This window comes from Lepisma saccharinum, chromosome 1 (assembly GCF_977018435.1).
Source record: "Lepisma saccharinum chromosome 1, izLepSacc3.1, whole genome shotgun sequence".
In the NCBI taxonomy this organism is placed as follows: domain Eukaryota; kingdom Metazoa; phylum Arthropoda; class Insecta; order Zygentoma; family Lepismatidae; genus Lepisma; species Lepisma saccharinum.
The window spans coordinates 207,108,474-207,180,562 of NC_139229.1; the positions used below are offsets into that span (position 1 = coordinate 207,108,474).

The 72,089-nt window shown below is 38.6% G+C and overlaps 1 protein-coding gene and 1 long non-coding RNA gene across 2 annotated transcripts; one reads left to right on the forward strand and one right to left on the reverse strand.

Annotated features, from left to right (window-relative positions):
• Positions 1-9,413: 9,413 nt before the first annotated feature.
• Positions 9,414-18,159, forward strand: LOC145991428 (uncharacterized). The gene is made up of 7 exons (XM_083127432.1): positions 9,414-9,567; positions 11,245-11,322; positions 13,235-13,270; positions 15,055-15,181; positions 16,349-16,410; positions 17,430-17,483; positions 18,038-18,159. Exons 1-6 carry the CDS (start codon positions 9,508-9,510, stop codon positions 17,451-17,453), a joined length of 387 nt encoding a protein of 128 aa, XP_082983558.1. The 5' UTR covers positions 9,414-9,507; the 3' UTR covers positions 17,454-17,483; positions 18,038-18,159.
• Positions 18,160-23,491: 5,332 nt separating this feature from the next.
• LOC145988539 (uncharacterized) lies at positions 23,492-42,869 on the reverse strand. The gene is made up of 5 exons (XR_014441761.1): positions 42,789-42,869; positions 41,306-41,450; positions 40,453-40,522; positions 37,335-37,379; positions 23,492-23,609 (listed from the first exon to the last, which is right to left on the reverse strand). It is a non-coding gene; the product is annotated as an uncharacterized LOC145988539 (long non-coding RNA).
• Between the last annotated feature and the right edge of the window lie 29,220 nt (positions 42,870-72,089).

Consider the following 72,089-nt stretch of genomic DNA (forward strand, 5'->3'; position numbering starts at 1 on the left):
ATATTTCCTCATTGGTCGCCACGCCATTTGCGGCTCGCCACCCTCCATCCTCATACAGTTTTCCTCTTCTTCCCTTTGCCTCACGAGATCGAAACACAGAAAGGCTGTATTCTGTGGCTCAAACCTGTGGCCAGCCTGTGGCGAGCAAGGTTCAAGTTCGCTCAGCGATCAAGTGAGCAGCGCTCGCGGAGCAATGCCTATTTGGCCGTCAAGTAGCAGAGCGATCACGTTGCTCGCTGAGCGCTCAGATACTTGACGATCCCCTGATCTCGGTCTCGTAGAAGCTTTTCTCAACGCTGTCAAAATTGTCACTCAAAGCACTGATGACGTCATCATCACACTTAAACCGTTCACACGGCACAGCACTTTTTAAGGTTGGGAAAGATTTAGCAATCCGACGGTTCAAGGTAGAGCGAATACGGCGGGAGTTTCAGAAATTCGAACCCCCCATTCATGGATGGCAGAAACGGCAAAAACAGACGTGCGTATTGAGGCATTGTCCTGATGGAAAATCACGCTCCTAGATATCTTCTGCGGTGCTGGATCTTCAAAGCCTCTCGTAACTACCTCAAAAGTTTGCAAACACATCGATGAAATCGGTGTCGACTCTGACACCGATATCGTCAGCACCAGATATCAACGGCTGCACACGTGGCCCTGTACGCTAAATTTTCTGGAGCAACCACTGACAGGCCGGTTTGCAGTTGGAGTTCATTTCGACAAATTGGCAGTCGGACAAACACCCACTGCGCCTCAGGTAATGAAAAAGAAGACACAGACACTCAGTCATAAATTTCAGCTGTGTCAAGGAGGAAGTGGAGCCGATGTCAACCATAGCATAATGACGCTAAACCTAGCACAATTTTAGCTTCGTTGGCACCTAGCACCCTGTGTTTACTTGCATAATGGGAAAATCCAGCAAAATTTGCAAACTTGCTTCTCTGAAGGGAGACATTCACTTCAAAGGACGATACTTTGAGAAATTAAAAATAAAATTATATCCAGATTTTACTTCCGATCCAGGGACATGCTTTTACAACCACATCCTCTTCTCTTCATCTTTTCTATATTCTCCCAAGTTTACCTCGCGAGGAACATTTCATGGCAAGAAATCGATAGAAAGTTGTGGGTCAGAAGTAAAACAACTGTTCCGCTTTGAAGTCGACGAATCATCTCAAACTTTCTCTAGTCCAATGTCGAACTCATCTCGGAAAAATAATTATAATAATAAATTACTATTACTAATTATCAATAATAGTAATAATTCATTATTATTATTAAAATTGTAGTCTAGTCCCTACCACACTTTATCAGCATTTAGCATAATTTCACAGATTAAACAGAACTTTTTGTGATCGGAAGATTAGCAACGATGGGTAGGAGCCATCTGCTATTTCAAGCTTTGTCCATTAAGGTATCGGCGAGAACTCCGATTTTATCGGTGCGTGTGAAAAATTCGTGTCGGTGCCGGTGTCGTCAACTATAACGACTCCGACAAAGGATCGGCACGTGTGCAAGCGCTCTTACTGTCCGGCGATAGTTTGACCCTTTGGAAGATGGTCCACCTGCGCTACCTCCTCTGCATCCCAGAAAACACTGTTGACATCACATGCCTTCTTGAGGGGTGGAAGAGTAGACACGCTTTCACTTCTTTGACTGTTTTGTCTCAGGAGTGTAATGATGGGCACAGGTTTCGTCAACTGTCAGAAATTGCTTCACAAATCTGCCTGGATCGGCCTCAAACAGCACCAGATTTCGATCCGATATTATGCGCCGCATCAACAATTGCTCGTTTATCATCAACTTTGAAACTCAACGTGCAGATACGTTCTTCATCTGCAAATGGTCATGGACAGTGCTCTTCACCGTCGATTTCGACATCTGCAGTTCCTCGTTGACGTGTCTGATGACCACACGCCTGTCTGCCAAAACCATATTATGCACTTGGTCCACATTATTTTGTTACCACCAGTGGCGTAGCATGGGCATTTCGGGTGGGAACGCCAAATCCGAAGGAAGGGTCGGCCCTTTTTTGCTTAATAATTTACTTATGGTATTATCGCCATAGGTATTGTTAATTTGCCTGAAGTCAGCTGGGTTTTCAATAAAACATCATCCATGCATGTTTTAGCTAGAAAATTAGATGCCTCACTATGCCACAAATGTTTTGAACTCTGGTGTTGTATACCTTTTTTTATACTTTTCTGCGTGACGCAAGTCATTAAAAACCTACCTGAATCACAAGCTCCTCTGCTCAACAGTAGACGTCATTGTTGTGGAAATACAACTACTGATTGATTTGGTTTGTTTTACTTCGCTTTTCTACCACTTTTGGTTAATCGCGAATACGAATATGAGTGATGATATTGAAGAAGGGACACTCACAAAGAACACCCGTTCTGACGCCGGGATTCGAATCAGGGGCCTCTGTCGTCTTGAGTCGCTGTGCAAAACACTCTGACACGGAGGTGGGTCAATGATCCAACTATCGTACACTCAACTGACGTAACAGTGCCGATTAGTAATTCAGACCACTGTTTATTACATCTTGAGAATGTTGATAAACATTTTAAAATAATTTTGTCCAGAGATCATTCGATATAAAGAGTTTTCAAATGAATGCTAAACACTTCCATTGACACAATATTAATCAGTTAGATACTAACGATATAATAATAATAATAATTAAAAAAAGAATAGTTTTGCGGGTTAAGTGGTAGAGCAGCCACAGGCTGGACTTCCTCCACGATGACTTCACCAACTTATTTGACAAAAACTGTGTTGATCTTTTAGTTTTTAATGCACATCGCTCTTCGTGCGATAAATTATACAATGGAGTGGCCATTAAGAAGTGGTATATTTGAGTTTGGTAAAGTTACGTCAGTCAATATTGCATATTGTAACATCACATAGCACGAGTGGCATGAGCGCGAAGAACGGGGTAGGAATTCTACCGCTGTCGTCTGCAGAAGCCAGGAAGGGTTACATGAACCAATCACGTAGCGTAGCCCTCTGCTCCGTACGCTGGCGTATGAGAGAGCATTTACGCCCGTACTGTAGAGATCCAAGCTTTCCCTCAAGAAAGGCAGCAAGGAATATAGAGTTCTTTACGATGAACCTGCTCGGCGTACGGCCAGTAAAGGCATTGAAAAAAAAATGCTAGAACGAGTGTTGTTAGTGGAGCGTTGCAAGCGGATCGCGAAAAAGAGCTATTATAATGCCATGAAGGTCAAACATATATGAAATTAGTCACGTTTTACTTTATATTTACAGCATTTACTCATTTTTGAAATGTTAAATCTGGGAACGCCGGGCGTACGGGCCTACTATAACGCTACGCCACTGGTTACCACCTACATCGGCCTGCCAGGGCGAGGGTCATCTTTCATGTTCGTTCTTCCGCATTTTAATTCTGCTACCCATCTCTTCACTGTGGCAGAGGAAAGGACATCCTCTGTTGTCACCATGTCCTCATGGATGTCCTTGGGTTATAACTCCTTTTTGTGCAGACATTTGATCAATGCTCGGAGCTCTTGCTTCTCCATTTTCCCCTGCAGCCCGCACTTAGCACCACTCCAGGCTCTGCATAACAGACACAGACTAATATGTAGTGACGAAAATTGGCATTCACATACTCTAAGAAATACAGTATAGATCGGTCTAGGTCAGGCTCATCACTTCTGGGAACACTCTCATACTACTATTAGCCCCCCCCCCTCCACTACTACTACAACAACAACTACTAGGTCTACTACTACTTCTGCTGCTGCTAAAACTACTTCTAAACCCCTTCCATCCCCCTAAGAGTTAAATTGTAGGTGAAATGTTCTCGAACTATGCCGTAAGTGATGTTATCAACAGCACACTTCCCTTAATCGTAACCCATCTACTTAATATGAATCGAACCCTGATATATTTTCGTAAATGAAACATCATGCTACCTGCTCATGCCCCTTGAACTTTCCATAAACGTTCAATTTCGCCCTACGAGGTGCAACGGTAGCAATCCTCCTGACGTGAGGGTGCTACCTGGAGAGAGAGAGAGAGATAGAGAGAGAGAGAGAGAGAGAGAGAGAGAGAGAGAGAGAGAGAGAGAGAGAGAGAAATCCTAATAGAAAACGAACTGTTCTAACATATCTAAAATATCGGATTAAACTGGACAGTTAAATTAAACTGTTTTATTTATTTTACGTCGCTTATCTACCTGGATTAATCGCGACGATAAGAATTAATGCTGAACAGATGAAATTTATGATAGGACAAACAGAATGATATATCCATACCTTCACCAGGGTTGGAACCTCGGACCTCTGACTTCGCAGTGCATGAAGATGACCACTCCTTCACAGAGGCTGGCATAATATTATGAAATCGTAGTACTGTACGCAATACTGCACCAATGTTAATAAACATAGTTTATGGAATTATATCACAATTTTCAAATGTCTTCATGGATGGATGGATGAATTAACATTGTATTTTCTGTAAAAATGGCTGGTAAGTAAATATGTGAGAATTATGGTAATTTGCACCCGTCTGAGAGATTTATTGGTGGAAATTGTTAAGAATTGCCACTTTTATAGATAAAATAAAAAACTTCACACTAAAGCTGGTCTTGTAATTAAATATGAGGAGTTTTACACAGTGAAAATGTAAAGAACAGAAAGATAATTTCAAAATTTCCGTAACCTGATCCGCTCATAGTTCTTGGTATTGAGAGTTTCCTGGTAACGTTAATACCGGCAATAATACTTGAGATGTAAATAGAATGTTTATTAATTTTTATACATTATAATTGTACCTATTTTGTTGATTGATTGACTTGCTTTATTTTTACTTCGCTTTTTGTGCCACATTTGGATGATTTGCGAAGATTGGGATGAGTGATGATGTGATGAAACTGATAAATGGAGACTCACAAATATCCATACCCAGGCCAGGATTCGAACCGGGGACCCCTGGTATCTATTTTGGACAACTGTGCTTCAGAAATAGAAACAACTATCTCTTATTTCTCAAACTCAATTGAGAAATTTTAGTTACAGGTTCCGCGCAAATTATATGTCCCAGGCCACGTACCTATCTAAGTAGAGTAGATTCTGTATAGCCTACGTTATGTTTCCAGTTCAGTAAACATAGATTAGGCATCTTGAACTTTATTGACCATTCAACGTGCTCAATGAACGGGAGGGGGCGATTGCTGGGTGGTCTATCACCCATTTTCGCTTAGGTTTTCTAAGAAAAAGGTCAGACGGAGGAAAATAGGGCAGAATATAGAACAGACTCATAAAAAAGTAGTAAAATCTAATCTCCATCTTACGAAAATAAAACGTCACTAAACCTTCAAGCCTGCATTCTTATTAGTAGAGTTTCCAAAATAACATGTATCCATGTTACTGTATTACATCTTTACGCGGGAAATGGAGACGATTTTTGTGTGTTAAGAATGCGTGACGGGATTTTTTCTCACGCTGATTCCTTTACTTAGGTACAGTAACCTGTCACGCCACATAATCGTTGCTTTAGGAGAATTACTCTGAAAGTTACCTTGACAGAATTAACCCTAGATGGGAGAACAGGAAGAATGAGGTAATTTCAGCTCCTGACCTTGCAATCTAACCTGTTTGCACACACGGCTCATGCATCATATGGTGCACTATGAAATGTTGATATCACAGCTTCATGGTTTCGTTCACCTCACATGTCAGTGTTTGGCAGTCCCTAGTTACAAGAAACAGTTTTATTTTTTAGGAATTCTAGCTGTAACCAGCTACTATAAAAAGTAAACAGTTGTAACTGTAACAGAGTTACTTTTTGCAGTATAAGTAACGTTATCAACAGTTACTTTTCGACATTTAAATTGTTAACTTGAAAATTTGTTACGTTGGGAAGAGCTAAATTTAGTAACTCTGTTTCCAACTATGTGTCTTCTCTGGATGCTAAGGTGTAAGTTTTTGTTATTGCCCAGAGCAAGGAAGCTGGGTGTCATTGCATACCAATTTTTGAAGGTCCATACTTATTGCAATTCATCATTTCTAATTGCGCGCGAAACTTCAGTGTTTTGGGTCGATTGCTGCATCCATTTGGAAAGTGGTAGTCGGGCTATAAAGAAGTTATTGTCGACGTAGTGGATTCTGTTGAGCTTGTAATGGAAGAGAAAGAAGCAGGTGCAAGAGGATTTGATGCCACCGCATGAAAAGTACCGTGGCTGTCATAATAACAATTTTTCCAATTAAAATCATTAAAGTAAAGCTGGCTCCTTGTTCCAATCATTTATTTGTTGTAATAATATAAATATGTATATGGAGACTTATGCATCAGAAACATGAATAAAACACATGCACGTCTTTATATATTTAATGATCATTCATTGAGTGTAATGTGTTTGCAAATTTTGAACACACAGACTTACAGTTTCTTTACAAGTACCAGTAACTACAACTGTGTTAGTTTCTAAAATTAATAACTGTAATTATAGTTCAGTAATTTTTAAAGTAACTTTCCGAACACTGTTATGTGTGACTAATATCATCATAGGAAAGTAAATTAATTATTAAGAAAAGCAGGGTACTTGTTAAATATACATGTATATAATGATTGTATGAAATATTAGGGGATTTATTCATAAATGAGCACAGCGCCTAATGTGTACATAATCTGGTTGGTGCAGCTTTAATAATGAACCATTGTGCTATTGTCTGGTAACTGTGAAATATGCTTAATCGGCTCTTTCCGTCCTTTTTGTTCTAGAAACAATGTTAACCTTCAAGGTAGTTTAATTATTTCAGGGTTATTCAATTTTCGGTGAATTATTCTACTTTAATGGAAACTAGAAAGCTTAACTACGCAAAGTTCTAACTGAAAAATGTGACCAGGTTATCAAAAATTATTTTCCACATTCTGATGTAAGTATGAAATTTTTTGCTGTTCACATTGAGCGTTTCTATAGTTTGCAGTTAAACGGTTTCCTACAGATCCACCTCAAGGTGGAATTTTGGAATTGGGTCATCGCAAAAGTTATAAATGCTTCTTATTTTTTATATTTAAAAAAATGCTTCCTCGGAGTAATTCAACGTAAGTTAATGCATGCACAAGATTACTTAAATAATAAAAATTGTTAAGAAAATAAAGTCAACTCCAACTAAGGCAATCTGATCTTATTTTTTGAATATCTTGACGCATTAACGACGTCAGTTGACCAGTCCGCCACCAGTCACAGCCCTCCAAAGCAAAAAATAAAAACTAAATAAGCAAATGGTCTTTTAATACAAATAAGCATATCTTGCATGATATTTAGTGGGTTATCTGTGAACGTTGCACTTATTTCAACAGGAAAATTTCCCTCAAACGTCCTTCGTTTAGGAAAGAGTATGCTCGAATTCAATATTCGGAAAAATGACATGTTTAGAACTCCTAAGCCAAACATGGAGAGTAGAATAGAACGGGTCTTTATTTAAGCAGATGCATCATATGGACGCTGGGATCTTGAGTAACGACTTACAGAGAGGAAGTCACTAATGTTCTACAGTAATTAGGATGAGTGGTTCTTGCAATTACGTAACAATAAGCTATGAGTCAGAGTTCTTCCCATTGAATAAATAAGTGACAATGAAATATTAGTTAATTACTCTACTGCTCGATTTACTAAATATACGTCTTGTGTAAATTGTTTCAAGGCCACGTGTACAGTACCATTCTTCCAAATACTAATCTTTCTGCGCAGAAGCATTTATTATTGAGATTTACCCTGTTCTAGTAAGGGTGTGAGTTAGATATTAACAACTTTTTTGTTGAGTCCATTCTATTTAAGTTTCATATTTAATATATAAATAACTTAAATGAATATTTTATTGATGTTCCCTGTGAAATCCTTTATGGCATAAAAGTACGTAGGGAGAGTGGCTGGAAATAGGGCTCCACACATTTTCGATCTACGCAATAGTGGAGGTGAGTACGCTTAAGCCATCTTTACCCTCATGAATATCTAATTCGAATGTCCCTTCGCCGTCTATCTTGAGTTTGGAACTATGACACTTTATGCGCCGCCTTTGTCTAGACTTGGTTTATATACGTACTCTATATTTATCAATCACAAATCCATGTTCTCTCTTTAAGCCTTTTTTACTATTATTTTTAAGGGTCTGACCAGCTGCTACGTACAATTCTGAAGTAGATTGTAGAGCCAAGGCTTTAGTAGAAGTTAAAAACGAAAAGAAACATCCATAGTTATTTTTTAAGAAAAGGAAATGATAAGAAATACACTCCTCACAAAAAGTTTAGAATATTATTATATTAGGCAATAGGTGATAGGCACGGTGCCATATTTCGGCAAGAAGACGAGAACGTGCACCAGACAGATACCATGTGTTGCTGCATTCCAAGGCCGTGTCTGTCACCTATTCTCTAACGTAACAATATTTCTAACTTTTTGTGCGGAGTGTATAAAATTATTATTTACAACGTGTTTTGTTCTCAAACAATAACTCATACTTCTCGTAATTGTATGATCTGCAAGATGGAATTATTACACCCCCTTCTTATTGAATTACACATATCAGAAAATATTTAAACAAAAAAATCTCCAGCCGGACCCTGTGGCCGAGAGGTTAGCACATCGCGCTGCGACGCCAAGGGTCCCGGGTTCGAATCCCGCTCGGGCTTGGTTGTTTGTGAATGTCCATTCAGCAATTTCATCAATCATTCCCATCTTCGCAAATTAGTCAAGAGGCACAAAACGCGAAGTAAAATAAACTAAATCAAATCAAAATAAAAAAAAGTTAAAAAATCTCCAGTAGTAAGTTATGAAGCCTAATTTTATAGAAAATACACGTATTTAAGGCTCTCTCTAGACATTTTCCCTACTATTTAAGTTATTGTAGCGAACAGAAAGCAAGTATGTTAATCAAGGTAAAAAGGCAAGAAAATGTTACATAACAGCGAGGGACTTTCCACTTGTTGGACTTTCCTCTTGTTAAGAGAAAATGCTAGATGAGAACAGAATGACTTTTCTGTAACATCTCATTTGTGCACGCGGATTTAATGCAAATCAAAACAAGTTGCAAATGTAAAAAAATAATAATAAGATTGGTCACCGTGAGAACATCCTTCTCTTGTTGTGAACACTATAATTGAATATCTTTATCATATACTTGAGATTCGGAGTACTATTACATCCCCGGGGATGATTCGCTGTTTCTTCTTGATCACAGACTACTATTGCGGATCAGAGGTTTTGTCTTTCTTTTTATGATCTGCACTGTTACGTCACTTCTTAAAGAAAGAGGGTTGTCAAGCGATTCTGAAGAAAAGCAATTAGTTCGTTATCCTTGACCCTCAGTTGGTGAAGCTAAACATGTCCTTGCAAAAAAGAGATCCCTCGATTATGTAGAATCATTTTCCTCTTTCACACTGCTCGCTGATCCTTGCAGTATATATAACTCCTGTGATCGAGCAAGGATCACAGTCTACCTCTGACAATCGTAGGAAACTGTTCAGCATCAGAGCACAATGAAAGTCGTCATTGCTTTTGTCTTTGTTCTGGCAACTGGCTTTGCTGGTGCATTAGTGGTGAGTATATTTAGTATGCATATACAGGGTGATTCTTTATGTAGTTTACAACTTCAATAATTTATAATTATTTATTGGAACCACATACAGACTTGGTTTATATGTCATTATGCAGCAAAACACTTCAAGTTTTTTATTAGAAATCTGTTATGGTTCAATGTGTGCACCGTTGGTCATCCTGGACACATCCCAACGAAAGTCAATTTCCTGCCAAACATTAACCAGCATTTCAGGGGTAACATTAGCGATGGCTGTTGTGATGCGATCTTGAAGTTCATGAAGATTATGAGGTAGGGGAGGGGTGTACACCCTATCTTTCACAAACCCCCACAAAAAAAGTCGAGTGGAGTGTAATCTGGAGACCAGGCAATTGGTCCACCACGACCTATCCACTTGTCTGGGAAACGATGATCAAGGAATTCCCTTACCTCTGTCAGGTAGTGTGGTGGGGATCTATCTTGTTGCCACCATATGCACCCATCATGGTCATCTTCATCCAACTGTGGAAGAAGGAAGTTCTGGAGCATATCTTCGAACCAGAACACGCACTTAGCTCTTTACACACCAGTGAAAGTCGCCATTTTCAGAGATAGACCGGTGGCGCCGCATGTGATCAACTCCGCAACTACACACTACGCGAGTCAAAACTTGAAGTGTTTTGCTGCATAATGACATATAAACCAAGTCTGTATGTGGTTCCAATAAATAATTATAATTTATTGAAGTTGTAAACTACATAAAGAATCACCCTGTATAATTATTATAGCATGGTTGGACTTTGCCTCAATACAGAATAAGAATTTAAATTCGAAAATATACAAATAGAAATCGTCCCCTAATAATGTTTAAATTTTTTGAAAATAATTCAGAAGAGTTAATATATTAACTCTCGAATCCCAACATGATGGATCAAATCGAAATATATTTTTGTGTTTTTGAGACTGAAAAGTTTTGGATACAATGTTAAAGTTCCCGCCAAATTTGAAATTACGGAAGCCTGGAAGTCTTGTGACATACGTATGTTGATACAAATCATGTTCGTTGCTGTAATCCTTGGAAAGAATCCTTATCTGAAAGTTCCTTGAGTTTTTGTACGTTTCTGCATGCTTGCAGAAGCCTCTTGAAAACACATGCGACATAAAACGCATAATTTTAAAATAGGAAAACAACAAATTTTTGACAAAGTTTGTTTTTAGGTCAATTTTATGCACATGTAGACTGTTCGGGACAGGGCTTAGAATGGATCCCGAATCACTGCATGCACCATAATTAAGTTTCGAGACAATAAGAAACAAGACTTGGTGTGACTGTACCATACTGTACAATTGTATGTGGGATGTTAAAATTGAACTACAATACATGGAGTACTCTTGAATTCTTTAGTGAAACACATTGTTGCAATTGCCATGACAATGACATCCTTCTAACATGCCGACTTGTGCTTTTCTTTTCTAGCAAATCAAATAATAAGCAATTAGAACAAAGTGCATGGATATACAAAGGCCAGGTTTACAATCCACTTTTTACACATAGACTAATTGGGCAAGGTAAGTAATAAATATTATGTAATGGCATCTAAAATAAATAGTAGTTATGGCTTGTCCATTGAGACTACATAATTTTCTTACTAGAAGGATTTTAGTAAATATAATGCATTTGTATTTTGTTTCGTTTCAGAGTGAAACCGGATGCGAATATAATCTATCTCGTGAAGCAAAGGAGATCATAGTCAATTGCCAAAAAGAATCGCCTGAGGTAAGTCATTAACGGGGTGATATTCCCTCCCCACCAGGACCAAGTAACCCAGCAACAAGCAAATTTTCATCCCTATCTCATTTTAAGAGTATGTATACATTATGAAGAAATGCTTGACAATATTTTGAGTATTTGTTCAATTGATTGATTGATTGATTTGTTGTTTTAAGTCCACTTTATGCACAGAAAGGCTAATCGGGACTGGACCTACAGTTTAAAGTGGAATCCTGACCACTATGTGCCTCCACCTGTTATCGAACCCGGGACCCCTTGATTACAAGGCGACGACGCTACCACTGCACCATCGGGGCAGCCCTAAGAGTATTTGTGAAAAAAAGGGAGTAATATATAATGTAGTTACTGGAAAAAGTTCATAGGGCAAGAAAATTTACACCATTGTAAGTCTTCTCGTTCGTAAATTAATTTTAAATACTGGGTTGTATTACAAATAAACAGTTAAATTTGCGAGATAAGAAAATTCAGTACAGCAAGTATACTTGTGCAGTGAATACAGGAAATATATTTGTGTCAGGAAATGAATGTTTAGTTTTTATATTATCCAGCGATGGATAACATTCTCTGACATCCTCCAAACAATAGCGTGCCGAAAGGGGTTGGAAGGTGTCAGCATTCTCCACTCCCCCCCCCCAAAAAAAAAAACAAGTCAAAGGCAGGAAAAGATGGCAATTTGAGGGCTGAGTACTGAAAAAAAAGTATACGTACTCTCCTTTTCGAAAATCCTGGGTACGCTATTGCCCGAAAGCACAAGTTTAATTTGCCCTTTTTTTTGCAGAAGTTGTAAGGAGCTATGTGTAACAATGTAAGAATCTTGCTGAAGGAATAGAAAGGCTATAGAGACGAGAAAGTTAACAAAATATTGGGGAATTGTTGTTCATTATCATCTGTGCAACTGTCTAAATATTCTAATAAATAATTCAAACTTTCCTTTCAGTGTAGGATAAGGTGGAGTAAAGGTAAATTAATTATTAAGGGATCATAAATCAGGACATTGTGGAAAGGGGGGTGTACGTAATATGTCAGGGATATTCGCAGCATCGGAAGTTAAATCACAGATGCAGGGACTAAGTTTTGCATATATTAAGGCGTAAGAGTTAAATTACTGTCTTGAATATTTTTAACCCATGTTTTGTTTAGAAGGATAAAAGTTTGTGTGTGAGCACAGAAAGAAATGTATATTGCCAGAATGTATATACATATATGTATGTGTGAGTGCGGGTGTATGTGTGTATGGGTGTGTGTATGGCTAATATATGTATGTATAATGAACCTCAAAGTAGCCAACATGACACTCTGACTTCAAAGAATTTCATCGAATCCTTGCTCGCAGGGAGATCATGACAATATTTCTGTTGCTCGATGTTCAAGTGTATTAATGTGAAATAAAATCCTATTTTGCGTAACTGGCTGCGAAAAAAAGCCATGTCCAACGTATTGCCATGAAAGCACATATAGGGAGTGTGCAGTTAGGGCGTCATGTATTCTTGATCTTGGCTGTCCTGCAGGCTATGTAATAAGCATGTAATCATCACCACACTCCAGGTACCTGTACCTCACCAGATTGCCCCAGGCACCCATTGATTGGAGGCTGGGCTACTACAACGAGTATGTCTACCTACTTTGAAATAAATTTCTCTTTTTGAAACACTATCTACAACTACTACTCACAGTAAGTCTGACTACCTCCTTGTATTTTTTTTTATCGGATACTCGTATTTGGTATACAGAGTACCCACCAGGTAATGTTAAACTTTTTACATCTTATTTGTCATTCAGTAATCACTGAATATCTCTCCCCCTCCCGCTGCTGTGTTTAGAAATGTGAAACTAACTACAACTAATTTGATACAATTTACCTCGTAGTTTAATATAATTTTTCTATTTCATTTTCCAGTGTTTCCTCCAATGTGCCCTGGCACAGAAGAATGCTGTAAGTATAGGTATATTTTATCCAGTTGATCTTTTTTTTATGCAGACACCTTATTAGCAAACTGACAAAGATGATGTGATAGTTGCCGGCCTCCGTGGCAGAGTGTTAGCACATGGGGTCCCGGGGTTCGAATCCCGGCCTGGGCATGGATGTTTGTGAGTGTCCATTCATCAATTTCATCATATCATCACTCATCCCCATCTTTGCAATTCGCCAAAAGTGGCAGAAAAGCGAAGCAAAATAAACCAAATAAAAAATTAAAAAATAAAATAATATAAAAATGAATTGATAGTTGAAAACTCTCTCATTCTGTTGAGATGGAGGTAATGCATATTTCGAATCAATAGTAGCGAAGTATTGGTGAGAAATTGCACCATCGTATTTCGTTGCTTTATGTCGACTGCAACCTCGATGTCAGACTGTGTTAAGTGGTGAAGCAATAAATCATAATCATGCCACTAAAGGCTCCGGTTTCGAGTCCCGAACTGGGTATGGATATTCCTCTTGTGAGTGCCACTTCAATAATTTAATCTAATCATCATTCATCTCCATCATAAATAAGAGAATTACGGACTCGTAGATCAATGACAGATTCTTCTGCGAAATGGATAGCGTAGTGCACAATGACGCCACGGAGTCCTCAGTTCGAATTCTGTGTAAAGAATGGGCAATGCCGTTTACTTCAATTTACTAGATGATAAAAGAAAAACAAGTTTTCCAGGATACTATTTGCAAATCTGCTGTATGCGTGTCTTAATTTTGTCATGTTTCTTAGTTTTTCTGAACTACCAAAATCTATTTATTGAGCACAATTTTATTATTATTATTACCATTTTTGTATTACTTCAATTATCGATAGAAGTACAATACACCGTGTTTTAAAAAGAATCATCCGATTTCGAAGTCATTTAACTCAGTAACCGTTCGCTAAAACACATCAAACAATGTACTGTTAGGAAGAGGATATACGTGAGTTTCACATGATTGCCGGCAGGTAGCATTCGCGCCCCCCCCCCTCCCTTCCCACACGCTCGCATCAGATTGAAGCCAGATGGCGACGTAACAACAAAAAGCTTTCTGTGTACTGCGCTTTGAAGTGTGTGAATCTGTTACAACAGTGCAACGTGAATTTCGGCGACAGGAAGGTGTTGACCTCCTACCCCACAGAGTATTCGACGTTGGCACAAACAGTTTGAACAGTTCAAAGACACAGGTTGTCTGAGTAAAGGGAAATCAACAGGCCGTGACTCCAGACATGCTCGCATCTGTATGGGATGAATTCCCCTACCGTATGGACATACGTCCAGCGTCCAAAGGGGCTCACATTGAGCACTTATGAACATTTTTATGTAAAAATGTATGCATAGCTGTGTATTTTAAAAGCAATTCCAAGTTCCTGGTTTGATAAATAAAAAATATATAGCCTTTTGAAATCGGGTGATTCTTTTTGAAACACCCTGTACAATATTCAACTTGAATCTGATTTTTTTTAAAAAACTTTTCACACCTTCTGATTGAAGGATAACTTTTATGATATTGTTTAATAAAAGAGAGTAGGTTATATCTTATGTCAAGAATTCAATTTGTTCTGCAGTTTTCATCCTATAACTTACCTTTTACATTAAACTGAAATCCAGTGGTTTTGTGCTAACGTACGCTCTTTCTTTCTTAAACCTTTAATATAGTAATTATATTTAAAATGCATAATTTACATGGGGTTGCATTGCGCTATTTATAAATTTCTTAACATTTTACTAATTCTAAATGCTTCTCTGGTAACATAGTTGGACAAAGATGGTTGCCCTGTGAAGGAGAAATACAAGAAGGTGCAGGAGGATGAAGTTGGAAACAAGGACCTTCTTCCAACAATGCTGAAGATTACTGATGACTGCTTTGATAAGATTCAGAAAGGTAAAGTTGTTCCTATTTTACTTAATAAAATTAGATAGGTTTGTTGGTGTAAAATTCTTCTCAAATTCCTTATGGATGTTTCCTAACAAAAATATTTCACTCAACCAGTTTGACTTATTTTTGCTACTTATTTACTTAACTATTATTAAAGTAAGAATGGCGAAAGAGTTGCATTTGGATAACAAATAATCAGTAGGGGAACGAATTTATACATTAAAGGTTACATTTTCATTCATAAGTATGCTACATGCACCATGCGAAAGGGGAAATTTTAATAAGCAATTTGCGAAGAAATACAAACTATGAATAATATAAATTTTAAAGTAAATATGGTGTATGTTATTGTAGCGTGAGGACGATATGTAGTTATGTACTACAATTCTGGTATGATTTATTTGTGAGCTGTTGGCTCGGTGGTGGAGTGCATTGAGCATTGGACCCACAACCTCTCCACCAATGGTCTCAGGTTTGAGTCTTAGCGTGGCCACGTCTGTTTCTATCTGACTGTGGCTTCATCAATTTCATCTATGATCATTCAACCTCATCGCCACGATTAGCCTTCCGATGTAGAAAAGCTACTTAAAAAATAATTTTATATTATATTATATTATTTATGAGCTATAAGTAGTCATACCTGGTGCCATATCAACATAGCCATTTACAATCCCTCAAATATGCATTGTGTGCGTTTTAAATCTTGGCCATGGCGATCACAGTACTCTAGACGATATGTTTAAAGCAGCAAATATTTATAACACTATTAAAACAATGTTATTATGAACTTGGAAAATAACATACAAGTAAACAAATATAAAACTGTATCGGGGTGGTATATATCTTTCTCCATTCCTTAAAACGCCTTTAAATAAACGGTGTACAGTGACAAGATCGTAAAATACGTATAATTCTGGCAAATTTCAGCTAGAGGGTTCAACTCACAACTGTTCTTTACTAGCATTTCTTCCTAATTACCGAGGAATATATTTGAATATAATTTTAAAAATAATTCTTATAAGTAAAGTTCTTATATTCGCCTGAAACCCGGGGTTTCATTAAAATCCCCTGGTAAGAAATAGCAAGAAAAACAAGTTAATTTCTACATACACGCGGGCGCCAATATAACCTATATGTACATTAAAAACTTTTATGTTTTTCTTTAAATTTCAGGTGATAACTGCTGTGAGTATGTCAAGGCTCTTCATGCGTGCAAGAAGGAAGAACTGAAAAAGGTAAGATTTCCTATATGTATATATACATTAAGTAGCTTTCAAGTTCCCTGCATTAATTGTGTCGACCAAAATGCTGAGGAACGTCATGGGATAGGTAGAAACACAAACAAAAATAAATATTCCATTTCTCGCCTTCTCTTCAAACACATGATCCCTAGCTTACACTGGACCAAATTTCTACCACTTATACAGTAAAACAATATCTATGGAGGGAATAAATAAACTATACATGTTACAAATTTAGATTTTCCTTGCAATAAAGACGAAAGTGGCACTTAGTGCTATTTCGCACTATGCCTTTTCTACAGCTTCGGATTTAGCCAACCTTGCCTATTCTATCCATTTACACGAACAAACAATTTATGCACTGAAACGTACTTTCAAGTAAATATTATAAAATATATATTAGTATTCTCGTATATCATGTTAGACAGTTTTCATGCATTTATTTCAAACCTGCAAAAACTATCTCTAAATGTGTAGTTCCATACACAGACTTGTTTAGTTTGTTCCAACACTTACATAACAGGACGTACAATTTAAAGATTGTCAGACATCTGCAATGGATGATATTCAACTTGATGCCATCGCGCAGTGCACTTTGGAAAGAAACCGTATGAAGTCGGGCAAGCAGATTCCAAGGTGTGAAGGAAAACATATAAGAAGCTTTCTTACAGGGCGAAATTTGCGATATTTTATATCTTGAACTACTTCGACAAACATCATACGCACAATGCTTACCCGACATGTTTTCAACGCAGGATGATCTCTTTGGCGGCGTAGCTTGATTTCGAGTAATGAATTGTGTGGGAAGTTGTTTGCTGAATATCATCCATTAGAACTGACCCTCTGAATTCATGCAAGATCGAGTCACATTATTTAATAAAATAACAAAATGTTGGTTAAAAACCTGAGATGTGATCTAATGTTTGTGCTACAAATGATTATTTAGCTTTTGTCGTAAAAATAACAATGAAATTACTTTCTGTTGGGCTCTTACATTTCTTTTTAAATTTCAGGTCTGCAGCGGAAATAACAATTAATTACTTATCTTCATCTTATAATCTACAAGCGTAAGTATTCGGGGTTTCTCGTTAGAAAACAATCGTTTCTCAGATTGATGTTTTAACGAAGCCGTGGAAAACTTTATTTTACTATATAATTCGATAAAATAATGAATTAATATAAGTTTTTATGTTAAAATATGCTATAATTGACAAATATGACATATTTATGTCCAAACAATGGGAAAAAATAATGAATTTCAACATTTCTTAATTTGATTAAATAACATTGATTATATAATCAAGTATCAAAATTAAATCCAACAGATAATTTAAGATTAGAATGTTTAATATGATGTAGTAAATATGACGATATTAATCTAACGTTCAATGGAAATACAATTAGCTATTTATATCGATTTTGAGAAAAATCAGTTGTTTCCATTTTTGTTACAAATCTACTTTATGTTGTTTTAACTTATACAGAGTAATGCATAATATTGGTGGTGATGAGTATTGTTTCAAACCGATCATACACATATTTAACATAGCGTAGAATATTATTATAGCTTTCATTAAGATAACCAGACAATTAAAGTGTATAATGCTTTTATCCGTTTCAGACATTTTCACCATGTGACCCTGTTGCGTAAATAAATTGAGTATTCATCTGAAATTAGAAATTGTAAAACTAATCATTCTATGTTGTAACAAATAAAGTATGAAGATCTTCTTGTGAATTGTACATATCATTGTTTTTTGTGAATTCTACATACCATGTCTTAATCCTACAAGCCTATATTAAATACACCATAGGCGTAGTTTGTCGGGTGCAAGAGGGGGCACGTGACCCCCAAAATTTTCAGGTTTGTTAGAATTTAAAAATTAAGAATACTTTTGTTAACATCCTAAGACCTGAGGAGCTAAGTAATAATAATAAATAATAATATTTGTGATTTCGCAAATGTAACAGTTATTAGCAAATAATCCTGGACACTATTATTATGGGATGAAAAACTTATCGACTCTGCCCCCCACCAAAAGTTAAGCCTCAAGTTCGTACCTGCCCCTCCCCCCCACCAAAGTTAAGTCCCAAGTTACGCCAACGAAATACACCATAATTATTGACATTTTTCGGAAAGATATTTATATTTTCGGTTATTTTGCATCGTTTTTCTATGTCTTAAGGTTAATCGTAGGGGAGAGACCGTAAATATTTTGACCAGGTGGGTAGGAGCTATATATTGATAAATTAAGGCGAGCGGTATAAATGTAGAATTATACTAGTCTCAGAAACACGTACTCTCATTCTTGTTTATCTATCTCTTCATTTCTGTTATTTCTGTCTCCGACCCTCCTGCCCCTTCCTGTCTTCCTATTTATATCTCTCTACAATTCTTTCTCTCTTTGTCTTACTTTTCTACCTTACTCTGTAGTTGTATTTTAATATCTTAGCTCATTTACCGTTCCCTCTTTCTTCAACATATCTCTAGAATTCTCCTTACTTCTCTTGCTCTAGCAACATAACAAAGACACATTGATTTTGTGATTTATTAGGGTGTATGGGATTCCGTATAATGTCGTATCAGGATTGGGAGGAAAAATTCCCTTCCAGATTCAGACTTCGGGAAATGATTTTGCAATTTTAAATATCTAGAACAGTTGTGACATTTTGAGTAGTCTTATATTAAATGTGCCTAATGTGTTTGGATGTTTTTCTTGGATGTGTTGCTATGAAGTTTGAACTGCTTAAATTTTTGTTTCCCCAGTCTATCTTTTGGTAATAGTGATTCATGTGGTAGAGAGAGGTAGTGGATATTTGATTTTTGTTACTTAACGTTGTTTTTCTGCCACTTCTAACAGTGTCGCAACCACAGGGGGCAAGGGGCATTGTCCCCCGCCCCCCGACCTTGGACGGAAGTCCATTCTAGGGGAAGCAAACATTGAAGTAAAAAAAACAAGACTAGGACAATCTAAGAATAGCAGGACAATTGGATACTCATGATGGAATTAGTTTTTACGTGTCCTTGCCTTTTTCTTCCAGACGGCCAAGGGCACTTGCAAGGGGTACAGAGGGGCAATTACGCCACTCTCGATTTCAAATTTTATACAAATAAAAATACATTTCGTAAAATTTTCTTGCTCGCTTCGCTCGCAATTTCTGCAGTTCTTATAGTCCAAGTTCAAAGCCATAGCTATGGGGCATCGGGAGTCTGCCCTGGGAGCAAAACGATCTATATGAAGAAAATGCGCCCTATTAAAACAATTCCTTTCTAAGAAACTTAATATGAAATATTAACGATGACACTGTAATCCAAGAAGTGTTTGATCAATCAAGGGATTCCCATTTGTTTGTCAGGTGTCAAAACATGTATTTCAACTATAATATAATACAATTCACACACAATATTTTGCAAAATGGTTAACGTAACCAGTAGGAACCATTGTCTGTAGTGCTGCAAGAGTCTCCGCTTTGAAGGAAATTGAGTCCGTGGTGGACTAAGGGACCTGTGTTTTAATGTTTTAGCAAGTACAAAAAAATGTAATACAATTTTTTACACAATTCATCAAAGTGTAGATAATATGTAACCATTATTATTTAATTAATTCGATTTCTCTTGCATAACACAACACAATGGTGTTGTTGGATTCTCGTTAGATTCCTTTGTGCGTAAATATCTTGCATACTGGAAACTAGAGGGAATCATTATGAAGCATGATTTATAAAGGGCTTCCTTAATCAGTTCTGCAGAGAGGCCCAAAGCTGTCGGATTAAGGTGGGTGCTATTGATGCTGCAGCATTAGGTCAATTACTGAAATAGGTCCAGATGAAAATAGACGTGAATTTTCCGAAAGCTGAACAGTTTTCTTTTCCAATATTATTGGATTGATTTGGTGTTTTAAGCCCACTTTATGCGCAGTAAGGCTAATCGGGACTGGACCTACAGTTTAAAGTGTGCCTCCAACAGGAATCGAACCCGGGACCCCTTGATTACAAGGCGACGTTTTGCTATATTAACCTGAAAATAAATCTTAGAATGAAATTTGGAGCCCCAATTTCGGACGCCCTAGACTGTGTTACTTATTATACAGTTACTATTATTCTTTGCGCATCAGGCCCAATTTCGTCTTAATCCGGCCCTGGCTGTTGGTACATATTAATCGTCTATTAACATTATCGACCTGTAAATATCAAGTAGATACAGTCCCTATTAGTCTATTTATGTTAAACTTTATATTCTTTGGCAATCTGGAAAGGTCATTATCGAAATATTGCTATTTGATGTTGCTCGAATTTTTTTTGTTCGTTGCAGTTTCAATATATCAACCCTTTACTGATACTTACCTCTTTTGGGGGAAGGGGCAAGCGCCTCTGTATACCCTGCTATATCTGCCAATGCGACACAACATATTAAAAATTTGCCTCCTCTAGGATTAACTTCGCCCCCCCTACAAAGAATTCCTGGCTACGGGCCTGTCTCCCATTCGTGCCGCATGGCTTGCCCACCTAAGTTTTCTTGATTCAATCATTCTAATAATACTTCGAAATAATCTACATACAATATTTGGAGGAATGATTATGTCACAAACCTTCAAGCTTTGTTGGTTAGTTTTCACAGTCAGTAATATTAAAGTATAATTTATAGATGCATTTCTTTTATATATATAAAGAAACTTATTTAAGTTAGTAATGCCTACAATCAATTGACAAATTCACAATAACAATAAATACAGGAAAGAACTAACTCAACAATTTAGAAAAATACGCATATTTCCAACTTCTAATTTCAAACAATGAGTGTTGTTTGAAAGGGTTGACGTTCGAGAATTTACAAAGATGAATTCGGTGCGTGTATGTATATAGGAAGGATGAGACTAGTATATCTGCCAATACTGGATAGTCTCAACTTATTCTCTGAATGTTAGTGACAATGGTTATACATTAGCTTGCAATGTTAACTGGACATTATCCATTATCTAATGCTTTCATTTATACTTATTCTAACAGCACGATTCAAGATCGCACCTCTTCTCCCATATATAGGTGGACAATTTCTTTTTGATGGTGGTTTGGATCAAGCCAATGTCAAACTAATTTTACTATAAATCTCGTGCGATTACCAACTACGGCACTCCATGGCACCCTATACTACGTTTTGCTCCCCTTACGAAACTATTTCTATTTTATGAGGAGAGGGACATTATTTACTTGAATTCTACTCTGGGATGACTGATCTAGTTTTTTGGCATCGCTTTGAAGGTTACTTCTTTGATTTTCCTTCGTTTCCAATTTGGATCTTTGTGTAGTAAGGTAGGTGAGCCATAGTTCCCAAGGTGGCCCACTTCACGAAAATCATATTAGTATTAGCAAAGTTAACAAATGGGACTACATCAATGTACTCAGTCCCCCTCTGATGCACTATGCAGAAAACGAACTGTCTCTGGCTGCCAGCAGCTATTTTATGTAAGTTATTGCGTCAGGGATAGAGCAGATTAGTTGTCGTTGTTATTTTAAGGTAAGTAAGAAATGTGTATGTGTGCGTCATTGAAATTAACAAATGTTAATATTTTATACATATTTTGAAAGCTCGTTTAATTATCTTTTTGATCACATAGTTACATTGTAAAAAAAAAAATTGTGTCATAGGAACGATACCTATTTTGGTTGAAAAACGTAGTCCAGAGGAGAGTTCCTAAAGTGGCCCATCGCGGGCCACCTTGGGAACAGGTTACACTCGCCTCTAGAATTTACACTTTTTTCACATTAAAATAAGTTTTATTAAAAATTACCTAATAATGTTAAATTTGCACAGACTTTCATGAATCACTAAATGTTACTAATATGTTTGGTTTATATGTTTTATACTTCCGTGATATTTTTTTTTTCGGAAGTGTTACTTTCATTTATATCGAAGACAATAATTAGTTACTGTACATAATGTGTCACCAATCAAAAGTTTGAGACTAATAATTTATCTCAATAAATTATTAGAAATGATAAAACATGAATAAATATGTTTTCTGGAGCACAAGCAACATTTTCTACGAAACTATAAGCAATGGGCCACCTTGGGAACATATGTAACGGTTTTGTAATTCTTTTTTTTTTTAACAAAAAGTTATAAGCAATTTTACAAAATATTTATATGGTACATGTTGTTATTTAGTTAAAAGAGTTAGGTATTTCTTAAAATTTCATAAATTTATCTCTCATTGGTTTTGGCTAAACTGTATTGGGTTCTCTGGTTTGGTGTTTGATAGTATGCTTCTTAGTGTCTTCTTACTACTGAATGATGTCCTAAGTTGGAACTTTGAACTAATTCTACTTATCTTTCCTGATAACCCATGCATGTATGGTATGGACACTGTGCCTTTTGAGTCGGTCTTTTTTTCTCTACTTCTCTGTTTGGCTGTGGATGGCTCTTTTAGTTGGCCCAAAACCCTACAAGTCATCTCAGTGTAGACTTCAATCAAATAGGGTCCCCCCTCTCCGAAAAAAAATAGAAATAGTAGGAAAAAGGAGAAAAAATTAGTGCAGAATTCTTCGGGACGCCTTGAAGTAGCTGGTTAGAGCTCAGGATTTGTAGTAATATCAGAGGGTAGTCGTAGGTTCGATTCTCACCAACGGCAAAAGAAACCACCTGAAGACGAGCGCATAGGTAGTGTTAGAATAAGGATAGTTAAGGCAGTAGAGAATGGATAATGTCCAATGAACGTTGCTAATTGTCTCAGCTGCTTGAGCTGCTGTGATTGAGTAATGCATTGTGTACCCCACCATGATACAAACTCAAAATAAGTATATTTATTAACCTTACATTATAGTTACGTTTGAGTATAGTTGTATTTTCATTTGAAGAGATGTTTTTGACGTAACATGAACAATTTAAGGTTTTAAATTTTCCTGTTAACTCATCTAGATTATATCTACACCCCAATCTGCACAGCCTCAGTGTCTGATAGATTTGTCTTTATATATTCTTTCTTACCCTACAAAAGCATTAAAGTAATAAACATCGAAGGTTGCTTGCTAATTGTAAAACATTTATTTATCCTGTAACGTACAGTTGCACCTGGGATCAGATAAGGCGAGTTGGAAGTTCGTTCAGTGATGCATTGATGCATTTATCTCGTAGGACATGCAATTTGGAAGTTCGTTCAGTGATGTTTTTATCTCGTAGGACATCTCTCTTCACTCTGAAAGAAAAACTTCAAATTACTTTCAATGCAAAAATGCAAGCAGAAAGAAATGAAATACTCCCTAATCAAGTATATAGGCTTCTAGTTTAAAGTTACACTGTACAGATCTTGTGTTTATCGTCAGAAACTTCAGGATTTTTAACGAAATTACATGGCGTTCGGTATCTCTTTACCTAGAACCATATTCTTCTAATTTGTTACACTTTGTGAGAACCTGAAATTTGTTGACTGAAATACTGCAAGACAGGGTTGTTAAGGGTCCAGGAATTTTAAATAAATTCAATTCCGGTCCAGGAGAGAAAATCATCAAGCGTGAATGGGTTCTGGACCGTAAAGAACCTTTTTATCTGTAAAGTATTTCAATTCGGTCCAGGAACTTTTTTCCCGATCAATTTAAATACGGTCCAGAAACCTTTTTTTCTGAATGAATTTATACGCGGTCCAGGAACCATTTTCTGAATGAATTTAAATACGGTCCAGGAACCTTTTCCGAACTAATTTAAATTCGGTCCAGGAACCTTTATTCCAGGATCAATGTAAATATGGCCCAGGAGCTTTTTTTCAAAACCAGTTTAAATAGGGTCCAAGTTCCGTATTGAAATGAAACAATATGCAACTTGAATCGAGTACGGACCTGACGATAAACAATTATCCACTTGTGAGCATGAAAGACTAATCCAGGGGCTGGCTCGAGAATCTAAGGTACAAGGTAAAAATGGGCGAAACGAAAGAACTGCCCGTCTCCATGTAGTCCCATTCTATCGCGCGCTATCCTTCCCTCGGTTGCAACAACACTTTCCGTCCCTGTTGTGATATCTGCTGGGAACACAGCAGCCTCACGTTAACTCATCGACGGCTCCTATTGGCTGCGGTTCCTGGACCTTTAACGTGACGGATTTGTTTGAACTCAATATGACACCACACTAATATAGTCAATTGCGTTATGTACGTACAATGTACAGTAACTCTTCGACAAGGGAGTATTGGGACGTGGCCAAAGAGAGAACAACAGCGTTATGATTTATTTCCTGCTATACGGTTCTACAACCGCAGTGTGACATTCCAGTGTAAACGTACTTGCGGACATTTTTAGAAGGCAACTTTTAATCGGTTAATCCTGGTCTACAAATTGTAAATAAATTAAATCCCTGACTGCAAGAAAAAATAGCAAACGTAAATGAGATCTAGACAGTGTATAACCTTTTCATATTTAAAGCATTTGAATCAGGTCCAGCAACCTTTTTTCCTGATGAATTTAAATACGGTCCAGGAACTTTCTTTTCCGGATGAATTTAAATGCGATCCAGGAACCTTTTTCCCAGAATGAATTTCAATTCCGTCCAGGAACCTTTTTTCCGGAAGACTTTAAATTCGGTCCAGGAACCTTTATTCCGGATGAATTCAAATTCGGTCCAGGGACATTTTTTTCGGCATCAATTCAACTACGGTCCAGGAACCTTTTTCAGGAACAATTAAAATACGGTCCAGGAACATTTTTTCAATGAAACAATACGCAACTTGGACCGGATTTAAATTGTGCGAAGAAAAACGTCCCGGTCCTGCAGCGGAACCCATTAGAATTTATGGGTTCCGAATTTTATTTCTGTGATCAAGCTTTACATAAAAAATGCTGGTGTAAACTAAATACTAATTTATCCTACAAAATAACTGAAGTTTGTGTTTGAATTCTTAATGAGCATTGAATGTGACTAACTCTACAGAAATAGTTGCATTGAATATATTTCTGCGTTCAAATTAATTTGGGTTGACGGGGGATTTCCCCACAAAATCTTGCACTTAAATATCCCCCAACAAAAATTTTTGGGAGGAATTTTTGTTGTAACAACAATAGAAGCAATTAGTTTAGATTTTGAAGTATATTTTACTGAGGATAATGTTCAAAATACACTCAAAGAACGGTGGATAATGTCTGTCTCTGTGAGTGTTAAATGTTTTCTCTCTTTCAAGAGACAATTAACGAATTACACCATTAACAATATATGCACAGTAGAAGTAAAACAAGAATGCAAGACACATACAAATATTAAAACTAGATTTATTAGATAGTTATGTATGTTAACAGAAAGCAGAAAGTAAACAAAATCTCATTCATAATAAAACAACTACAAATGTTTTGTAATTTATTGACATTTTTAACCAGTTGCTATTTTATGCATATCTCATAGAATATATATTTAACAGTGATTTACTTTTATACGTAACAACATAATCAATATATATATTCTATCACGTAATAATTGATTAAGATCTTCCTCGCCCAACCAGCTTTTAATGATTTTGCAATTTAGTTCAAACTGTTTTACTTTTTTCAGGAGATACACATTTTCCATGTATACTATACCAAACATTAATTTTTAAAAAGAACTTACTTGTGTATGCTGCACTCCTCGATCCTGGATAACTGCATAATTTGCGGAAGATCCCTGTCCTATTTTTTTTCTTTCTTTTCTGTTTCCTTTTTTTTTGCTCCTCTCCTTTCTTTCAAAGGGCCATCTCCCGCGGAACTGGAGTTTCACTATTTATTGGGTTTATCAGCCTTAGATGTTCCCTCCCTGGCTCCCTGAGCCTCCCTTCCCAAGACCTAAGTGCCTCCTGGGCCCTTTAAGGCCCAACTTAGCCCTTTAGTCCCCCTGGGCCCTTTCAGGGTTCCCTAGGCCCCTTTGAGGGCCCCTGAGACCCCTTTGAGCCCCCAATCTCCCCTAGGGGGAAAACCAAGCATGCAGAGGAGATTCTGGCCAATGGGGGAGCCCAGGTCGGAGGGGGACGTGGGGTACCTCCATGCCTTCCGCCCTCCTTCCCTCCAAATCCCCCCTCCACGTGGGAATGAGTCCTTCCGAGTTCCCGGGTGACGTGCAAGAGAGGCGTGCCCGGTACCCAACAATCCGTAGTGAGCGCCGAAAGGGACAAGAGAGGCACATACGCACACGCAGGCACGCACGCACACACACACACACACACACACATACACATATACATATACACATATACATATACACATATACACAAAAAAGTTATTAGCTAATTACGAAGATCTAAGTGGGAATTGGCGGGTGAACTACATTTCTCTTACTTTAACGGTGACTCCAGCTGCCATACAGCAGCCAGAGAACACCCTTACTAGCTATGGGGTCTCCAGTCACGTCTAAGCATCCGGAGACCCCCCTTATACTCTATGTGGTGGCTCCAGCCGCCATACAGCAGCCGGAGACCACCCTTATTCACTATGGAGTCTCCAGCCGCCTCTAAGCAGCCGGAGACCCCCCTTATACGCTATGTGGTGGCTCCAGCCGCCATACAGCAGCCGGAGACCACTCTTACTATCTATGGGGTCTCCAGCCACCTCTAAGCAGCCGGAGACCACCCTTACTCACTAAAGAAAGCATAAAAACCCATATTCTACCTCAGAAATAGCGGTAGCACAGAAACTCTGGTGTGTGGAGATAGTTTAGTGTAACAGCATGTTTAGACCCAGCCTCTTCGCCATTCCCACTTGTCTGGTGATGCCAGTGCTATCCCTAACCAAGAAGAAATGCTGGAGACTATCAACGCTGGAGGCCATGGACGCCTGCAGAAGGGGAACACCCATGCACACTTTGGACTGATATTATCATAATCTTGTAAGCAAAAAAAGTCCGGGATTTGTAACAGAGCCTAGGCATGGACACTGACTTATTTTCAGAATCACCCATCCATTACGACCAACCATGTTCACCTAAGGATTGTGAAACAATACACAGCCCACGGCACAGTAAATGTTATTTCCACTGAAATGCACAGATTTCATAGTCAATGTACACACAATGCGTTAGATTGGGCGTGGTCTACCTTTGTGAATTTAATGACCACGTACTGTGATCAATGACACAAGTACTATACCTGTTCTAGTAAGTATTTACTCTCACACGTTGGTTCCCTCCACCCCTCCCCCTCACGCACTACCCAGCACCAACACCGGCAATTTATGAGCGTCCTTCGATTTTTTCATCTTGTGCATAATTTACCACATCCTACACACTTTGAATTGCCCTCAATAAGATAAAACTTATTTAAAATAATATAAGTCATACTTAAAGATTCGTATATTGCATTTATGTTTAAAATTGCTTAGCATTTTTAAGAATATTTGAGTTATGTGTTATTGCCTGAAAAACATTTTTAAAAACATATGTTTATTACTACTTTAAAAATCCGCAAATTCTCGCAGTTTGCTCCCGAAATATACCTCTGCTAAGTGCAAATTTCTCTGCCGCATATTGTGATTTTTTCTTCTTCTTTGAATAGCAAGCACCCTCTGTGCATGAGCCCTACTCTTCATTCCCCTAGCTTACCCCTCGCTAGGTGCCCTGAAATAGCATATTATTTTACATTTGATTGCTATTGCTCTTTCACCATCCTTCTCTTCCTTTTATTTGTCACACCTAACTTAAAAGTTGGAAACTCTGCAGACGCCCATGCCAGAACCTCACGATGATGGAGAATGAGTAGCGTGTCACCGTTCTAAAATTACTAAACATACGGCAAACTATCTTTTACTTATCCAAAATATTCACATAACCTAACTTGCAACTCACCTAAACCTATCCTAACTATCCACTCCACTACCTCTTGCTTTCATCTGAAATATTACTGTCAATAGTTATATCCAAAGACACGTAACTTAATTGTAAAGTATCTTACGTATTTGTCTTGTATCTAGTGATAGGAGCTAAGCATGCACTCAAAATCTTATCAAATCCTGATTTTATTATATTTTCTCAACTTTTATTCACTTGCTTTTCTATTTCGGTATCATATATTCACTCTAACACCCTACGCATTTAATTATATAAGCAGTGCACAACCATGCATTTGTGGAGCGTCCAGCACCCCGTTTATTACCTATATTTATGTTCTTCCTGTTGAACCTTCCATAATATCCTCATGCTCTCCAACTAAACCTACCTAACTTGCTTTTCTTCAATCTATCCAACTAAGCCTACCTGTTGCACAGCTGCGTTCTTCAAGCTATTTTCCCCATGCATTTCATAGTGTTCTTTCAAGATGATAACTATTTCCTAGTTTAGATCTATCTTGGGCGATTTTCTCATTTTCTTCCTGATAATAACTTTTAACAACCCCCCGGTTACCCAATAGTAATCCTTAGAGATAACTAGTGCAAATGTCAGACTATAACCTAGACACATTTGGACTGAGGTGTTAAAGTGCTAATCGTATAACAAAGAGTTTAATTGTTGCATAATGGTGGGAATTGATTGCAGAAGGTCTGATGCCATAATGAAGAATGGCTTCAGTACGAACTCAAGAACTGTTGGATTTGAAACATGGACATTGCACAAAGGGAGTAATCTAGAGGAAGACTCAAAGCATGGCAACAAGAGGCAAAGAAGGAACACAGATTCAGCCCGATCTCCTTTTCTAAGGGTTTATTAAGAGATGGGAATGCCACCTGTTGTGGCACAGTGGTTGCGTAGCAGGAAGCTAGGTGTCCTAGGTTCGAAATCTGGGAAAGGCAGGGACATTTCGTCACTGATCATCCATCCTCGTCGTTCACGATTATCATAGAGACGTCTTAAAGTGACGTAGAACAAAATGCAACCACAGAAAGGTTATAGACAGGTTGCAGGTTCGCATCCTGGATAGGACATGGACGATTCGTCAGTTCCCCATTCATCCTCATTAATGTAACGAGGTAGAAAAGAGAAGTAAAATAACGAAATTGCAGCTCAAGAAGGAAATGCAACAGTCAGGGACGAGTGAAGTGACATGAAGGAACTATGGTGGAAGAGAGAGGAAGGATAGAAACAGCAATAAATGTAAGAAATGACACGAAGGTGACTCTGGTGAACAAATTAACAAAAGAAAATAAATGTATCTTATATTTAAGTGACATCGAGGCACACAGAAGAAAATCTTCGATCTCTAAATCTGTTGATAATATGTCTGTTAGCATCACTTTCAAGGAATGAGTTCTAGTATCGAATCCTGAGCAAACATAGATGTTCCAGTGTGTCCTGTTAACGTTAATTTCATCACTCCATCTCATTGACGTGGTCACTTTAGAATTTCTATTCTAGCGGAAATATTAATAAAGTGCCAAGGAAGCAGGACAGCACATACACACATAAGTGAGAGGAAATGTATTAAACGGAGTAGACAAATGAATCGGTCATAATAACAACATTGAAACCTACATGAACTATTTTTTCAGGAGTTAACAGGAATGTGTCAAATACGTATTTAATACTACTTTGAAGAACTCTTTGAGCATCATACACTGATCTAAAAAGTACCTTTGTTGTATAACAGATAACAGAAAACACAACAAGTAAGTTGAAAGTGAGTTTTAGTGAATAAAGACAGCATCCTTTTTGAGCTTGTCACTCATCAGTACTGTCAATTTTGCATAATGTGTGTACACACAGAAGCAAAACAAAAGAGATCGAAATAGAAGCATTTTAGCATCTTATTTTACCGGAATGCATTTAAAAACATATCAGGGGTAAATTTAATTAAACCTAACTGAAATGTTAAAAGAACAATATGCTAACTTACGAGTAACACTAGGAAGGACTGATCATATGTAAGACAATTAAGAAATTATAAAGAAATATGTCTTATTACAAGAAAATTGAAGAAATATTTTGTAAAAACGCAAAATTGGTAAAATATATCAAAATATGCCTTATCAAGTTTGTCTATTTCGGCTGATTTTCATCAAACACGTGAAGATCTCTTCCCAGTATTAGATCTGAAGCCAAATAAAACATATGTTATAACATAAAGTTCCGGGCTCTACTTGTTACAATTACACCATTTCGACAGAAAACATTGATTACATCGTTGTTCGTGAGATCCGCTCAATTGGAGAAAATATGAATATGATAGAAGTGACAGAAGAGAAAATGATTGGTCCAGTATCTCGAGGTGGGTCACATTCAGTAGCCAGTTGCTTTTAGATGTCTATGTCCCAAGTTCGAATCCTGATATTGTTCCCCATCTATTTTATTAACTTCCCATCGTCGTGATTAACGAAGAGAGATAGAGAGACGACGTGTAATAACCAAAATTCACAAAACACGGTGATCGGGAGTGTTGAGTGAGGGACTATAGATCTTACTGCTATAGTGCAGCCATGGGCACGGGTGTTCGGTAGTGAAGTGGGTAGTATAACATGCTACGATGCCAGGGGTCCCGGGTTCGAATCTCGTTTTGGGCATGGTTGCTCTTTGTGAGTGTCCCTTGATCACATCATCACTCATCCTCATCGTCGTGATTAGTCAAAAGTCCCAGAAATGCTACGTATCATCATTCATCTTCGTATCTAAACAAATTCACCATTTGCCCTATCAGAAGAACTCCTAGCATTTAATTCTCAACTATCTTCAGCTGTAAATGTAAATGATAATATGTCCTTAGAGTAAACTGACCTTAAACATTCGTATCTTGAGAAGCCAAAGTGATACCTTATGTACGTACATAGATGTTCATTACCACTAGCTTGAAATTTATTCAGAAACTTTCTACAAGAAAGCCTCTGGAATATTAACTGCAACTTATTTGGAAAGTTATGACCATCAGTAATTGGGAGATGTACTTCCTAAGTATTAAATCATTATACCGGGAAAGGAATGTATATAAAAGTAGTTTCAGTGAAGGAACTTTCTGTTGTTGGGTAAAGTTAATGTATAACATCTTAATTATGTAAGATTCATTCTCTCCAACTTTTAAAAAACATTGCATGGGCTGAACTCGGAGATTAGTTTTATAATTTTATGCAATAATGTAGGATGTACTTGGGCTGATGATTTGACCTAAAAGGCCTGTTTTGTTCCTTGGACAGCTTTACGTTTAAAAACAATTTCCAGCCATTTCTAACAGAAATACACGAATTTCTTAGTGGCTCTTCTGTTCACCTCATAAGAGCCTATTTTGAAGAGTCTTTTTGTGTGGCTAATCCGAGAAAATGATAAGAAATACGTCGATGTTAGTGCATATATTGTATTTTGTGATGCTTTTTGCCTGCCAATTCTGAGCTTTTTAAAGTGCCTATTATTCCTCTTCCTGGCTGTAAGTCCTTAATCCTTCCTTTTATTTACTAGTAACGACGTGACAACGGATACTGTAAGAAATTATTATGAAATGTTTTAATAACACCCAGTCAGTAATTAAGTTTTGAGAAACTTTTATCTGTATTTTTTTCTAAAATGAAATATAACGTAAATTGTCGCGTGGGGTCGAGCCCTACAGGCTCATATAAGTTGGCGTAGTAAGACAAACTGCTGGAAGTACAATCAGAAGGAGAGATGTTTCAAGAAAATAAAGAAATTTGACTGCTCGAAGAGGTTTAGGTCTAAGAGGGGAATATTGCTTGTAAAGGCAATTTTGGGTTAGTTTGTGCTATCTTAACTACTTTGATTTCTAAACTGAGTTTATAATGCTAGAAATATCGGAATGAAGGTTTATGTATTCGTATGTATATTGTTGTTTCGACGTGTGCAAGGATGGACACCATACTGTTTTACAGCTAGCATTTTGGTAAATCTTTTAAATATTGTTACATATTGTGTCAGTAACTGAAGCAACACCTTCTCCTCATCTCGCCCCTTCCTCCCAAACATAACATAGAAATCTTACCCCGAAAATATTCTTCTAGGCTATGTTAGAAAATGCCGAATGCATTTATTTATTGTATATGCTCTCTATATCCGTGACTGCATTGGCGTAGTGCTTAGAGTAACGCGATGCGATGACAGGTTTGAGTCCTATTAGGGCATGAATGTGTGATTGTGTTTGTTCTCGTTCCGGCCAACGTCGTCGTCGGGTCCCGGGTTCGGTACACACTGGAAGCACATAGTGGGTCTTATCTCACTTTAAACTGTAAGACCAGTCCCAATTAGCCTATCTGTGCATAATAATGCACTTAAAACTGAAGCTTTATCATTCGTGCTCCTTTCTATTAACCCACAGAGGTAGAAATGGACGTACGAATTTAAAACTAGAAAGTGGACAGAGACGGCTTTTCCCTTGCAACTGGCTGTTCTGATTGTGTCACCATGAGTCACTGGAGGGAGACTGGAGAAAGGGAAAAGGAGATCGAACTGCTTCCAGGCGGCAGAGGATCAAGCAGCGTAAAGTGTAGAGGAGAGAGTCGAGCGAGTTTCCATGCAACCACTACATCCCCTGCAACCCTTACCCTAACACAACTAAGAGGGGATAGGGGGTTGCCTCCCCCGCCTCTCACAAACGCCAACAGAGGAGAACTGTTTACCACCTCAATGACACCCAGGATCTCCGAGGGAGTCATTAACGTATGGCTCGTCAAAGGGTGGAAGTATGGAGTTTTCACCAACGACTGCTTTGTCAGCAACCCGCTGGTGCCTACGTCCCTCCCGGCCTGGGTTAGGCCCTCCCTATATTCCTTGAGGCCCTCCAATGACCATTCACCCCTCCGCAATGCCGGTTCTCCCCCCTCTGTAACCCTCCCCTGCCCAACCCCTTCCCCCTAAAGCTGAAGAAACCCTTGGAAAACCAGGGACTGCGAACTGAATTTGAACTCGAACTGAAACATGCTCCAGTTCGACTTATAGTTCGCACTCGAACCTGAACTGAAATGTTTCGCTACATTCTGGTGCACCATAACCCTCCGTGTACTTTCAGTTTCAGTTCAGTTCCGGAATGAAACCTCATTGTGAACACTTTTAGTTCGCACCCGAACCTGAACTGAAATGTTTCGCTATATTCTGGTGCACCATAACCCTCCGTGTACTTTCAGTTTCAGTTCAGTTCCGGAATGAAACCTCATTGTGAACACTTTCGGTTCGCACCCGAACCTGAACTGAAATGTTTCGCTACATTCTGGTGCACCATAACCCTCCGTGTACTTTCAGTTTCAGTTCAGTTTCGGAATGAAACTTCATTGTGAACACTTTTGGTTTGCACCCGAACCTGAACTGAAATGTTTCGCTACATTCTGGTGCACCATAACCCTCCGTGTACTTTCAGCTTCAGTTCAGTTCCGAAATGAAACCTCGTTGTGAACATTTCCGGTGCGCACCCCAACCTGAACTGAAATGTTTCGCTACATTCTGGTGCACCATAACCCTCCGTGTACTTTCAGTTTAAGTTTTGTTTCGGAATAAAACTTTGTAGTGAACAATTTGGTATTTTGGGGGCTGCCAGATCCGAATATTTGGAAATAGATAAGATCCGAAATGCCATTAAGGCAGTGTTTCTCAATTTTTTTGCCTGAGAGTCCCCCTTGACATAATTGAATATTTCTGTGTACCCCCTGAATTCTCAATATTTTATATACCTAAAAATTGTATGAAATAAGTGTGAAAAATGACACCAAACACGATCTCATTGCTTCCAATACGCTACATAATAATATGGATACATAGTTATTACTTCTGAGTGGCAATATGTTTGTAATTCGTATATCTTGGTCGTGTTTGGTGTCATTTTTCATATTTTATAGCCCAGATTTCAATTATAACAAAATAAATGTAATATTGTTACAACATAAAAATATAACATTGTTGATTCAAATAGTCAGTAGGTGACTCACTAGTCACTACGTCCGTCCGGTCCAGTTTCTATTGCGTCACCACCTGTAGGAAGGGAACAGGAAGTATGTATTTTCCAACAGTGCCTGCCTTACATCGCATTGCATTCCCGTTCCCAACCAATCACGTGGCCTCCTACCCGACTGCCATGCCATCAAACTGTTTAAATCCAGGTACTATAAATAACCCTGTTCATACAAGATATTAATCAAATCCACATTGGAATCGTGTTTTTCAACACAGCTGCAGCGCAATTCAAGAAACAATTCTCATTGTCCAAGAGTGGTGGTCATTGGTTCTGTGGTCACGAAAGAAGTTTGATCGACACACTGTCGGCTTAAACCACAATTCATTTTCTTTCAATGGGTAACTGGGGAAGGCAAGTGCAAGGCGCATTTTCCCCACTTTTCATTGTGGTTGTTACTCTTCGGAGGGCGCATTTTTCCCACTTTTATTGCGAGAGCGCACTTTTCCCGGGCGCATTTTCCCCGACACCGGTGGTTTTGGCTGCACCAGCCACCCAGGTAAGCGTGGAGCGCTTGTTCTCAAGTGTGAAGTTTGTAATGTCAGATTTGAAGTACAACCTTTCCTCTCCAACACTTGATGATCTCATGGTCTTGCGGACGAATGCTTTATTCCAAAAGCGTTCTGATCAGCACTTGCCAGATTAAACCAAGATGAAAATTCTTTCAGTTCCTCTATTAGCTCCAGTAGTGTTTACAAGTTCGTCGAGGAGGAAGGTGAATAGTCATTGTCTTTCATGCTCACATGTTTGCTGTCGTTTTTCATAATTCTCGTTTGGAAAGACATTTAAAAGATTAACATTGTAAGATTTATGTATGACCTAATTTCCTTTTTTATTCAAAATTTAAATAATAGCTGTTAAAGTGCAAATACTATGTTACATACGAGGAGGAGGAACTCGTACTACAAAATTATGACATGTATCATTTACAATCAATCAAAGTTTGTGAAGCATATATTTAAGTGCTTTTTCTTTAATCCATGGTTATTTGTAGGTGTGAAAATATCCATCGAGGATAGATGCTTATTGCGTTTTTCATAAATTAACAGTTCATACACTATTTTATTTTAATTTTCTATTTTCAGGAATTCAGAAAACCAAACAAAATTATGTAATTACATACAAAAGAGTAAATGCCATTTTCCATGAATTGGAAAATTTGCTGCCATAGGAAAATCTAATGTGTATTAATCTTATTGATGTAGTTTTGCGCGAAAATGAACACACGAAGCTAGCCACATCTCACATAGAATTGTATCTGTTTTATTAACTACAATTTGGTTACTGTACTGTGATGTCATACGCTACTTTCAGAAATGTATGTTTGATTAACTACAATTTGGTTACTGTAATGAAGATACGTAACTTTTTTCACAGTTAATTTTCATCCCATTGTTTGATGCCATTTTGAACTGAATTAACTGAGGTAAAAGTGACGCGGCGTAATAATAATAATCCGTTGCGCAACAGCCCATGAAGGGCCTAGGCATACCTACCGACTGCCGATCTCCCTCCCACGCTTTCCTTCGTCACCTCTAAGCGTGGAGATCTTCAACCAGTATTGGAATAGTCGGGGGGTCAGCCCGACGTATCCCCAGCCGTTATAGTAGATCTTCTCGACCGGATTACGCTCACTCACTCGGAGCTCCCAATTTCCTCACAATGGTGGGTTGCCACCGGCCCTATACGTAGGCCGAATAAATTCCGACCAGAGCCGGATTCGAACCTACGCCGTCCCGCAGCGAACGATCTCAAGACGAGTGAACGCCTTAACCCGCTCGACTACGGAGATAAACTTTTCGTTTTCATTTCACAGATAATTACAAAAAAGTACAATTGTCAGTACAATGTAAGATAATAACCCACAGCTCTACAGCACCTTGAAGGGCCTTGGCTTACCTACCGACTGCTGGTCTCCCTCCCACACTGTTCCGCCGTCACCTTGTTGGAGCGTGGAGTTCTTAGACCAGTAAAGGGGTGACGGGTGATCAGCCCGACGAACCCCCAGCCGTTTACTGTAGGTCTTCTCGACCGGGTTACGCTCACTCACTCGGAGCTTCCCAATTTCCTCACGATGGTGGGTTGCCACCGGCCCTATACGTAGGCCGAATAAATTCCGACCAGAGCCGGATTCGAACCTACGCCGTCCCGCAGCGAACGATCTCAAGACGAGTGAACGCCTTAACCCGCTCGACTACGGAGATAAACTTTTCGTTTTCATTTCACAGATAATTACAAAAAAGTACAATTGTCAGTACAATGTAAGATACAGTTCTTAAATGTAAAAGTTACTCAGTATTTTTCTCGATCTCAAACATAGCAAAACGCGACCAGTTCCTTAACATTTGGGTCTGGAAACGGTTTAAGTTCGAGAACTGAAACTGAACTGAAAACTTTCATTCCGGGCCAAACTGAAGTGAAAGTTCAGACCATCCAATGACAGTTCGGGTAGATATACTCCGGTTTCGTTCCAATTTTAGTTCGAGAACTAAAAATGAACAGAAGGGTTTCATTCCGGGCCGAACTAGAAGTACAACCTCAGATCATTCTAGTTACGGTTCGGATAGATATTCTCCGGTTTCATTACAGTTTCAGTTCGAGAACTGAAAGTGAACCGAAAGGTTTCATTCCGGGCCGAACAGAAACTAAAACCCCAGATCATTCCAGTTGTAGTTCGGACATATATACTCCGGTTTCATTCCAGTTTCATTTCGAGAACTGAAAGTGAACCGAAAGGTTTCATTCTGGGCCGAACTGAAACTATAACCTCAGATCATTCCAGTTACGGTTCGGGCATACATATTCCGGTTCCATTCCAGTTTCAGTTCGAGAACTGAAAATGAACCGAATGGTTTCATTCCGTGCCGAACTGGACGTAAAACATCAGATCATTCCAGTTCTGTTTCGGACATATATACTCCGGTTTCATTCCAGTTTCAGTTCGAGAACTGAAAGTGAACCGCAATATTTCATTCCGAGCCGAACTGAAACTGAAACTCAAAGTAGGTTTCAACTGCAGTCCCTGTGGAAAACAAACTCCAGTTTTTCTCTTGACCCTGAATAGTCTTTCTAGCGAGGGAGGGAAATTACAACTGAGGACAGAGATCTCACCTATTTTTTGCGCAAATGTTAATGTTTTTTTCTTCTTTCTGGAACCTGAAAGATAAATAATGTTCACTTTAAACCCGTTGGTGGGAAATGAACTTAAAAGCTTAGCAGTTTTAATGTACTTTCTCCTAGATGTATATTAGTAACATGTAATTTATAGGAGAACTTTCGAAGGAGAGCAGTTCTCGATTTGCATGTCGGCGCTTCCAGTCTTCCTGTGGAGAAAATATATCTATTCACACAGAAAAGTAAATGCATCAGCTGAGACATAAAAATGCATAAGGTATAAAGCTCAGAGCAAGTTTTTTAAGTGCATCATAGAGAATGAAGCAGGAAGATGCATAAAAATGCATCAAGTGATACATTAAAGTAGAACTCGACGTAGAAAGAAATTCTCACTTGCTCATGTGTTGAACTTTGGCGTGACCTTTAGAAATGAGATACAAAAATGTATGAAACTGTAAACCTGATTCTTGGGAAATAGATTTGATGCATTTATTTTCCTGTGAGTAATATCGTAATCCAAGGCACCCATCGCCATGGGATGTGTCCTCCATCCAAACGAAGCATGCTGTCAGGGGGAAGAGACTCAAAATACAACTCTGCTGTATCCTTTCCTTGCAACACGACGATTTATTACAATGTTTAGAGGACTTGATGTGCACCCTGTATTTTAGCAAGTGCGTTCGGTTTGAAAGTAAGTACGCCTCCAACTGTGCGATCAATTTGCACGATTGATGCTTATGCCACTCCCATAAAATCGTGACTTGTTTACTTTATTCTGATGCTTTCCATTCATCTTAAAATAAATCGTTTACCTACATAAACTGGATTATAGCAACATGAATAGGGTAGAATAAAATAGAACTGAACTGAATAGAATTGGCTTTATTGAGCGAACATGTTCGGCCTCCTGTTTACAACAAACCCTTGTCAAATACATATTACAGTTGACGCTTCCTGAAAATTACTGTTACAGTAGAAAAAGAATAAAAAAAAAAACGTTTACACTTCAAGTGAAAACCTTAAAACTGCAATAGAAATTGTAGGACAGACTGCATACAGCTGAAATTTACATGAGGTATCAACTTTTATTTACAAAACGAGCTCAAAGCTCCAACAGTATTCAAAATGCCATATTTGTCATTTTAAAAATTGTGCCGCCTCTACACACTTGCACCAGTGAAGAGGAGTGATTTCTTGCCCCCTGCCAACCTAAAACTTACAGAAATGCCTCGGCAAATGAAAATTCCATATATCTCTGCACGCTTACCATAGCAGCAAGTTTACAAATGGAGGAGAAATTCGACAATGGCCTCAGTTCGCAGGCAGATGGGTGAAAAGGCCTTTGCGGTGGCTCATAAGTGACTGGACGTGGACCCCAAAGACTTATTCTTTTTAATGTATGCAATCAGTAACTCAAAGTTGAATATAACTGCTCTACTTTTAACGTTTAACCAATTAAGTTCCTGTAAGTACGGGGAAATATGTTCTCTTCTTTTGACATTATGCAACTGTTTTAAAGTTTTTGTAGCTTGTAATTTAGGCTATTGTTGATGTTTATAAATACAGGTGAAGCATAATCAATTTTTGGCATTACAGTGTGTTGACTACGTGAGTTTTCGTTTCGTTTCTTAAAACTTTGCTACCGAGTTTTTAACCGTGTGTGTGACATGAGATCCCCAATGTAGATTCTCGTCCAATATTATGACGAGGTTGCGTGCTGTTTGTACATTCTACATTCTTGAATTATTTAGTATAAGGAGGGAGAGTTTTAATTTTTCTAACTTTTTGAGGTTACTCGTTGTGCCTAGTGTTAAAATAAATTCAACTTGAGTGCATTACATTCAGACCAATTAGATATTGAATTGAGGTCCTGTTGCAATGCCTCTAGGGCCATTGCACTGTTTCTTAATGGTGTATATATATATATATATTTGTGTGTTATCCGCATATTAATGGTATTTGCAATATTTTAGTCCTGCATTAGAAATCTTTGATGTATAAGAAAAAGCGAATAGGTCCTAGAATACTTCCTTGTGGTACTCCTTGTTTGATACCAAGCCATTTAGATATGTACGACTTATTCTCATGTACTAATTTCACACATTGTTCCCTATTCGTTAATGCCCGACCCTGTGGCCGAGTGGTTAGCACATCGCGCTGCGACGCCAAGGGTCCCGGGTTCGAATCCCGGTCGGGCTTGGTTGTTTGTGAATGTCCATTCATCAATTTCATCATTTCATCACTCATCCCCATCTTCGCAAATTAGCCAAGAGGCACAAAACGCGAAGTAAAATAAACTAAATCAAATCAAATCAAACCTATTCGTTAAATAAGATTGAATTGTTCAATAGTTTACTTGCAATAATTTTTGTAACCCCTCAATTATTTCTGAAACACCTGGTTCTTTTAGAATGTAGACAAATTATATAATTGTTCACGAGACGTAACACCATTAAGCCTTGTTTCCATGATTATGAAAAACTAAATATGCTGACCAAGGCAGTAATTTATTTTATTAAAAACATAAACTAAACGTAACGTTTCAACCTTCTAGCAAGGTCTTCTTCAGACTCTGTATCAAGTACAAAAGTCTTTTGTACTTGATACAGAGTCTGAAGAAGACCTTGCTAGAAGGTTGAAACGTTACGTTTAGTTTATGTTTTTAATAAAATAAATTACTGCCTTGGTCAGCATATTTAGTTTTTCACGAGACGATATTGTGTAAACATTGAGTTTGAGATTTTACATTATCTGTGATTAAAATGCTTCCTTCTGACAAAAGGGCATTGAAAGGCCTGAAAATAACCATTAAAGGACGTTTATATCATCTTATTTCACCAAGTCACAGAAAACCTTGATGCTAAGGAGCTTTGTACATAAAAAGAAGCAAGATATTAATTGAAATTAATGGTTTAAGCGTGGGCAGTCCAAAATAATGTGAACATGATTTAATGTTTAATTTACTTAGAAGGAATTCTGAGTGTCTGTCGTTGCAACCACATTCAGTCCCTAATTTTTCCACTATTCAAGGGTGTATATTCTAAGAGGTTGCAAAAACATATATGTTATCAGAGAGACAAGGAACATAAAAGGAACACAAAATGCATGTACTCACCAACCCTTCATGGCTGTTCCTCTCCTGAAGCACAGCTGTCCCATTTTGTTCATGTGTCACTGTGTTGCCTCTGAAAGGTACAATGTAGGACACAAATAACCCATGCTGTCATGTTATTTATTAAGGACTAATGTTAAATATAAGTGGAGGTTTCATAGGAGAGAAGGCTCCCTATTTGCTATTCACACTGTTAAGAACGAAGCATCCACAAACAACAACAACAACAGAAAATCTACCCCACACCAACCGTGCCAAATGTACTGAAGTTTCGGTGCGACAGATTTGAAATCAGTCACTTCAAAATGTCTCCAATTCATTTAGCTCAAATGCAAGTCTAGATTGGTACCCTAAGATGCCTAGCTGCCGCAAAATATTCATCTAAATACCTCTCAACTTACAGAATTTGGAAGCGCCAAACGCATCGGTTTATTCGTCCGACATCTTGAAATGCGTTGGTCAATTGCGCTTCGAAGAAAAATGCAATACTATTCCGCCTCCCCCCCCCCCCCCCGGACCTCTAAAGTAGCATTAGGGATGATCCAAAATCCTAAGCTCCTAAGAGCTTCCTTTTGTAGCCCAAAGAACAGCTCTATACCCACTCATAAGATTTCACTAATTTCAATCAACCAAGAAACATACAATACTGTTTCCGGTTGCTGAAACTGATAGTTTCATGCTTTCCATATAACAGAACAAAACAAAGGGACATTTAAACCTGCGGGTGGTGATGATTATGGTTTAACATGGTAACAGGGAGACAGGTGGAGGATACTTCACATAAATGTCCTGGCAGGGGATATAATTCCCCCATCTCCCCTCTCGATGTATATAAGTAGAAAAAAAGGCTTCTCACCTACTGCTAGTACAGTACTCCTCTAGTCAGGTGCCGTTCACTGGATTGGGATTCTCTTCAACCAGTCATTGGCTTCTAAGGAGACGTTCTGGAGTAGCTGTTCCCTCAGGCTGTCTTCAAGTCTTGAAGCGTACAGAGAGTACTTCTGAAAAAAAGAAAAGTATTCTTATGGACTGCTCATGTTGTCATCTACAGGGTACATCTAGATGTTATCCACACCCGTTTTTCTAAGTTTTCAAACATAGTATAATTTGCTATTTTCCTTATAGGTACCATGTACTTTCCATGTGGTCGAGTTTTATGTAATACATGTATGTAATGCTTATTATAATGCCATTATTGATATAAAGTTAATAAAACTTAAACTAGTTTAATGGCTAACGAATTCGTTTGGCACATAAGGGTTAGAAAAATCATGAAAAATGAGTAACACATACAAACATACAACACTGTTTTCTGTTTCTGAAACTGATAGTTTGACTGCTTTCCAAATTACAGAGACATCAAAACAAAGGGGACATTCAGTTGAATTATTTCATTCTACAATCTAAGATGGATGATATTTCACTACTAATATTTCTTCGGTTTCGTTACACTAAAATGAAGTATTAACAAAAGAATTAAAAATGTGCATAAGTTAAGTTCTTTGATTAGTTCAGTCAAGTGCCGTCTTAGACACTGCTCAACTACGCTTACATCACAAAATGACAAACATCAAGTGAGATTTATATGGACTCTTATACACTAAATTTGTACAACCACATTTGAACAACGCATGATTTTCCATATTTATGGTTGGACAATGTCATACACAGTTTTGTAAAAGAAAGAAGAGCTATTTTAAATGAGTGTGCGAATTACCTGTATCCAAAATGGAAAGTCATTCAAATAATTTAAACAAGAGAATTAACTACCAGCCAACATATAATAAAATGTTTCAGATTGATATTTCGTAGAATTATATTGATAAATATAACCATTGTTAGCAAATTTAATCTTGTCCAGGCAGACCTTTAAAGGTAATATGAACTAAAACTTCAAGAATAGTATTACAAACGTCCTCTCACATCGTTTTTCAAACATTACAGAATAAAAATTAATACTCACCGTACCGCATTAAGTTACTGTTTACCAAACTCTCCGATTATTCATTATTGAAGACAAGCTTGAACTTTAAAACCACAAAATGACAGATGAGCTACAATTTATTTTGTGTCAATATGTGTATAAACGAGTTTATTACCATTTGAATCTTAACTTACACAGTTTTGGGAATGAAGGAACACAGAACATTCTACGTGTTTTTGATATGGTATGTTATGCCTAATTTTAACGAGCGAATTTTTGTCACTTCATATTTTGGTGTACTAACTTATGGATAATTTTTAATAAAGAAGATTTTCCACTGATGTCAATGCAGCTGAGAATTGTTTAAGTTATATATTTACATTTATTTAAATTTTGTTATATAAATTTTACGTACCTTTCTATTTTTGTTGTTGATTCGCTTTATTTAAGTTAAAATAGCTTAAAACCAATTACGTAAGCCAATCTGTCATTAACTATAGTTTGTACAGTTAAGTTTCTTTGTACAATTTTCTATGGAAACGCAAGCATTATTACACGCCAACAATGCAGTATTCTAAATTGTTTAAAATCCGATGTTATACATTCATGCTAGAGTATTCTCTAGAGACTGCACATGGATTGGATTCGTTACTGCCTACACAGCGGCGTGAGCTAAGGGGCCCGTGGGCCTCGACCCCACTCAATAATTTGTGGTTGGTGACGGCATCCAAGCACAGTCCCTCGTCATATTCTAACACCGTCTATGGTTGTATCTTTTCTCAATCTGTTGCTCCGGTGCACGCACAAAAGTAAATGCATCAGATGAGACAAAATAATGCAGTCTGTACCTCAAACTAAGTGTTTAAGTGTATCATCGAGAAGGATGCAGCAAGGTGCATTAAAAAACAGCTCGACATAGACAGACTCACTTGCATCTTTCGATGCACTATGTCGTTACCTTTACAAATGGTATGCAAGAATGCATCAGACTGTAAACCTGATTCTTGACAAAGGCCAAAAAGGTCTCCCCGATGGCGCAGTGGTAGCGTCGTCGCTCATAGGCGTGCGCAGACCCTCTGATTGGGGGGGGGGGGCCAAAGCCTTGATGAAAGTTGAGTCTGAGAAAGAAAAACCTAATTTCACCTCACAGTTTCATTGTATCCCTTGAGTATATACATAGAGTGTGCCGCAGAAAATCACTGCATTAGTAGAATTCAAACTTCCGTGGCACTAACGTTCTTTGGCCCCCATCCTTTATTTCCTCTCGCTGTGGTTCAGATGTTATTTTACATATAACCATGGTATCGTGCAGCAGATTCAAACCAGCTACAAGTATTTTATTAATTTCCCCCCACTTTTTGCCCCCGCAAAAAAAGAGAAAGTGAACTGTCCTTGCCTCCCACAGTTTTGGCACCCAATTGCCGCTGATTTCCTATTCATTTTGCGAACACATAGAGGTAACGTAACAAACGAATAAAATGTGTCCCAGTGTTAATGACAAGAAATTTGTTAGAGAACCAAGTTGGACAGTTTAATGTCATAGGAAATAATGCACCTTCCTCCCCTTCCGTAGTTGCTTGGAACTTCCGTCGGCTTGAAAATTTTCTTAAAGATTATAATATTGTTTAAGAACGGCGAAAAAATTCCTCTACACTAAATTTCTAAATGAGAGTATCAGAGGATGCCCCTATGCCCCCCTCCCCCCCGTGCGCACACCTATGTCGTCGCCTTGTAATCAAGGGGTTCCGGGTTCGATCGCACACAGCTGTTGGGAACCAACTTTAAACTTTAGGTTCACTTCCGATTATACTATCTGTGCATAAAGTGGACTAAAATGCCAACTCAATCAATCAACAGATTTTAGTTCATCCCTAGATTTTATCTTTTTCTTTTTTTATTAGCTCATAAGCGTTTGGATGCGCTAATGTCTGGTTTTGAGGGCTTAGGCCCCCTAGTCTCTAGGTAATTAAACAAGCAAACAAATAATAGAAGCTTGATGATTACATATTAAAGGTCTGGCGTATAATCTTAACCAGCATGTGATAGAAACAACGACAAACATTTTTAAAAGCAGCCGAAGCGAGCCTTCCTTTGTATGTACAGGATGAGGGAAAAGTCCAGCACCACCCTTTTAATTTGAAAAACGACTTGACGGAGGGCGATGGAATTTCGGATATGGGTGATTGGGGTGGAATACACCAGATGGGGCTTGTGTGTATCATGGTGGCCTTCTTCAAAGCCGCCATCTTGGAATTACATCCAGATTTTAAAATGGGAAGGAGGTCATGTAGCATATCATTTTACATGTGCGTCTTCTCAGAAATAAGAATATGCCGTTATTTTTATCCTAACTTTATTTGGTGAGGTGTAGTCTAAACTGTACATTTCTGTTATTCGCCCACTACCATTGCACATTGGTCATAATAGTTCGGTAAGTAATTTTCTTCTAGTTTTCAATTTTAGCATGTGTGTTTAGTTAGACTATTGTATTTACTTGTCTAGAATGAAGTATGTGTAATTTGTTTAAGCAAGAGTAAAAGAGGGCTTCTTAAAGTACTCGATGTTAGCAAAAATATGATTATAAACTGGTTGCACACCCCTACAAGTAATTCTGCCGGCGGCCATGCTTATGGGTCCCATGAAGTGTAACATCCTTCAAGGTGAGTCCCGGACTGAAAAAGGTTGACAAAGGTTGCTTATTTAGCCCAACATACCAGCAACATCCAAACTTCCAGAGCCTTACAGAGTCAGTGCCCTCCTCTCCATCTGATACCGGCTGAAACCCGAAACCTCTTCCTCCGGATTCCGCAAGTGGTCTCACTTAATATCGCAACGGTTCGGCGACCATTGCCGCTTACTTCAACGTAATATGCACGAAGCAGGATCCTCGAGATGACTTTCATCTGCGGGGTTAAACAGCGTTACGGATGTCTTGGGGAAATGAGCCTCGGCCCATTATCTACCGTTTGCCATACCGGACGGTGGACAAGGATCCGGATTCTCTTAGTGCTAAGAGCAAATGCGGAATGTACAGTCGGATGGACAAGTATTACGAAACATGGGAAGGAAGGATAGAAGAGGGAAGCAACTGTAGAAAGAGATTGAGAAACAGGGACAAGGTGGGGGGGGGGGGGCAAAGACAGTATATTTTCCTTTGTATATAAGGTTTAGCATAGTGCAGGGGCAAAAGTGGCAAAAAGTGGGGAGGCAACTGTCCTCCTCGACCCGCTAATCGCCACTTCTGTCCATGACTATTACCATTAACTTTCCTATTGCATCCTACGTGTTTCTAATGAATGGGTTTTACGTATGCTGGTCAAGAGGTGAGCCCATTTTTTTGGCTGTTTGTTTGAATCCCTGAATTAAAACAAAGAGAATAAACACGATGGACAATTTCCTTGGTAATACTTATCCATACTTCTCTCTAGTTTCTACACAATGGCAAAAGTAATGGTAGATGAATTATATAACATAAATTTCATTCGATCTGTTTTCAAAATATGCATCAACAGAATTCCAGTGTAGAATAAAATAGAATGAACGTAGCGATGGACAATTTGCCTACTGTTATACTTGTCGTTGGCTGTACAACGCAGAAATCGAAGTAACTTTAATCTACACTTTGGACAGCGATGAGAACATTGCAGTCGGAAGATGGGGACTAGTTAGTTTTATCAACTGGCCTATATTTAATTTATTTTCAAATTAAAATTTCAATTCTGATTTTTTTTCTTTCCACAGAATAAGGTAATTACGAGAGACGATCAGTTGCTTATTTTACAAATTAGCCGCTAGGTTCTGCCCGGCTGTATTATTTGGGAGTACTGTTTATCCTTTACTGTGACGGCATATGCTTATTATTATTTAAAATTACACTTATGCTAGCGTTATTGCTTGTGCATCTTTTTATAACGAAACTGATCAGCTTCGAGTCCTACGCTCATTAAAGATATAATATCAATACTTATCTAATGTATTATATGCTCATAACGTATAAGGAATATATAAATATAGTAATAAAATAATAATTAAATAATAATGATTTCGATACTAATTTTATGTAAGTAATTAACTAAATAAACCAGTAAGAGAATTTCGCATTACTGCTTTAAAATTCCTATTAAAATTATTTTTTACAGAATTAGAAGACAATAGTTCTATTACGCAGAGGTTAATGGAGTCTGGATTACACTTTGGACATAGATATTGCCGCTGTAGAAGAGCAGATAACCTTATTGCAATATTTAAAGCAGCAAATTTGAATCGATATATACTATTTTTGTTATTTACTATTGAGTCAAAACTGGGAGTGCGCAAAGAATGCGTAGGCACTTCCGTCGCACCCTCCTTTGGCGCCGCTTATGCTTTGTAACACATGGAACAGAATAGCCTACATAATAAGAACACTGATGGAAAGACAGACTGTCTCATTTAATGACTATTCAAGAATTTTCACTAAAGATGGAAAGAATTCACCTCCGCAAAAATGACTCCTGGAAGAGAGTGGAGGAATTCTCATCTCAACCTGAAGAATGGTTTGGCCTTGGGAAGGGCCGAACATCAAGAGCAGCCCCGGACTGAAACCTCAAGGAAAGTGTCCCATAATGGACTTCTCTTCTTCCTTTCCTGCCTGTAATTTTCCATCAGCAGTCTTAAATCAGGTGGTTGACTGCGCGTCGAGTACTTTTGGGAGATGTACAAATGTCGAAGCAGGGTTGCAAGGACCAGAAGAGTTGCCGGAATTTCAGCGGGCAGGGACTAAGTGGCATTTCTACAAAGGTTCATTACTTTCACAAAACGCAAGATCGTGAAAATTGGTTTCTCAATTGTCGCTGGGTGCTAAAGTAACAACCTCGCAACAAAAAAAGTTCTTGGTTGTGAACTTTGTACCTCCCCATGTCACTGGTGCATACGCCACTGGTTCGACTTCCGACATGGGGAGAGTTTCATATCTTCATGAATTCCTCATTGTAGCGATTAACTTACAGACGTACAACAGTAACATAAAAATGAAGAACATTTTAAAATTAACATTAATTTGAAAAATTTAACCTGCCTGGCAACACTGGTAAGCATTTTATCCTAGAAGGGCTGGACCAAGGCTGGACGTAGTTGCCGACTTACCCAACGGTTATCCATTAGCCGTCTTCAGCCCAAAACCATTCGAGATATTAAGAGCCCGTATCACCGCTGGTGACGATACCTAAAAAATAAGTTCTTGCGTCGACCTTCTGTGCTCGAACAGTCAAGTGTGTGGCATTTAAATTTTACTGAGTTAAAGATCAAATATGAAATTTGTTATGTCGCGAAGCCTTTTTTTAAATACATTATTTATTACGTAGTTTTCCTTATCTCAATTTCGTAAAATTCACTTGCTCGCCAATTGTATGTAATAACTTAAATCAACATTTTAAAGCACAAGAAAGCTTCAACTGTTCTTCTACAGCAAAGAAATGAAACAGATCTTACAGAATTTTCTTTAGAATGTCTGTAGCTTTTCGACGTACAGAGCAATGTATGTAAATTTTAACTTCGACTTTTCTAAGCTGGTGGCGCTAGCCGTTTCCCCCTCTGTACCGCTGGCGCTCCTATTGAACCCCCTCCTCACTTCGCGGCCGTCCCTTTTTTCTTTCACAATCGGCCAGTCTTCCCTTCCTCAAGTGACAAGAAAACCGCATGCTGAGAGCTAGGAAAAGAAAAAAGAAGGCACGGAAAGGTTTTGGGGGAGAATCAATGGTTTGGGCGATGCTTGTAAACAGTTTTTCACTACGCGATATCCTAATAGCAAATCACGATGGGTTTGCAGTGCAATGACAACAGTGAAGGACGGTGGAATTCCCCAGTATATTGTTCACAAATGGGAAGGGCTGATTGCACAGTGGAATCTGTTGGTTGCGCCTTCGTCCTAGACTCTCAAAGTTCCAGTTACTCGCTACATCCTGCCTGTTCCATCTATACGGCAGAGTTGTACGCCATTCTAAAGGCACTGGACTTTGCAGACGTGAATGGGCTGAAGAAAGTCCTTGTGGATTTGACCAGCGTGTTGCAGTCTCTGGATTCGCCGTATTCCCGGCATCCGGTAGCGCAACGCATATTAAGCCTCGGCTGGATGTTTCTCTCAACAGCTGAAAACTGCTTCTCCTTCTATTGACAAAATCTCCTAACATATGCTTCCAATTTCGATGATACTCTGCAAGGCTTTTCTAGAAGGATACACGGAGTGATGTAATGATAACAAAATCAATTTGGGATTCTAGTTTGGCGTACAAAAAATTGGAAATTCAGCATTAATTGGATCTGAAAGCAGCTTTAAATGGGGCGTTTGAAGAGTTTTAAACCATTTTAGCATTTAAGTTCAATATTGTGCATCTTAGTGTCGTGAATTTATATAGATAATTCTAAGCGTTTGCACAATATCTTCAACAGAAATTACATAATTTTATTAAAAAAAATGACAAGTATTTAGTTCCCACGCCTTCTGCAAGTTCGAGGATTTTCCGCTTATGGCGCTGCTGTCGCTTCTGGGCAAGCAACGCTCTGAATGTGTATTCTCCCATCTGCGGCACCGGTCATGTGCCGCTCGGAGCGGCGGAGGGGGAGGGGGAGGGGGATGGTTTCACACCGTAATTTGTAAACTTATCTTGCTTTGACATCTGGTTTATGTTTTGTCCGCGCATAGACCTTGGAAACTCAGGGAAGTGCATTCATTCCTTCAGTGGGTGGCTACTTTCAAAATACAAGACAGACAGTCTTGGAAGTCGAGGAAGTGAATCGCCTTCACTTAGTTTACACAAATTACGTCGGTTCGTACAAGTCTGATCCGAAACAAGAAAGCCAGTTACATCGTTGACTTACTCTGTGATGCTCTCCGATTTTTTTTACATATCTAGGTTATATGCATCATTATGGGAATTGAAGAAAATGTAGGATGGAAGAGGGTGGTTCAGAGATTCCCATTTTCGCATTTTGACTTTTGTTTTTACCTAATACAATAATTATACTTATACTAAATCATTTGCGCCGCGCTGAGACCCAAGAACTGACTTATTTTAATTTATTGAGGCTCAAAGTAAATAATAAAATAAACATTTAAATTAACGTTCATCATCATATTATTATTATTATAAAACGTAAAGCGCAAAATTTAATAGGACGACAATGCTCTGTGTGAGTTTGGTGTGGAGTAACAAAATTTTAATAAATGTATTTCCAAACCATGAATTTCATCTGAAATTAATGATCTCCCTGATCGCATAGTGGTAACGTTATCACCTTGTAATCAAGGGTTCCCGGGTTAGGGTCCCACTTTAAACTGTAGGTCCAATCCCAATTAGCCTATCTGTGCATAACATAGGACTTAATACAAAAATTAATGTAAGATTATGTAAAAATTGACAATTTTGACTGACGTGTCGGCGTTAAATGAACCTAAAAATTAAAAGACAAATTACACAAAAATAACAGAAAATTTACGAAGGGGAAACTTTATGTTACTGGTTGGAAGATGTAGAGGCTGGGGAAAATGAGACACCAGACACTTACCTGGAATCCCCTTTAATTTGAACAGTGACTTGACATTGGTAACATTAACTAAGGAAGCATTCATTCATTAACTGACATTCGAGCCTATAGGACTTATGACCTTGCGGTGCATCACAGTCAGAAATCTGGTGAAATCTTAATATTTAGTTACAAGTGGGATCCAAACCACTCCTGCGGAAGAGACGTGTCTTCACCGGCTATTGAACCCGGGGCCCTCTGATTACAAGGTGTTACTTTTAAGCTACCTGGGAAGCCCTCCTTAGTAATGCATAATATTTGAATACAATTGGATTGTGTTCCTTTTCCAACAGTTTAGCGAGTAAAATTTTAAAATTTCGCTTACACTCGAAACTAGGGCGACTTTTTTTTCGCCTCATTTGAGCTGGAATGATACTTGGGAGAGTCTAGAACTTGTAATACAGAAAACTATCTGAGTGTGTAAAACCATAGTACCTTTTTCACGATTAGGTCTCTTCAGATATAGAGCTTCCTTCATTTCTTGCCCTTCTCTTTCTCTCTCTCCCTCCACTTGCTCGTTCTCTATTTCTCTTTCTACCTTTTGCTTCTGTTTCTCATTCTCTCTTTCTATAGTTTTTTCTGTATGCCTATCTTTTTGTTTCTCTTCCTTCCTTTATCTCTTTATCGTTCTGTACTGTTTCTTTTCTTTGTTCCTTTTCTCACTCCACCGTGAGAAATGTTTATCTTCATTTCTCTCAATCGACCCCTTCCTCTGTTATTATAGTCTGTTTTGGTTGGTTTTCCTCTTCCTTTTCCTCTCTTTTAGTCTGTTTTGCCTCTTTATTCCCACTGGAGGCACATGGCACAGTGGTTCGGATCCCACTTTAAACTGTAGGTCCACTCCCGATTAGCCTTTCTGTGCATAAAGTGGACTTAAAACCACAAATCAATCAATCAATCTTTATTTTCACTTTCATTCTCTATCCTTTGGTTTTTAAGCATCACGCTCCAGCCTCCTTTAGCCTCCCCCGCCCCTTGGGGTGTCGTCCTTCAATGGTACCTGTTTATTTGAGAATGGGTGAACCCCAGAGCCGCTTTATGAAGAGAGAAGGCCGCAAAAATCCGACCTCACAAAACACGCCCAGGAACCTAATCTTAGTTTCCAGCAGGCCAGTGAGACGCCCAGCCGACTTTACAAAGGGAAAACTTCCCTGATATTGTCCTTCAATACTTCTTCTTCTTCTTCTTCTTCTTTTTTTTTGGAAATCAACTTTAATCTCTATTTTTTCATTCCAAAAAGAATAATTTCGGAGAATTATAGATTATAAAAAGGAATTCACCTTGGCTTTTCTGTCACTTTTGAGCCGAGGACTATTTAGGGGAGGGAGATCCAGAGGGCATTGCCATACGCAGAGGGGGTGCTAAAGGAGCTACAGCCCCCCCCCCCCGAAATTTTTAGAAAATAAAAAATTCAAATGAAGGTAGTAATAAAGTCGAAAAAACTCAAAATGACCCCCAATAACCATTTTTGTGTTTGAATTACTTTTAAAACGAAGGATTAAAATGGTAATTTCAGCTCATACGAAATGAAAATAAAACACCAACACTGAAATGGATTTACGGCAATGTATTCTATGATTCAACCAAATATTTAATCTGCCTCTGTTCAGTAAAGGTTAGATTCATGACACGGAACCCGCATTCACATTCAATTGTAGATATTGGTACAATTTCAATTGAATTCATATAATCCTTGACCTTGAGTGAGGTGAAAATGTGTCTTGGCTGACATGATTCCATAAATAACACGTTCTTAATCGTGTGTGTGTATTTAATAGAACCATATTCATATTCAATAAATATTCGATCCTTGATCTATTTGACATTCATTTCTCATTTCATTTTTTTGCGATATTAACTACACCTAAGCTAGATAAAGAATATGTGTTGTTATATCCCTGTTCTTACCTGTTCTTACACCGTCTTTTTGCCTATTCAAGTAATAATAATAATACATTATTAATTAATTTACATATTTAATTAATGTCATTAATCTAATGTGAATACTTTAATTTCATCATTTATATTATTATTATTTCTGAGACTTGGTTCGGACTCTCCCCCCCCCGAAATATATTTCTTGATACGTGCCTGCTTTTGACTAATCTTGATTGATTGATTGATTTGTTGTTTGAAGTCCACTTTATGCACAGGAAGTCTAATCGGGACTGGACCTACAGTTGAAAGTGGGATCCGAACCACTGTGCCATTTGCCTCCACCGGGTATCGGACAGACTAATCTTGAGTAATAAAGGTCCCGAGTTCGGCGGTTATGTACAGAATGGTATTTGAAAGGGAAGGGGAAGTGCCCCATCTGCTTGCTAATATTTGGTTATTGTGGGGAGACTATATATGTACAATTTATAATATATCGATGCTTCAAGAGTAGTTGCCGGAAATTTTGCAAATACCTCACTCTTTACGTGCATCTATCAATATCTCCAACTATTAGAGCACAGCCAATTATGATTGTGAACTGATAGCAAAACGTTTGTTTGTTAAACTTGTTTTAAGACCAATTTATGCACAGAAAGGCAAATCGGGACTGGACGTATAGTTTAAAGTGGGATCCCATCCACTCAGTGGGGTAGCGCAGATCTTTGCCCCCCGCAAGTAAAATATTGAGGTATGACGGTAGGTGTCATAAGCGTTCCTCACAAGTTGATATATGTGGTTTAACCTGGTTGATAACATAGAAGTCTATTGGGTACTGTAATTGCCCATAGATGGCAGTAGGATACAGATCAGCCGACAGAGCTGATATTTGATTCAAAGGACTCTCAATAGATGTCCTCAGTGCACCCTGAATTTAAATTTGTCAAATTAATGTTTTGTTTATTAATTTAATTATGATTGAGATCTTAATACAAAGAGTGATAATGTTTACTAATAACATATCACCAAGTTGAAATGCAGACTCATTTTGTAGTGATTATTACGAACTTTCATAAAGAAGAAAGATCCATGAAGCCGGAATAAAGGTACCGTTCAACAGGAACTGATTCCAAAGAACGGATCGTGGAATCCGTTGGCCTAGTAAAAAACGAAGGGGCTTGGACGAATGGAATCGGATGCAAGAACTGGTGATAGGAGGAACGGATCAAGGACTCGGTCCGGGAGGAGACATGTGGATGGTGGTTGAAACGCAACGGGCGGAAAAAGAATCATTGGAAATCGCGCTGAATGAAAACTATAAGTGAATCCATATGGTTGGACATGTTTCCAAAAGGTTGCGATTTACGAATCTCAACAAGTATCCAAATAAAAGTTAGTGTGGAAAAGGATATTATAAGTTGAATTCTGTGGTGACTTATCCGGCCGGAGGACTGGTGACGTGTAAGTACACATCTCTTTGAATACCTGCGCAGTAATCAGGTGAGTGTACCAGGAACACGAAATATTCAATAATTTATCTACTATATTCATATGCTAGCATTCGTGTGTTCGATAATGGCCATTATGCGCGAGTTGTGCTTCCGTTAGACTGGGCGGGAAAATTGGCGCGTCGCGTAGCCATCTTGGTAAAAATGTTGTAAAGGAACTTGAATGATGGCTAAAGGGTACTGAATGTGTAAATTTGAATCTGATTCATCTTTGAATTAACGTAGGCAACATATTCCATCATGTATGGATCATAGTCATTAGGTTATACATTTCCTTACTTAAAAAATCATTGGTGGAGAAAAGAGTAACAATTTTCGTATTTACCAGTATCTGTATGCAGTGCAACTAGCTTGCTGAGAAAGGCCTTTTATGTTCTAGTAGAATGTTAAACGAGGACTGTATTATGCTCCGTTAAATCTAAAAATATACATGTGCAAGCATATATCTTTAAGTGCAAATTTTTGAGAAAAGGTACAAATTCATAAAATACTGAATTGTATTATAATTCCTTATATTGTAAATTTACTTATTTTCGTGTTGCCTGCATAAAGGAAAAACAGTATTGCATATAATCTTGAGTATGGATTTGTCATTATTATTCGTTGTAACATATCACTCCATGTCTGATAGTTGCGGAATCGCAGGCACGCAATTGTAGTACGTGGCCTACTTCAAAGATAAACAGGGTCAGTTATTAAGTTGTAATTGACATTGCTATAAATGCTTGTTGTAAAATAAACATCTATTATCGACTCGTGATTTTGCGATTTAAACCTTATGATTTTCTTAGAGTGTAAATTGTGTACATATTTCTGTGTTTAATGCTGATGTTCCTTTTCAGTGGGGGAGTGTACGTTTCGCTCTGGTCAATAAGGGTTATTTCTATGCTTGGGGGAAAGGTTTAGTGGGAAAGGATAGCTGAAACATTAGGTTAGGGCATATTCAGGTTGTATGATGGCAGCCTGGGGGCGTTGGGGGAAGGTGGTATAGAAAGGGGGGGGGGCGATTCTGTTGAGGAGTAGATGTATATGAGGGAATTGACTGTTTGAAAAGGATGGGCATTGTTAACTTCGTTTCACTGTAGTCCAATTGACATCGCTACTAGTGCTACCGATTGCAGTTCTAGGGTTTTCTGTAAAATTTTGGTCCTATTGCAACAGATATCGAGAATCTGATTTTTAGTTCCTCGATGTCAGTTTCATAAAATTTGAATCTTATTTGAGTTTCAAAATTCCAGGGGCATTTCTTAAGATCTCGAAACCCAATTTGAACTTGCGCTTCATAAGATTACGAGGACTCAATGGCAGGGTGACTGCAGTGGTCGGATTTGCTCGCGCGTTAAACAAATTAATTTTGTTTCTAATTCTAATTAATTTCCTTCAAAAAAAAAAAAAAAAAAAATGGGTACGGAAAATGAGCCAGTGACTTTGGACACCTTACTTTCCTTCATTAAGGAAAGCACTCAGGCGTCCAAAGAGAGCACGGAGTTGCTCAAGCAGGAACTTAAGGAAAGCACTCAGGCGTCCAAAGAGAGCACGGAGTTGCTCAAGCAGGAACTTAAAGAAAGCACTCAGGCGTCCAAAGAGAGCACGGAGTTGCTGAAGCGGGAACTTAAGGAAAGTAGTCAGAATCTAAAGTCTGAATTAACTGAGCACTCCAGTAGGTTGGTAGGTGACCTTAGGGCTGACCTCAATGATACAAACAAATGTATCTTAAATATGCAGCAAAACCTGGTTAGGAATTGCGAGGGCCTCAAAGAACTTACGCTTACGTTATCACAATATAGGATTGAATGCATAAGCAGGGCAGAGGGGCTGGATAAGAAATGTGAGGATCTTGCTAGTAGGTTGGATGTGGAAGTACAGGGTGTGCAAAAGTCCTTGGGCCAGATGGAAATTCATAATGAAAATCGTTTCAAATCCTTGGAAGGGCAAATAGTAGAAAGGGTGTTGGATAAGTTGGGAGGTAAGGATATAGAGAAGAGGCAAATTCCAAAAGGTCTTCAATTAGCAAAATCGGTTAGTGATAGTGAGGTGGGAGTAGTAAAGAAGGAAGTTTCTTCGCCTTCTCAGCAGTTGAAACATATTTCTTCTCAGGATCAAGCTAATGAAGCTCTGGTTGTTAACACCGTGCCTGCAGAAGTTATGGTGACACTGAGGTCCCTTGAGGACTCGATGGGTAGAGTTAGTAAGGTTTTGGATAGCTGGGGTCGAGAAGGTACATGTAAAGTAGACCGTCTGCAAGTTAATCGAGGTAAACCAGTTAAGAGTAAAGATGTTGGTCACTTGGTCTCTGGGGACACTAGGGTGGGTCGTAAGGATAAGGCTACCTCTACGGATAATTCTGACGCTGCAGATAGTCGGACAATCATAGAATCAAAACAGTTTGTTTGCAACTGTGTTTCTAGTGCAGAGTCTTCTACGGAAACTGAAAGACCTGGGAAGGGACTGACTGCGTTGAAAGGGAAAAGTTATTTAAAGACCAGACATAGAAGGGTTAAACCGTGTAGGTCTTTAGAAAGGGTTGAAGCTCTGACGGGCGCTGGTCTGGGAAACGGGGAACAATCTGATCTTAAGGGGAATCAGGGCTTGGCTCATACGAAGTTGTTCAGTATAAAACCTCAAGATTTGTTGAAGTTCCCAAAGTTTAATGGTCTGATTACAAATGTAACACCCACTGAATTCCTCGAAAAAGTGGAGGAACTTCTAGAGTTGTATGGTATCGATCAGGTTCAATACATTAAATATGTGCCAAAACTCTTGACGGAGAGTGCGAAGATCTGGTTTTCCGAAAGAAAGGCTCGGTTGGTCTCATATGATTTGTTCAAATCAGAATTCATCAATCATTATGAAAGCTCAAGGTGGCGTAGCACCTGCCTGGCAAAAGTATTAAATTCACCTTATCAAAAAACCTCTGAGGAAAGCGTGTTACAGTTCTTCTCTAAGAACTTTAAGTTGCTTCGCACCATCCAACCCAAAGCAGAAGAATCGCATATTGTAGCTCAGCTGGGTATTCTCTTACCATACAAATTAAGAGAACATTTGGTGATGCAGGACATTTCGTCTTTCGCTGAGGCAACTCACGCAATAGAAAATTTTGAGTCGCTGAAAGAGGCAGTTGTCAAGCGAGACCTAGCTTCTCCTCTGAGGGGCAAGAGTTTCAAGGCAGGGATTAACAAAGTTATGGTTGCTTCGCAGGATTCAGAAATCCAGGACAAGTCGTGCATTCCCACATTGACAACTCCCTCTATGAATGCTGGGAAGGGCACTCGTTCGAGTCCTAAGTCCAAACGGCGATGGCATAATAACAGAGATTTTGTAGAGGATTCTTCGTCGGGAAACGGAGATCGACTCGCATCGAAGGAGGTGATGTGAGCTCGCTTGGGAATAATCCTCCTGGTAAAGGGATCGCCTCAGTAGTACAGCAAGGTCAAAGGGATGTAGCTAAGATGTCAAATACTTGTGAACCATTATTGGAAGGAAAACAGTTGATCGGCGATAGCATGTTGCTTAGGCTTGCTCAGAAGTTTTGTAACGGTCAACTCAATGTTGATGAGCAAGGTAATCGGGGTATAGGACTGTCGGTGAGTGGGCAAACCACAGAGCAGCTGAACAGTAGATTAAGATCGTGTTCAAAGTTGACCGATTCGGTAATTCTCATGATTGGCACAAATGACATCCTAAACTTCCAATCTGAAGAAGTTGTTAAGCGCAACATGTTAGAAACGTTGGAGCTGTTATCGCACAGAACAAAAGAAATTAATTGGTTGACCCTACCTCCCTTAGCACGCATTATGCGTAATGAAAATTCATATGTTTGGAGGAAATGGAAAGGGATCAATGAGTTTATAGTTTCATTTCACAATGATAGAAATGTCAAGGTGCATGACATCTCTTCGCTGTTCTTCAGCAGTCAGGGCGATATACGAGTAAATTTGTTTGAAGAGTTCATAGGTAATCCTTCACGAGGAAAAATGGATCGTGTGCACTGGAATAGGGAAGGTATGGTGTGTGTGCTCAATTTTCTTAGGGGTAAAGGAGTCTTAGGAAAATCGCAGCCAAGGGCTACTCAACCAAATTCGCAGATTGTGGTTGAGGCCGAGGTTCATGCGGTTGATGAACCGTTCATGCAACGACCTAATTCGGAAAACCGAAGGGAAGCTCTGACCTACGGGCGGGGGGTGAGAGTAAGGTAGAACATCCTGCCATTATGTATGTAAATATTAATGATATCGGGGAAGGAACTGATTTTGATGATTCGAAGAATTTATTTGTACCTGTAAATATTGATTCTAAACGGTGCGCTTCTGCTTTGATTCAAATTGCTATTTTAGGTAAACCATTTGTTGCCCTCTGCGACAGTGGCGCCGAGGCGAGCCTATTGGGAATGAGCGTCTGGAAATCCATCTCATCATTAATCTCTAGGCCAAGGTTGGAACCTGCTTCCGGCATAAAATTGATTGATTATTCCGGCTCAAAAGCAAAATCAGTAGAGGGAATTGCGAAGGTAATGATCAATTTGGGGGGCTATGATTACTATGTGCGTTTTATCGTAGTGAAAAATTTAAATATTCCTGTGTTATTAGGATTAGATGTCATATATGGGATTCATGGGGAACTCAATTTTGACGAGGAGGCCTTTTTCTATAGAACACCCAATGGTAGGGCTCTATTAAAGTTTACTCCTCTTAAAGAAGTCGACACTCTGGAGTCGGAGGTGCCAATATCCAACGTATCTTTGAATTCACCCGGATTAGAAAATCAACCCTTAGATTGGATAGACAAATTAAAAGGTTTTCTAAATCTAGATGGGGATTTAAATTCAAGGTTTTTGGGGATGCTAACCTCGTTTGAACAGACCTTTTCGGATAAGCCAGGGTTGTGTAAAGAATATGTCCATCGCATGGAACTTGACACAAAGGTCCCGATCGTTGCAAAGAACTACCCTATTCCCTATGCATACAGAGACAAGGTGAGGGAACAATTAAATCGAATGCTGGAATGGGGGGTGATAGAACTATCAGACTCAGAATACCGTTCGCCGTTGTTAGTTGTCCCGAAATCTAATGGGGAAATTCGCCTGTGCGTAGATCTAAAGAAAGTCAACCAGCATGTTAAACCGATACAACTGACTCCAATGAAAATTGATGATCTATTGACTTCTTTTTTAGACTGTAAATTTTTTACTTCACTTGATTTGGGAAATGCCTATTGGCAGGTACCTTTGCATGAGGACAGTCGCAGGTACACTGCTTTTGCATTCGAGGGTATTTTGTATCAATTCAGGCGGGTGGTGTTTGGCTCGGTGAACGGCACAGCGGTATTTGTTGACGTGATGAACAGAGTGCTCGGTTCGTTCTTGGATTTTGTGGTTGTATATGTGGATGATATAATAATCAAGTCTAGGGACTTCGAGTCGCATCTAAAGCACGTAGCTTTGGTGTTGGAAAGGCTAAGCTGTGCAGGTTTCACATTGAAGTTGGAAAAATGCAAATTCGCGGTTAAAGAGTTTAAATTTCTGGGACATATCGTCTCCACGCAGGGTATCACCAAGGATCCAGCTTACGTGGACTCAATAGTCAACTTACGTAAACCAGAAAATTTGAAACAACTACAAAAAATTCTAGGCAGTTTCAATTGGTTGGCTAAATATATACACAATTATGCCATCATTGCGAATCCTTTATATGAATTGTTGAAATTGAAGACAAAATGGCGTTGGTCCATGGAAGCTGATGAGGCGTTTAAGCGACTTAAGTCCCTGGTAGTCCAAGAGGTGACACTGAATTTTCCGAATTTTGAAGCAACGTTTTATATTCAAACGGATGCATCTCTTGTGGGAATAGGGGGTTATTGTTTTCAAATCGTAGAGGGAAACATGAGACCTTTAGGATTTGTTAGTAGACTGCTCAGATCATATGAAAAGTCTTACACCTCGACTGAAATTGAAGTTTTAGCCATCCTGTTTACCATAGGGAAATTTTCCACCTTTCTCAAAGGTAGACGGTTTGTAGTCGTGTCAGACCACAAATCCCTTACGTGGCTCGAGTCGGCCCATTCTTGGAATGCTCGACTTACTAGATGGTTCATCCAAATGCAACAATATTCTTTTGTGGTACAGTATTGTAAAGGAGCTGACAATGTTTTGGCTGATACACTGAGCAGGAATTTTCCCGATGTAATGGATGAACAATTTTTAGTTAATATTTCAGCTGTCTCACCCTTGGTTAAGGAAATTGTCACTAGGGAAGAATTGATCTTGTTTCAGAGTCAGGATACTAATTTGAAACAAATCATAGATCATTTAAGGGGCACGATGGTGAATGTCAATCCTCGATCTAGAACTTGGAACCAAACGTATAGTTTGTATAACGATGTATTGTATATTAAAGATTTCCATACAGATTCTCGCTGTAGGATCTGTATTCCTGACAAGTTAATTGAAAAAGTGTTGAGCGCATGTCATGATGATTTGGGGCATTTCGGTGTCGCGAAAACCCTATCACAAGTTTACCAAGTATTTTATTGGAAAGGGATGCAGACGGATGTAAAGTCTTACGTAAAAAATTGCGAGCTCTGTCAGCGCACCAAACCAAATAAACATCCGGCAAAATTCGTCGCAAAATCTCACGTCATGAACAAACCTGGGCAATTACTGTTCATTGATCTCCAAGGTCCGTTCACGTTGGGTCCGAAGCGGGAAAGGTTCCTATTTACGGTTTTAGATGCTGCATCCAGGTATATGGTTGCCTATCCCATTGTTAATAGTAATGCCAAGACGATAGTAAATAAGTTGACTCAGATTTATTTTCTGCACTTAGGTGTCCCGAAACAGATAGTTTCTGATAACGGACCGCAATTCAAGTCAAAAATTTTTGAAGAGGCTATGAAAACATGGGGTATTCAACTGGTGTATACTCCGGTATACCATCCTAGCTCAAACCTGGTCGAGCGCTATCACTCAGAGTTAAATCGATTGATGAGGGTGCTGTGTTGTTCTAATCATAACAAATGGCCGGAACACATAGCACAGGCGTTATACCTCTTAAACGGTTCCATTGCGACTCAGACGGGATACTCTCCTTTGGAGCTTAGGTTAAATATGTCAAGAAGACTGACGGATATTCCGCTTAGGGACGGGGAAAATAACGTCACGTGGGATGGCAAGCTGGTGATGTCAAATCTCAACAGTTTTAGTAAAAGGCAAGAAAGATTAAAAAGGCTCAATGCCGAAAAGATGGCTAATCCTGCCGTCGAAGTGGGTAATTTGGTCTTCATTAAAAACCAAAACCCAGGTGGTCTCAAAGATAAAATAATAAAAAAGTACTGTCAACTGTTTGTAGGACCTTATTTGTGCGTTGAGAACAACGGGAATTCGACGTTGTCGTTAGTTGATTGTTTATCAGGAGAAAGATTAAATAATCAGTCAATCGAAAACTGCAAATTGTGGTTATGTTCCCGCGACAAATCGTTGTTTTGGGTCAAAAGGGTGCAGGAGTTGAATTTGGACGGGGTGAACGAGTTGTTGCCGATACTCATCGGTTCCTGTGAGCAACCAAATGCCAGGGCAGGGGTTAAGGATGTTCACGAAAGTCTTTGAAATTTGGCATGATAAATCTTTTGTAGGTCAAGTGATATCATACCTGCGGCGGGCATGATAGCCAAGTTGGTGTGGTTTCGCGGCGGACTGCAGTTTTGGGATTTAATTCTGTTGTTTTCCTCAGCCTTACAAATTTGGTTAGTTGGGTCATTTTGGCTCCTGGATTGCTTCTGTTCAGACTTGCTGTACTGCCTTGATCAGGGGAGTGATTTAATGAGCCAAACATCAGGGATTCTGTGGTCGTAAAGTCCAAGTGAAATCTTGCCGGCGGCGGGCTGTGGAGCCAAGTGGGCAAGGTTTTGCGGCGGGACAGCGCGCAGATGGGGGGTCATTGACTCATTTATTACATGATTTTACATGCAACCATGTATTGACCGGAGCGACATGGACATTCACTTTCTGAGGAAATCATTCAGTAATCACGCTGTAAATACCAATACATTGTTAATAGTGTAAATAATTCTTTGGGACTTATGTGTATCAAGAGAGTATATGTCTTATGCTATATTTATGTATGTTGGAGTGTAACGTTTAGTTGTAAATCGTTTAAAAGATGGAATTGTTTGTACGGGGTTCGGCCTTTAGTTGGGCGCCAGTTATGACGGTAGGTGTCATAAGCGTTCCTCACAAGTTGATATATGTGGTTTAACCTGGTTGATAACATAGAAGTCTATTGGGTACTGTAATTGCCCATAGATGGCAGTAGGATACAGATCAGCCGACAGAGCTGATATTTGATTCAAAGGACTCTCAATAGATGTCCTCAGTGCACCCTGAATTTAAATTTGTCAAATTAATGTTTTGTTTATTAATTTAATTATGATTGAGATCTTAATACAAAGAGTGATAATGTTTACTAATAACATATCACCAAGTTGAAATGCAGACTCATTTTGTAGTGATTATTACGAACTTTCATAAAGAAGAAAGATCCATGAAGCCGGAATAAAGGTACCGTTCAACAGGAACTGATTCCAAAGAACGGATCGTGGAATCCGTTGGCCTAGTAAAAAACGAAGGGGCTTGGACGAATGGAATCGGATGCAAGAACTGGTGATAGGAGGAACGGATCAAGGACTCGGTCCGGGAGGAGACATGTGGATGGTGGTTGAAACGCAACGGGCGGAAAAAGAATCATTGGAAATCGCGCTGAATGAAAACTATAAGTGAATCCATATGGTTGGACATGTTTCCAAAAGGTTGCGATTTACGAATCTCAACAAGTATCCAAATAAAAGTTAGTGTGGAAAAGGATATTATAAGTTGAATTCTGTGGTGACTTATCCGGCCGGAGGACTGGTGACGTGTAAGTACACATCTCTTTGAATACCTGCGCAGTAATCAGGTGAGTGTACCAGGAACACGAAATATTCAATAATTTATCTACTATATTCATATGCTAGCATTCGTGTGTTCGATAATGGCCATTATGCGCGAGTTGTGCTTCCGTTAGACTGGGCGGGAAAATTGGCGCGTCGCGTAGCCATCTTGGTAAAAATGTTGTAAAGGAACTTGAATGATGGCTAAAGGGTACTGAATGTGTAAATTTGAATCTGATTCATCTTTGAATTAACGTAGGCAACATATTCCATCATGTATGGATCATAGTCATTAGGTTATACATTTCCTTACTTAAAAAATCATTGGTGGAGAAAAGAGTAACAATTTTCGTATTTACCAGTATCTGTATGCAGTGCAACTAGCTTGCTGAGAAAGGCCTTTTATGTTCTAGTAGAATGTTAAACGAGGACTGTATTATGCTCCGTTAAATCTAAAAATATACATGTGCAAGCATATATCTTTAAGTGCAAATTTTTGAGAAAAGGTACAAATTCATAAAATACTGAATTGTATTATAATTCCTTATATTGTAAATTTACTTATTTTCGTGTTGCCTGCATAAAGGAAAAACAGTATTGCATATAATCTTGAGTATGGATTTGTCATTATTATTCGTTGTAACATATCACTCCATGTCTGATAGTTGCGGAATCGCAGGCACGCAATTGTAGTACGTGGCCTACTTCAAAGATAAACAGGGTCAGTTATTAAGTTGTAATTGACATTGCTATAAATGCTTGTTGTAAAATAAACATCTATTATCGACTCGTGATTTTGCGATTTAAACCTTATGATTTTCTTAGAGTGTAAATTGTGTACATATTTCTGTGTTTAATGCTGATGTTCCTTTTCAGTGGGGGAGTGTACGTTTCGCTCTGGTCAATAAGGGTTATTTCTATGCTTGGGGGAAAGGTTTAGTGGGAAAGGATAGCTGAAACATTAGGTTAGGGCATATTCAGGTTGTATGATGGCAGCCTGGGGGCGTTGGGGGAAGGTGGTATAGAAAGGGGGGGGGCGATTCTGTTGAGGAGTAGATGTATATGAGGGAATTGACTGTTTGAAAAGGATGGGCATTGTTAACTTCGTTTCACTGTAGTCCAATTGACATCGCTACTAGTGCTACCGATTGCAGTTCTAGGGTTTTCTGTAAAATTTTGGTCCTATTGCAACAGATATCGAGAATCTGATTTTTAGTTCCTCGATGTCAGTTTCATAAAATTTGAATCTTATTTGAGTTTCAAAATTCCAGGGGCATTTCTTAAGATCTCGAAACCCAATTTGAACTTGCGCTTCATAGAGGGGCCCCCTTAGTGTCAAAAAAAATTATGATGCCAGAGTGGGACGGAGGTACAATAGTTAGCTAGTTATCTGTCCTCCCCCCTTCGTTGTACAAGAAATCAACTTTTGCCTCAAATATTATGCCTTCCCATTTTTTTGTTATCGACTTATATCACTGTAGTACCTTCTTGAAACTAAATCAGGATGGTCTGAATCTCTGAAAAATAACTGGAAGAAGAATCTGGAAATATTTTCTCTACTTCAACGCAGGGACACAGCCAGGAATCACTTTTGGAGGAGGGGGAAGCTTCCCGCTGCCATATATTTTGTTCCTGATGCTTTGTATTTTTGCTTGAAATATTTTTTTTAATGAAGTTACATATATTACACAGATATTAAAAAATACTGTTTTGGTGGAATTGTAAAAAGATAGTAAACACTCCTATTTTGGACTTTGAGGTGAATGTGCCTTCAGCCCCTAAGCCATCTCTTGGTTCCTCCAGGCCAAGATTCAACGTAAGAGTCGCTCATATTAGCCTTCTAATACTGAGTGAGTAATATACTCAAGCAACAAACTTATCCTTCAGTAACGGGGGTTGAACCGGATATCTAGATTGTCGGTAGTAACCTATCGCAAGGTAAATTTCAATCTGCTACGAAGAAATAACTGCGGACTCTAGTCTTGAGTGATAGATAATAAAGCTGCGAAGGAACTCTATTCACTGAAAATTTGTCACTCCATGAAATGCAGCTTGGAAGGACTGAACCCCCCCCCCCCCAACAAAATAAAAGTAGGTTGCCACAGGTTAGTAAACCTCAACATCATTATTCATAATTTTAATGCTGCCATTCTTTTTTCGATAGACCAGTGATCATACTTTCTTAAATACTTTTTCATGAAACAAGAACCTTTTTATTAATAGACCATCAGTGCTCGAATTTTCCTTTTTTCTATCCCCAACGCGAACAAGGAAATTTGCAGCGAGGAATTTTCCCTTCGAACACTGCAGATCAAAAAATCGTAACACGCTGGAAAATAAGAACTAGTTCGACAGAAATGTCCACAAAATGCCAAATTGTAAGAAAAATGAACTTACAAAATTACACAAAATAATGGTCACATTTAACTCATACGTTGTATACCCTGCGTGGCAGAGGATGGGATAATGGTCTTTACAGCAAAGGGATAATTTACTATGGGTCCCACCTTTAACTGAGGTTTTCGGCCCCTTTGAAGTAAAACGTAACAAGTGTAGACAATATGGAAAATTCATTTCAGCTCTTATTTCAATATGAAAAGAATTGAAAATATTAGGTGGGAAGTTACATTTTAAATATCACGTGTAAAACTAAAAGGTTACGAATTAACAATTTTGATGTTTATTGTAAAATAAGGATAGACTGGTTGAGCAACTGAATATTTCTACTGGATTCATAACTGTAGACAATTGACACGCTACACTACGTTTACGACAAACTGCGTAGATACAAAGGTATGAGATGAGGGATATTTTCCTATCGATGGACATCTGCGAGCAAGTAAGTTAATTCTGCATTTCGGAGGGGGACCCATATGACAAGTTACTGGGGCCCCTCTGGCTGAGATAATACGTCACTGCTTGTTATCGCAGACGTCGTATATGATGTTACTGGGAACCAGATTTCTGTTTCGTAAATAGATTTTTTTATAAGCGACACTATATGTGGAATTTCTGCGATTATATAAAAAATTCAAGAGCGCATTGTGGGGCTCCTACACCTCGCCCCCCCACCCCGCGTTGCGGGGATTGCGGGGGTGGCTGCTACGCCACTGGAGCCACTACGTCTCCACCGAGTATTGAATCCGGGGTCCCTTGATTACAAGGCGACGACGTCACCACTACGCCATCGGAGAGGACCTGATAACACAAAGTGTATAGCTTCTTGTACGAGAACAGTAACAACAGAATCCTGATTCCAAAGCTGAGAATTTATATTTTAGGTATTTTACTACATAATCTATGTTAGTTGGCTATTTTACTGTAACAAAATGAATGTACCGACGGAAACAAGAAGAAACATGCAGCTTCACAGTGCATAGGCTGGTAATCTCAAAGGACGATGTGTAAGGTTTTTTTCAACTAAGGAAAGGAAAACAGTTATTCTTCAGGGTTTCGGCACATCTGTCAATGGCCAGTGGGAACGACCATTCATTCTCCCCCTCTCCCTGCCAGATCGTAAAAGCAGCGAGGTCGGGTTGCTGAAACTGGGTAACGATGGTAAGAATATGGGAAATTTGTGACTGGGAAAAAGAAGAATATCTTGAAAGCGACGTCAGCGCCTCCCTCGTGTTCCCTTGGTACTGTTGTTAGAACGGAACTAACGACACCCGCGAAATTTGGATTTCTTTCAACATCCAGCCGAGGCTTAAGACGGCTTGTGTCCTTATCTGCCAGCGCGGATGTACACTTCTGTTGGGTCTCTAGCCACGTGGACATCCTGGGGAACGAAGCAGCAGATGCTGCCGCCAAGTCTGCTGATGCAGATGGCGACGTTCTCGTCCACCTGTTGCCAGCTAGCGACCTGCGGAATGTGTTCCGTTGTTGCCTTCTTGACACTTGGCAGGCCGAGTGGGATGCGGAAACGGGGAACAAGCTTCACGCTGTTAAGCCCACCATAGGTGCTTGGCGTTCCTCGTCCCGTCCCTCTCGGCGAGAAGAAGTTATTCTTACCCGCATGCGTCTAGGACACAGGCGTCTAACGCATGGTCACCTGCTCCAAGGGCTGGACCCTCCGTTGTGTCGTGTTTGCAATGTTTTATTAAGCATTCGACACATTCTCGTTTAATGTGTCGATCTTGCTTACCTCCGGCAGACTTTTAACCTTTCTGGCTATTTGTCATCCCTCTTGGGTGATGACAGCAGTATTTTAACAAATGTTTTTAGTTTTTTTACGAAGAGCTGGACTCTTCCACCGTCTGTTAAGGAGGTTTTTTAGTTTGTTTGTTCTGACTTTTTAATGTATCGTGTTTGTCTCGTGCAGGTCTCTTTACAACCTTGCACTTTTATTTTTTCCCAAGGGGCTATCTACACCCCTTTTTTAAATTTTCAGTCAGAATTTTAGATAAGGGGACATTTCCCCGTATACATAGAAGGGTGCGAAATGGCCTTAAGTCCCGACGCACCCAGAAATTTTAATTCAATCAATCAATCACAGACTGAAGTACACCTTTACAAAAGGTTTGCCCGCGAAAGAAAAATTGTGCAAAATTATAACTTTTTTTTGTGAGAACACGATAGTCCATTACCAAGGGATTTTTTTTTCAGGGGAAGGTGACTGTACCCAAAGTTTTTAGGTAAATATTGTGTAAATTCTATCTGGTGGTGGATTATCAACCAGTCACGCAAATGAATGACTTTTTAGCTGTCGATAATAAATAAGTTCAATGAACGTTCATTGTCAGTTTGAGATATTTCTGAGGGTCAATGGTAAAAAATACTTGATGATCTGTTAAAAATAGTGCTATTTTTAAACATTTTGAACGTCCGTTCAATTTAGTTTCGATTTGACTCCTTTCATGATTTGTAAGTAGGGGTATAAAATATATTTACTTAATACTTTACTGCGTTATTTTTTCACCAATTACATATATATATATTACAGTCAGACCCAAGGATAAATCACAACATAAGATAGTTCTGTGTCATCATATACAAACGTAATTTTAGGCATAGGTCTTATGTAAAATAAAATACATTAATTATGTTGTTTTTTCTTTTCCAAAGACATAATTTAGTGGAATAATATGACAGACTTACTATTGATAATGACCATACAAAACACACCATAAAAATTTCATTCACTTTCAACTTTCTGGGTCCGGCCACCGTGGAGGAGTGGTTAGAACATCGCGCTACGACGCCAGGGCTCCTGGGTTCGAATTCCGGCTTGGGCGCGGATGTCTGTGAGTGTCCATTCATCAATTTCATCATAGCATCAATTCATCACTCATCCCCATCTTCGCAAATTGGCCAAAAGTGGCACAAAAAGCGAAGTAAAATGAAGCAAATCAATCAATCAATCAACTTTCTGGGATATACGACAAATAACACTATGTAATGTAACACTATTTCTGTATAAGGAATTTTAGGCGTGCTCAGATCCTCCGATTATGGGGAGCAAGGGCCTTGATAAAAGTTTACTTGACGAAATAAAGCCCTCATTCCATCTCACTGTTTTTATTACATTGATGGGCACAAAACAGGGTCGTGTGTGTCCCGACGCACCTAAAATCACTTTCTTAGATGAATTTCAACTTCAGTGGCACCATTGTTCTCTGCTGGCGTTCAAAGACTAATTTACGTATAAACGTGGATAAGTACCGTAAATTCAAAACAACTACACATAATTTATTCATGTGCAATATATGGACAATTTATTCTGCAGAGACATACAGATAATACAACTAAAGAATAAAATATGTTGAGGTGTTAATAAGAAATTTGCTAGTGGGAGAGTCCAATTACATAGGAAGTAATACACTACCCTTCCCCTACGTAGTTACTTGGAACTTTCGTCGGTTTGAAAATAGTATTTACTTTTATTTCTATAAAAGCATAATGTTGTTTAAGAAAGGTTATAAGATTCCTCTGCACTAAATTTCTAAGTGAGACTATTAAGCACCTTCTCCCTCCCCCTCCCCCTCATTTACGCAGCGTATGCAAAGAGTGTGAATACTTTTTTGCTGAAAATGGAAAATGAACCACAGCAAGAAACTAATGAAATACGTCTGTTTTTATGAACAGCTGCAGAATTATCTACAAACTTGTTGAAATTCACAATTTTGCTGGCTTGTACTCATTGGACAAAATACATAGACCCAGGGACGGCGCTACAAAGAGGTTAGGGGGGGGGGATGAAACCATCACAACATATCTAAGCTCCCTGTAGGCCCCAGATTTTTATAGTACGGTAGACGCCTTTCGATCCAAAATAAAAGAACTAGAAGCTATCTTACGTAATATTTTCCATTATAAAACTTCCCTTAGGCAAGGCCATTGCAATGTTCAAGTACATTTCCTGCTTTTATAAGATCGCAAGATTATTACAACGTGTTGTACGTAAAATCGTGGTTGGAGGTGACAGCTGCAGATCTGCATGAATCAACAACGGACATTGATTATTTATACTAAGTGATTGTTAAATCACAAGTCTCCAAACTTGCCAAAAAAATTTACAGATACTCTGCTGCCTATCTGGTAGGTGGATGTGTTCAGTGGCTGTGGGATTGCTGTTTGGTTGTTGGAGGGTCAAACGATGATGATAATACGATTCCTACGAAGCTAAATGTTAACATTTATTATCCTATGTAAATCATGTCACTATTTTTGGAACAAGTGTGAAAAAATATTTTTTATAAGTTTGGAGGATGTTACCAATTCTATTGCGAAGGTAACACTGAGAGAACAAACATATTTTCAGTGCAAATTCACTTACACTATGAGACAAAAGCATTGACTATCAATATAATTTACATAAATCAATGGATACAGTTGCAGCTCTCGCACTGGGCAGAAGTGATTAGTAGTGAAAATAACTACCAATAGTTTTATATGTGTTTCACATCTGATTCCTCTCCATGAAATAGTAATTGGCCACTCGGCATAAATTATTTTCCAATGTCATAAATAATATTTTATTAACATGTAGACCTAGGCTTTCAAGGAATAAAACTGCCCAAGCTTGCTGATTTTTGCACTGAATTGCAATGTTTAGTTGCACAAAGGCTAATCGGGACAAAACCTACAGTCTATAGTGGAATTCGAGCCACTTAATTAAATGTGCCTAACCGTGGATCGAACTCGTGATCCCTCGATTACAAAGCATCATTATTACCGCTAACCGAGGCGGGGAGGTTCACTTATAATCTTTCTAATTCTTAACATTTAAGAGTTAGATAGTTTCTGTAGTCTTTTCATTCCTTAATGTCGTATTTTTGCCTCTCGGATGTTTTCAATAACGATGTAACGATGAAAGGATTGAGAAAACATCGCTGACAATTATGTTCATTGCAAATACTCGAATGTGAAACTACAATCAGAAAAGCTGCCCCCCCCCCCCCCACCGTGTCGGAGTGGTAGCACATCGCGCTACGACGCCAGAGATCCTGGGTTCAAATCCTTGTTTGGGTATGGGTGTCCGTTCATCAATTTCATCATATCATCACTCATCCTCCATCTTCGCAATTAGCCAAAAGTGACAGAAAAGCAGAAAAGCAATGTAAAGTAAACTAAATCAATCAATCACTAAAAACCGGAAAATAAACTTGACGGTTCTTGAGATGTTCAACGTATTTTTCACACCTATTCCGGAAATTGGAAACACCATTGTAGAGGATAATGATTGTACACATTTAACTCTATATATAACCTATAGAACCAAATAACAATCTCACAGCCACTGAATAAATCCACCTACCAGGTAGGCAGCAAAATATCATGTCAATATCGTGACAAGTTTGGCGACCAATGATTTAACAATTTCTTAGTATCAAATGATCAGTGGTCATTGTTGATCCAGGCAGATAAGCAGTTGCCCTGCCCTTTCACGATTTTAGAACACATCGTAATAAGGTAACATCTTCCTGAAGTAGAAAATGTACTTGAGCATTGTAATGACCTTTTATGAAAGTTTTATCGAAATGCGTCTACTGTACAATAAAACAATATTATACTCTAAAAGTAAATGGCGCAACCACAGTCCACAAGGGGACAGGGGGGCATTGCCTTTTTGCCTTTTTCCAACCTTGGACGGAAATCAATTATAGGGGGGCATACATTGAAGTAAAAGAAAGCAAGACTAGCATAATCTACTAGTAGCAGGACAAAATGATACTCAAGACGGAATTAGTTTTCACGTCCATCTTGCATTATTTCTTCCAGACGGCCAGGATCACCTGCAGGGGGTACAGGGGAGCAATTGTCCCCTCGACTTTAAATTTTATACAAATAAAAATACATTTCGTAAAATTTTCTTTCTCGCTTCGCTCGCGGTACCTGCTTTTCTTGCAGTCTTGTCAACTTCCGAGCCGTAGCTAGGTAGTGGCGGGAGTTGGCCCTGGGAGTCGAACAATCTGATTGAGAAAAAATTGTAAAAGAGAATACCCATGAAATGTTTTGTGCTCTATTAAATCAATACTGTTTTCAACTTTCTTTTGGCCTCCCCGATGGCGCAGTGGTAGCGTCGTCGCCTTGTAATCAAGGGGTCCCGGGTTCGATACCCGGTGGAGGCACATAGTGGTTCGGATTCCACTTTAAACTGTAGGTCCAGTCCCAATTAGCCTTACTGTGCATAAAGTGGACTTAAAACAGTAAATCAATCAATCAATCATGTTTTCAACTTTCAAAAATTTGGATCGAAAAATTTTCTTGCTCGCTTCGCTCGAAGTTTGACGGTTGCTGCTGGCTTGGTTTGGAGGAAAACGAGCGCTCACATTTCAGAGACAATTTATATAATTTTTGCTGTTGGTTTGTTAATGGGCGGATGAATAGATTACGTAATGTATTTAAATAATATGTTAATGCCTAGGTATATATATATATATACTGTATATACAGGTATAATATACACGCGCGCGCGCGAACACACACACACACACACACACACACACACACACACACACACACACACACACACACACACACACACACACACACACACATATATATATATATATATATATATATATATATATATATATCACATCAATGCAAAAAACTAAAACAGTGAGACAAAATGAGTTTTTTCTTTCCCGATCTGAGTTAATTTTCAAGGCTTTTGCCCCCCCCCCCCCTTATCAGAGGGTCTGCGCACGCCTATGATGTTGGTACCTTCTTTAAATAATAAAAACAAATTAAAATAACGGTAATATTAAATTAACAATATTAAAATATTCATTAATATTGTTATCACATGAATGGGAAAAGACGGCATAAGAATAGGAATATAACAGCACGTATTCATTATCTAGCTCATGAATAGTTAAGGTCGCTTCAATTTGTATAAAAACAACTGCCCTGGTAAGGTGATTGTGAAACAGATAAGGAATTGAATATTTATTGAATAACGAAAAAGGATGTTATATCCATTTGACGAAAAGTAAAGCTCTTAATTTAATATTTAAGCATATTACTTAGGTAGTGGTGTGCATAAATCTTCTTTAATACAGTCATCCAAAGTTGTATGACCCCCAATGTAATCCTTCCTTTACAATATGTTTGACGGAAATACACCTCTCTCGATTATACGACAGATGCTAAACAAAACAAGCATATTTACATTATTTAATTTTAGTACTTCGTAAGTCTCTCGTGGAAGATTCGGACTCCCTGGACATGCCACCCCGCCTCCCCTAAATAGTCCTTGGCTCTATTAAATGTAAGTTGTATTGCGATGTTCGTCAATGTGTGTTTTTCTTCTTTCAGACACTGAAAAAGTGTTGTCTTGTCACAGAGACCCTCTCGGGGTTATAAACGTGGGGCTGAAAAGAAAGGTCTAGAAGACTCTGACCTGCATG

Excerpts from the sequence above, each read along its gene's own strand:
- LOC145991428 (XM_083127432.1), top strand. The coding sequence starts at position 9,508 with ATGAAAGTCGTCATTGCTTTTGTCTTTGTTCTGGCAACTGGCTTTGCT. Across the intron at positions 13,271-15,054 it reads CCCTGGCACAGAAGAATGCT|TTGGACAAAGATGGTTGCCC; the intron begins GTAAGTATAGGT and ends CTGGTAACATAG. Across the intron at positions 16,411-17,429 it reads AGAAGGAAGAACTGAAAAAG|GTCTGCAGCGGAAATAACAA; the intron begins GTAAGATTTCCT and ends TTTAAATTTCAG.